This window comes from Cricetulus griseus, chromosome 8 (assembly GCF_003668045.3).
Source record: "Cricetulus griseus strain 17A/GY chromosome 8, alternate assembly CriGri-PICRH-1.0, whole genome shotgun sequence".
NCBI lineage: Eukaryota > Metazoa > Chordata > Mammalia > Rodentia > Cricetidae > Cricetulus > Cricetulus griseus.
The window spans coordinates 17194612-17255559 of NC_048601.1; the positions used below are offsets into that span (position 1 = coordinate 17194612).

Here is a 60948-nt window from a genome sequence, read left to right on the forward strand (position 1 = left end):
GAAAAGAAAGAAAATATGGAGAGTTAAAACTAGGAAAGCAATGTTATTTATAACTTTTATTTGCAACTTGTGGGCCCTTGGAAGCACCCTTCCTTCCTATCACCTTACATCTCTCCTTGTTCTCATTCCTATGTGTTACACCAGGCCCATGCTCACAGTGGTTTACACTGTACACCGTAGGCTGGGATTGCTTGTGAGAGAGTACATAAGTCTCTTTCTTTCTGAGTTTGTGTGACCTCACTCAATATAATACTTTCCAAGGCCACACACTTTCCTGCAAATTTTGTTTTTCATTTACAGCTGAAAAACATTCTGTTTTGTACATGTAGCACACTTTCACTATCTGTTCATCAGTAGATGGACATCTAGGTCAGGACCATTTCCTAACTATTGTAAATAAGGAAACAATAACCATGGATGTACAAGTATCTCTGTGGTAGGATGTGGAATTCTCTTCTTACATACTCAAGAGTAACAGACTGGGTCACATGGCAAGTTTATTTTTACATTTTCTGAGGAACGTCCATACTGGCTGTATCAGTTTACCACCAGTAACTAAGTGTGCCTATGTCTGCACATGCTTCTAAACAAGGTGTCTTTAGACTCACAGAGATCTGGCTGCCTCTGCCTCCCAAGTACTAGCATTAAAATCAAGCCTGAACACTACCCAGCATTGTTTGTCAGATATCTTAATGACAGTTAATCTGACTGACTCTAATAAGAACCAGCATGTGATTGTATACATTTCATGTGTGTGTGATAGAGTATTGGGAGCCCGTGATTATAATTCTCACATTTAAGAGCTATTTTGAACCTGCCATGCTTTGCAGGCTGGAATTTCTCTATAATTAAACCTAGACAAGTGAGGAGTTTACTTTCTCTAGTCAAAATAAAAGGCAGACGTGAAGGAGGATTATGGGAAAGGAATCTACAGGATTCCAGGACACAGGCACATTTATTTGTAAGGAGCTGATGGCCTAGAAATCATTTGCTCAAAGGGTACAGTGTCTTTTGTCCTAGCACTCAGGAGCCACAGCCAGCAAGATTACTACAAGATCCAGAAAAGTCCTGGCCACAGTGTGAGATCTGTTTCATGGGGACATAGAGAGATTCTGTTACAAAACACAAAGAAGAGAAACAAACCACTTCATTAGAGCTCACTGGAAGGCCCTGGATTGGGGACCACCATGCTAGGAGGCTTCTCCTAGAGATCAGTTATGAAAGTGTAGTCCAAGTACATCCCACCATTGAGATTTAGATGCTAGCCAAAGGGACCAGACATGGAAATGTTCTTATTATATATCATAACCACTGCTTACATTTTAGAAAGACTGGTCACTGACAACTATGCCACCTGCCCAAGAGACTGGATTGGATTAGGAAGTAAATGTTTTTATTTTTCTGAAGACATGAGAAACTGGGCATTCAGCCAGACCGCCTGTTTGGAACTAGAGGCCCATCTAGCTGTATTTGAGAGCCTAGAGGAGCTGGTAAGAAATGGTCAGGATTGGTTTGTTGTTTGTTTTATTGAATGTGTATTGCCATGAGATGGAGACCTTAAAGCTGAAGCGTGAGGAAGAGCCCACTCCAGGCAGATGGGGTGTGTGGGGCATATGGGGAGCACATTAATACACACCATTTGCTAATGTTACTGCTTCTGGGTGGAGACATGAGACATTCCAGAGTCATGCTCTCATGTAGTGTTCATAGTAAAACATGAAAGGGGAAACATACAATCTACTATGTTACCTGGTGGTCATGTACTTCTTCCTCTGAGAATTTACATGTTGTATACAAAACCTGGTATCTGTTAAAAAAAAAAAAAACTCCAAGGACAATCTTAATCAGCTGCAGTGGGATGCTGGTCATCAGTGTACTTAGGTTTATGCATGTAAAATGCATCCACTGAGAACTGAGGGTTATCATGGAACCAAAATCAACGACCCTCAGCTGTAGGTTGGACACACTCAATGGTCATCTGAAGCTGAGAGACACATTTTTTTTCTGCTTTTTTACGGCAGAATTTCCTGAGGAGATACAAGGGGGCTTCTGACCATTGGATCGGCCTTCACAGAGAGTCATCAGAACACACTTGGATGTGGACAGACAACACTGAATATAACAACTTGTATGTTTTCAGAATGCTTTCTTTCTACTGTGCTCATCTCTCTCTCTCTCTCTCTCTCTCTCTCTCTCTCTCTCTCTCTCCCTCTCTCTCTCTCTCTCTCTCTCTCTCTCTCTCTCTCTCTCTCTGTGTGTGTGTGTGTGTGTGTGTGTGTATAAGAGATTAATGGCTGTGTCATTTGAAACCACTATACTGTGAAGGAAGCAACCTAAACCTTCCAAGTGGAGTTGGAGCTCAGAGGCAGGTTGTGTACTTATATGCAGAGGCAATTCCCAGCAAACTCCACATCCTTAAAATTTTAAATCCTTTGGATGTTCTCCCACTTATTGGTTATCATTTCCAAAGTGTTTACTTAGTGTGCTTTCACTTGAATCTCTAGCATGATGATGGCATCTGGGGTAGATGTGGTCTGCTCCATCACCAATTGAAAACACTTATCAGATGTAGACAGAGCCTAGGATGGGCAGTGATGGCTCCGAAACCCCTGGAAGCCACTGCAGAACTCCCAGTGTAGGAATTGCCCATTCGCTGTGTGCATAGCTGCACCTGTCACAGAAGCAAAGACTCCTGGGGCATTGGGAACCTCCTCTAAGTCTCATCAAGGAACACTGACACAACTCTTTGTAACATGAAAAATAAAAGACCCAGAGACAGATATTGAGGTTCAAATTTCAAGCTGATGATCAGAGAAGCAAAGCAGAGGCCACTAGATTCTTACTTCTATCTCAGACTGAATGGGCTGACCCTGTCTCCAAGAGCTCTCAGTTTGTAACTCTCCTCAGCGTGGCTGGAGAATGAATGCCTATCTTTAGTGTGACTGGAGAATAAATGTCTATATTTTCAGTGTGACTGGAGAATGAATGCCTTCTGCTGACTACTGCAGACCCTGCTTCTATCTTTTATAACCCTCTAGTTCTGGAATTAAAGGGATGGGCAGCCTTGAACTCAGAAAAATCTGTTTACCTCTTAATCCTGAGTAGTAGGATTAAAGGTGTGTAGTACCACCTCCTAGCTTCTGGCTGCTGAGATTAAAAGTGTGTGCCTGGCTTCTATGGCTTGTGGTTGCCTTTGCATTCTGAATCCTCAGGTAAGATTTAATAAATCATAAATAGTATATCACTATAGCTCTTGGAAATGAGAAGAGCCATTTAGAATGGAGCCATTCACTGGAACCATAAACACAGACCCAGTCATGTGATCCTTAAAGATCTTTCAGAATTTTACTAAGAATTGGGATTTTTCCCACCTTTATACATGTGTAAAATGCTTCAGGATAGGATTAAAAATCACCCTCTGTGAAGTCTCACATGGCAGCAGGCCATTTGAACATGGCAGCAAGGACCAGTCAAAAGCATTGTACACACTTTACAGGGTCAACACTGACAAATTCTAAAGATGTGTTTCTCAAATTGAAATCTGAGCATGTAAAAGGTGGTAGGTGCAAAACTAGTTCAGGTGTTTGAATATAATGTTGGTCTATACAGAAGTTTTTCATTTGTTTCTTGGTTTGCTTCAGGGTTCCCATCCGAGGAAAAGGAGAATGTGGCTACCTGAGTGACATGGGGATCAGCAGTGCAAGGGAGCATGCACCCAGGAAGTGGATTTGTAGCAAGTTCAACAAACATGTTTCACAGGTCCAAAGATTTTAAATCGAGTATAGGGATTGTACCAAAGCATTGGTGACAAACAGATACTCTGTGACCTGTTATCTACAGTTGCTGCTCCAATCTGATCTGCTAAAATTATCATCAAAATCCATCAATAATATGTGTTGACACAGAAGTAGAAAACTCACTTAGAGCATCACAGATGCAGGAACTTGGGAGAACACAGATGATTGTAAATTAAATAGGTGTTTGGGTATGAGCTAGTACTCATATATAAACCTAAAGTACAGTCATATTCATATTAGTAAGATCCACCTTTATGACCCTACCTGAATTTTTTTCCATTGGTCCTTGCTTTAAAGTCATGGAAACTAAAAATGTAGGGTGACAGAAATCATGGGAATGATTCGATAATCGTAAGTGATCTGCTGTCTGCAAATTCTTCGCAAATATTGCCATCACTCTGTTGGCAAAATTCAATGACTAATGTAAAGGGCAATATAGACAGGATTAAAACCAATGCTGAACACTCTGACTCAATACCATTGTCAAAAAATGTTTACACTTTACTTTTTAAAACTTAAATGGACTAAGGATATGTGATAAGCAAATGTCATTTTATTTTCCTAATTTAACTTTTTTGACAGTTTCATATATAAGTATGCCATTTGAATTTTATTCTTTATTAGGCTCTTTTCAGATCAGGAGACAGTTAATTACTGAACCTTTTTCAAAGCAACCATTTAAAAGTGTCTGACTTTAGGAGCAAAACATTTAAAACTTTTTGATCATATGCTACACTGTACTGATGAGTCCCAAAAAGGATGAAATAACAGGTCACAGGTATCTCTTCTGTTAACTCTGTCTTCCTACTTGATTGGCATTTGAATTGAACCTTCTCACTGATGCTGGGCAAACACTGTACTACTGATGTTTATTACCAACGCTTTCTGTAAATTTAGTTTTGTGGAAAGGCTGTTTTATAATCCTAATCTGGAGACAGCTGAAATAGAGCTATGCATTACTACAGAAGATGTACATTTATTCTTTATTAAAGTATTTGTTCATGGCCAGTAATGTGTCTCTGTAGGTAAAGGCACCCGCCACTAAGTCTTATAACCTGAGTTTAACACCAGGTTGGAAACTGAAAACTATCCACACTAACTTGTCCTGTGACCTTCAAACTTGTGCTATGTGTATAAGACTGCTTATTTTGAGTTTGTATTTTTTCTTTCGTTCTTTCAATTGTTTGGTTCTTTGTTTGTTTGTTTTTCAAGACAGGATTCCTCTGTGTAGCCTTGGATGCCCTGAACCTTCTTTATAAACCATTTGGTTTTGAACTCAGATCTGCTTGCCTCTGCCGCCTAAGTGCTGGGTTTATAGGCATGTGACCCTACCAGTCAGCCTAGACTGTGTTTTAATTTCTTAGATAAATACAAGCATATTCCATTCAGGAAAATACTTTTCTCAGTGAAGCTCCTTCTTCATTTAGCCCTTTTTGATTTGCAATCCATTTTATTCCCAGTAAACAAGTAAGATAGTCCTATATGTAATTCACTTTTGTATTCTCAGAAAACAGCATACTCTGTCAAACACAGAAGTGTTCAAGTCATGTATGTAAAGAAGGTATGTCCTCATGACAGTTACTGTGGAATTCCATGTTAGGTTACATATATTATTAGTTGCAGCTAGGCCCCAGCACACATGAGAAGAAACAACAGCTCTGTACCATGCCCTGTGTCTGGGGATGGCAGGATTTAACCAAGCATCTCCAGTGACTCCACCAGATGGTTGGACCCACTATAGTGACTGAGTACAGGCTGGTGAGATGGAAAAGGGAGAGGAACAGAATGGTTCATGAACTGGGAAAATAGGCAGATCTGAAGAGGTGAGGACAGTAAGGAACAGGCTGATATGAATGGCCTGCTAGCCACCCCAGTGCAAGGCGATGCATGGCCCTGGGCTATTGCCAAGGGCTATGTCTTGATCAGAGGTGGTGGTTACTTAGAGAAATATGGGTGAGCTGTTAGTAACCAGCACAGAAATGACTCAAAGACAGATGCAATACATCACCAAAACCCATGGGTGATGCTCACAAAAACTAGAACCATGGGACACTGCAAAGCCTTCAGGAAGTCCAGTTATTTTCTTCTGTTTTGTTTTTTTTTGGGGGGGGGTAGGGGAAGTGGGAAGAGATTCCATGACCAAGTCAAATTTCAGTAGAGAGTTAATTGGGATTTGGTTACAGTTTCAGAGGATGAGTCTATGACCATCTAGGTAAGGAGTGTAGCAACAGGCAGACGGGCATGATATTGGAGCAGAGTCTGAAGAGCTTACAAGATGAGAAAACAATCACAGAGCAAGAGAGTTAACTGGGATTGGGGTAGGCTTAATAAGCCCCCCAACTCCAGTGACACACCACATCCAACAAGGCCACAGCCCTTTCAATAATTTATACATACTCTAACAAGTTGATACCACTTGATCCTTCTGCAAATTTCTATCAACTGAGGATCAAACATTCAAATATATGAGCCTGTGGGGGCCTTTGTCATTTAGACAACCATAGTTCCTTTGATGGTGGCACAGTTGCTCCATCATCCTTCCAAATAATTCTGTTATCTCTGCTTCCTCCAGACAACTGGGCTTGTCTGACTGTGACTCTCGGCAGTCCTTACTACATAAACACTCTTGGGAAGGGAGTTGTCTAGTGAATCTGGTCAGGTTCAGGGCTGTTTTGAGTTGTTTACTTTCTAGCTTTATAGCTTCCCTGCAGGATGTAATGATTCAAGGAAACTTCAACATTGCAAATGTTAATCCAAGGAAACCAATTTTATTGACATTCTGAACAGCCTGATTAATACTCCTATAAAAACTGTCTTCTGAATGACAGACTAAGAAGGTTTATATTACTCTATTTATAAGCTAGTACCTTGATAAATTTTGTAGTCCCAGGGACAGGGTCTAAGAATGAGTCTAAAAATGACAGTGTTACTGACAAGCTTATCCATGAATATATTTTACCACTCCTGGTAAAGCTGTAACGTGTTTGTCTTCCAATATTGCATGCTGGAGATGAAAATGAAAAGAAGAGCTATGGTCTTCACTAGGCTGTAACCTCCTAGTGACACTGCTGCCACCCACAGGTGACAGCTGTTCAAACCATCTTGTCACAGTCACTACAACTCACCAGTAATTGAAGGAAATGAAATGTGAGTTTCCTGTGCTCCTTGCTGGTGGTAAACAGTATGAATGCTTCTGTCCTGCGAGGCAATGCACTGAGATACAGCACCTAGGCACCTTCAGGGACACATTGTTCTCTCTTGCCAGCATTGCTTAGATGGAGCTATTGGATGAATTTCAGGATATATACAAAGTCCTACTATAGAAGTTTTATAGGCTGTTTTTAATGATGCAGACATTTAATCTCAGCACCAGAGGAGCAGAAGCAGAAATATCTCTGTGAGTTAGGGGCTGCCCTGGACTGCATAACAAGTTCCAGGACAGCTAGTGCTACCACAGAGACTCTGTCTCCAAAAGACAAACTACACCAACAAAACAAACCCAGATTTATAATAGTTCAAAATTTCACTAGGGACTGGAGAGATTGCTCAGCAGCCTAAGATCACTTAGCTGCTCTTGCAGAGGACACACATATGGTTCCCAACACCCCATGGTGTTTCCAACAATCCTTAAATCAAATTCCAGGGGATCCAATGCCATCTTCTGACCTCTGCAGGCACTAGATATGCAAATGGTGCACATACACACATGCACTTAAACATTCATACAGGTGAAAAATGAAAAAATAAATCTTAAAAATATGCAAATAGACATAGAAAAATAACAACATAAATCTCTAATACAGTTCTGAAGGTCAGAGGTTCAGAAGAGACCTTACTGTACTAAAAGTTACTTTTTCTGATGCCTTTGCTTCTCTATTGAGGAACCCCATGATGGAGTGAGATCACCTTTTGATTCAGAAAAGTCTCTCCATCTCAAGGTGTTTAATCATATCTGCAAAGTCAGATTTACTATTTAATTTAACTCATGCAAAATTGCGGGATTAGGAAAAGGATAATTTGGGGAACATTGCTCTTCTAATTAAATGTGTGTATGGTGTATAGGAGTGTGAGATCAGAAGCTCTGCACTGATGCCAAATAATGAAACTTTGTTGAGGTACAAACTGCAAACTGCCAGGATGTCTCTGAGAGAATGGTGAGCAGCACTGACAAAAAGAATTGAAGTGTTTATTGGATGGTTTAAATTGGGAAGGAGACTGGCTGAAGAGCATTTAGGGGGAAGGGGTCTGCTACAAAAAAAAAGAAACTATGGTAAACAGAAACAATGTAACGTGACCTCTAATCGTTAATATAACAGGATGCTGTGGCAGTAAGGTAATAGGATATGGTGCTCTTGGGTCAAATTCCCAACATGAAGAATGGACAATTTTATTTCCCTGAAGGGGCTAGTTTCATCTTGGTCAGGGACTTAGGTGAGCCTAAAATCCCAGCCTTTTTATTTTTTTAGGCAGCATTGATGGTCACTTCTAGCTAATTTCTGCTAATCAGTCTGGGAGCAGAAAGGCTTGGATTTACTGGTCCAAGTCTTAGAGTGGCCTCTGCCTAATGGAGGGCCTAAAGGATGCCATGGGCTGGAAGAAGGACATGTTAGGAGTTGGTTAAAGTGTGGTATATGATTTGGTTACCTCACTTTTAATGCATTTTGTGGGGAGCCACAGCCCCAAGATGGCACCTGGCTGGATGCCAGGGAGATTGAACTTAGCTGTAAACAAGCCTTATTTGGAAGCGCTTAGTGGATCTGGTGTGCCTCCTCCAGCTGTGACCTATCCAGGATCGCCAGGTGGCGTGAGCTAATTGGGTAATGAGCTTGCTATCAGGGATTGCCAGGTGGCGTGAGCTAATGAGCTTGCTTTGAAGGGCTTGCCGGGTTGGGGGGGGGGCTAGTAGATATAGAAGCTGAGATAGAAGCTGAGATAGAGGTAGAAGTAGAAGAAGATTGTTCAAGGTTTCTGAATAAACTGCTTAAAGAAGAGTCGTGGTCGTGTCCTTCTTGCTGGTTGAGATAGGTGCAACAGCATTTGAGGATACACTAGCTAAGAGGAAGAGGAGGAAGATCCCAGTAAAGGATGGTGCTGTCATTAGGTGGTTTTTGAGAGGAATGCAGAGGAAGCAGGTAGTGGGATGAATGCTAGGTTAAGTGAGAAGTCTCAGGGAGGCATTGGGGCATCCTTCCAGGATGCTTACTCAAGGATGATCTGAGATTTTGCTGGAACTGGGTGCCATCAGCTGCTATAGCCCAAGTACTTCAGTTAAGCTATCAACAATCAGTCTGGGAAGTCTGGAGAGAGCAAAGAATTTTTATGTTTACTACTTTATGTATCTTATGCAAAGCCACAATCCCTTTAACCTTCAACAACCACACGTATCTAGGGGACATGTGATCAAAAAGGTGACATATTGGTGAGCTTGAAGGGTTGAGTGTCCATCCCCCTCATGGGTAAATTGTAGTGGCACTTCCAGGAAGAACATCCTGCTCACTAAGGTTGATGTGTGATACACCATGGTTGTGTATGTTCTTTTGTGAGACAGAGGTGTTTTGCTAAGTTCTGTGTCTCTTTTAGTAAGGCTGGATACCACCTGTCTTACTGAATTGACTCACAGAAAGAGAAGGTTACTTTAATTGCTTAGAGCACCCAGAGAAAGGACAAAAAGTGGAATAGAGGACTTCACCACCATCTCTACCATTTTTTTTAAAGTAATGAACACATCAAAACAGCAACCATGTGTATAAGTAGAAAATAAAGACACATAGAGGGCCGAGAGTATCGGTCTTTTAGCAAGCATTTTTGTACTGGAAGCAGTGTGAAGACTAGGAAGACCTTAAGTTGAAGAAGCCAGAGCCCATTCCACTCCCTCAGCCTATTCACAGGGGAAGGCCTAGGCCCTGTCCCAAAGGATATGACAGACTCTGAAGACCCCCTATGGAAGGCCTCACCCTCCCTTGGGAGAAGAAAGGGTATGGGATAGTTAGGGTGTTAATGGGGGTCAGGGGAGGAGGAGAGGGAGAGGGAACTGGGATTGACTTGTAAAACAATCTTGTTTCTAATTTAAATTAAAAAATGGGAAAATAAACATTTAAGAAGCCACAGAGAGTGGAATATTACTTATCTCCCAGTGAGGTGGAGTTTGGCTCTGCTGCCTTGGCCCTTTTGAGCTATGAGAGATGAAACCAGTTGATAACACTTTGGAGCATGGCAGCTATCAAAGAGTGAGGATTGCTATGTGAGGTCCAGTCCAGAGGGGCGCAAGAAGTTTGGGAATGAAATTATTTAAGGTAGACCTGATCTCCAGGGTTTAGAGATAGATTAGTGAGATTTGCTATGGGCTGACTGAGAAGCTGTCTGAGAAGGTAACAGAAGGTGAGTATTCACTTAAGGGTATAGACTCTAGAGGAGAAGATAACCCAGCAGGTAGGGGCATCCACACATGGCTCAGATGGGCTGAGGAGAAAAGGAAAGTGGGGTTCCATCTTATCCTGATTAGAGGAAGAAAACAGACACAGATCCAGTGGGTTTTAATGATGGTGTTATTTATTTTTCCCATCTTCCTGGGTGTTTGGGATCAGTAGATGAAAAGAAGGCATAAGAGTCTGGATCGAGCTGTATAGAGCAGAAAGTATCATCTAAACCTAGGATAGAGAAAGGGGAGGTAGATGAGGAGGTGTGACATAGAATCATGGATGGCTTGGGACCAACAGGGTGAACAGGGTGAACTGCAGTGTTAATGTGGCAGAGGTCTGGACCAGCTAGTAGGAGCCATCTGACTTAACTCACAGAAGGATAGTGGTACTGTAGGGAGAGAGCTGGAATGAGGAGTCTGGCAGGTGATAGTGGTTTTTAGTCCTAGTTGTTGTTTAAGTGATGAGACATTGAGAATGGCAAGGCAAGGCTGAGGGATCCTTGATGAATGTGAGTGTGTGGGCGATGGGAAGCTAGAGCAGGTGTAAAGATGCCTTGGGGTTAATTAGTGAATGAGAAAGTGGGGGTGTGGGTTCTGGTTCTAAGGAGGTATCAGAGACAACAAAGTATTATATTAATTATAAACTATTTGGCCACTGGCTCAGGCTTCTTACTGGCTAGCTCTCTCTTGCCTGGACTGTTTGTTACTATATAAACTAAACATACAGGACCCACAAAAAAGTGACTGCTAAACTTACAAAACAAAACATTACTAAAGGGTTCCTGTTAAAATAGAGAAGTGTGCCAGACACACTATGGCCTATGGGCTGAAGATGGATGCCCCAACGTTACAGAGAAACTTTGGGTGACTGTCCAGGTAGCGAGATATCTCTGTCAGTTCTAGAGTTTATATATTATCCTTCTGTGGTCTTTGATAGAATTAAAGACAGATAGTTATTGTTATAGTTTCCTTCGGTTATTATAAAAGATAATTAGAAAAGAAGTTATCCTTTTATTTAGACAGAAAAGAGCAGATGATGGAGAATGTACTGTGTATGTTTTTCTTATTGATTGTTAAATAAAATACTGTTTGGCCAATGAGACAGCAAGTTAGACGCGACTAGGAGTCAAAGAGGATTCTGGGAAATGTAGCTGAGAAGTGGTGATCCAGGCAGGAAGTAACATAACAAGGAGACTCATATTTAAAGAAGGAGAAAAAGGAAGCGTCCCTTTCCCCTTCGCCTTCTCCAGCAGGATGTGAGCCACCAGCAAGGAGGGACACCAATAATGCGTCTGATAAGATAAGCCTTATAAAATATTTAGATCTATGATAATTGAGACTGAGCTAACAGATGAGAATCCTAGTCATTGGCCAAGCAGCTTTGAACCTAATACAAGTTTCTGTGTATTCTTTTGGGCCTAACTCGGGCGGGCATCTGGTGTAAAGCTCACACGTGGAGGTGGGGCTCAGACGGCTTTTGTTGGAAAGATTTACTGTAACTGCTCTCCCTTAATTATTAACCCATTTCCTTTAAACTAAGTATTTGTGCATGGCCTTATCTTACTGGAAAATGTCCAGACCTGCTAATCCTTCATGGGCTACATGGCATCTGTGCATGGCTTCTCTCTGCCTCCTTTCCCCAGCAATCTCCTTGTGTGGTAGCCCTGCCTATGCTGCCTGCCTGAATACTGACCAATCAGTGTTTTATTCATCAACCAATAAGAGAAACATATATACAGAAGGACATTCCCCATCAACTACGCATTTTTCAAAACATGTCACTCCCAAGAATATTCTCTGTTTCAAGCTGAACTTTAAAGTTAGTTAATTGAAATGAATTTAATGTTCTAAGAGAAACTAAGTAGAATTGGGTTAGGCTTAAAATTGTTTATAAATGAATTTAAAGTAAAAATAATCTTTTTAAAAAAAAGTTCTCATTTTTTCTTTTCATTGAAGTATTATGGCCTATTCAAGAAATAAGAATCATAGCACCTGGTGTGGCAGCTGAGGGAGCTGAGACCCAAGTTCTTCACATTTGCTTTTGAGCCTTGCCTCTACTGGCTGAATTATCTCTATACCCCATCCCACATCCTGCTCAAGGCCTTGCTATCTTTCCATGAAGCATGAAATAAACACCATTGTGAAACAACATTTCTGTTGAGCACATTCACATGTCGGTTTCCTGATGAACTGTGGAAACTGGATATTCCTCACAGCATTAAGTGGACTGCAGTTTGTTCCTGCAATCTAGATGCTTAGAGGAAATGAGCAAAATCCAGGCCTTTAAGAGAGATGACCACTTCCTTCTTCACTGAGGCACTATTCATAATAAAGTTGCATGACATTCAGCCAGCCTAGATCCCTGTGTATAGCTAAGTGTGGTGTAGTCACACAGCAGAATATAGTCAGCCTTTAGAAAGAAGGGACGTGTGTCTCAGGAACCTGGAGGATTTTACACTAAATGAATAGGGGACTTACAGAAAAGAAAATACTGCCTGATTCCACACACCTGCAGTAGTCAAATGTAAACATCAAAGAAAGGCGAGATGGTCACCAGGGCATAGGGAGGGATAGTGAATGACTAAAGGTATGTAGAAGCTCAAACAGGTTCAGTAAACTCTAGAGATTGCTGTACTATATTGCTCCTGTCATCCCCAGTTATCTCCTGTGTACTTAAAATTTCAAAAGTAAGGGGCTGGAGAGATAACTCAGTTGTTAAGAAAACCCAGAATAAGTTCCCAGAACCCACAAGGCAGCTCGCAGTCCCCTCTAACTCCAATGCCAGAGGACCTGGCACATGTCTCTGTCCTTCCTGGGTACCAGGCTTGAAAGTGGTGTCCATGCATACAGGCAAACACACATGCACATGAAACGTATATTTAAATCTTTAAAAATAAACATTGAGTTGTACTCCTGCAATAAGGTAAATACAAAGAAAGTGAACTACCATTGTTACATAGTAAGAATCTGTTTAAATAATGCAGCTTTGCAAAGTAGTCAGCAAGATATCAAGTGTTAAAACATGCTGGGCGTGGTGATGTACATCTTTAATCCTAGCACCCAAGAGGCAGGTGGATGTCTGTGAGTTCCACTCCACTCTGGTCTACATAGTGAGTTATAGGATAAAAGGGATACATACATACATACATACATACATACACACACACACACACACACACACACACACACACACACACACAGAGAGAGAGAGAGAGAGAGAGAGAGAGAGAGAGAGAGGAGAGAGGAGAGGTGGAACAATAGCTTTTTTGAAATTTAAAGAAAAAATTCATTGAAGACCTGAAAAACAACTCCTATAAGATTGACTTTTCAATAAAACTTTAACTACACAATGCATTGTGTTATCATGGTACATCGGTGGTGCACACCTTTAACCCCAGCACTCGGGAGGAAGAGACAGGTGGATTTCTGTGAGTTCGAAGCCAGCCTAGTCTACAGAGCAAGTTCGAAGCCAGCCTCCAAAGCCACAGAGAAACCCTGTCCCGACAAAAAAAAAAAAAAAAAAAAAAAAAAAAAAAGAAAGAAAGAAAGAAAGAAAGAAAGAAGAAAGTACATTGGACACAAATGCAAAAACCATGAAACAATTCTTTAACATTTAAGCAAAGATAAAATGCCTAAGGAACAAAAATGCAAAGGATGGGCTCTTTAAGCACCATAAAAAAATAGCACAGATGGATGAGTGTTCAGTTAAATACACTGAAGTGAACCTTTGGCACTAGGAATCAGAGCATTTTGTCATGGAGCGTTAACACATATTATAAAAGTGTGTAGTGTCAAAGGAACAGAACCACCAGTGCTCAAAAGCAGCTTTGACAACTAGGCAATAAAACACTCTGTATCCAGCGATACAGAGAGATATCACTGAATACACTGGTAGAAACTTTGAAATAAAAAGAAAGAAAAAAGGACCGCTGACTCCTTTTATTTTCTCTGTGCAAAATAAAACCAAAAACAAACATCAATTCTGTTACACACTAACAGCCTTCAAAGTGCATCATTTGTACAAGAGAAGGACTAAGAACCAAACTGTCTGCAGAGATCCAAGCACGAGTGAGAGAGAGCAAGCCCCTCACACGGTTTCCGATGGAACTCAGAAGGAGCCACTTCATAATCACTGGCACTGAACAAAGTTGCACAATTCCTCGTCTGGTACTTGAGGAAACCATGTAGATAGTTCAGTAATAAAGCAAGGCTTTTCTCATCTAGAGGTGTATAGGCCAACATCGCTCCAATTCGCACAAATACTCTCAGCCAACGTGATGCTCCATACACTGGGACATGGGTGTATCATTCTGCAAGAATGTCAGCATACTGCGGTCTCTCAAATCTGTAGAGCAGCTGAGTGCCCAGCATTACACTGAAGTACCCCTTTATCCCTGCCACAACCTCATGAACAGCATACTCCTTATGATCTGTATTTGCTCTAGACTTCTTATAATTTACATAATACTCCAAAATGGAATCTACATTCCTCTTGGCGGGAAGATAAAACAGCTGTTTTTGTCTGGTGATCAAGTCCCAGTCATCCACAAGCCACGGTTTCAGCTCTTCCAGGATCTTTAACTTCAATTCTGATCATGAATGTTTCTTCCTTTTCAACGGTTGGATCTACCCCGGCTCTTTTCTTCCTAGCAGGCTGGGGTGTCACACTTGTACTGCCACCATCTCCATTTCAGAGTGTTTTCTGCTTGTTCTTTTTTGTTTTCATTTTAACATTTTTCTGTTGCAGAGACCAGGTGTCTTCTTTCCTGGAGCAGCCCCTCTCATCTTGCCCTCTGCATACTGTTCCTGACTGGCCTTTTGAAGCTCTTGCTGTTTCTGCAAATTGGTGTCCACATATTTGAGTACTCTGCTTTCTGGAACCCATTCATTCCAATTTTTATTTCAACCACTGTAATGGATAAAGTATTTCACTTGTTTGTCCTTTACGGCAACCTTTACACACTTTGCTTCATAGAGAAGAGGCCCATGAAAGCACAGCACTCTCTCGCCCTCCTGAAATTTGGGCTTCGGGTCCTGCTTGGGCGCCATTTGTGATTCGCCACCTCCTCCTCCTTCTCCCATCACCCCCAACTACTGCCCCCTACTCTTATTCCACACAACATAGCGTCCAGAACAATAGCTTTTAAGTAAAGGAAAGCTGACAAGCCCAGAAACTGATAGAAGAACAATAAAAAAAAACTTTGAAATATTTTTTTAAAAAAAAAAACCAAATGACAGTGGAAATACTACAGCTCATTGACATTAGGTACCTTTGTCTGGGCCTATGAGGTTACCTCTGGTAACTTGGAAAGATGTAATAACAGGTAAATGGTAATCACCAGCCCCATTACTGAGCAGTGGGAGAGGCTTCACTTTGTCTTTCCAGAAAATAGACTGCAGGACATCTGAATACCACCAGCTGACCAGATCCTGACAGCTGATATGAGCAATGAAGCAGAAGAAACTGAGCAGCTGCAAGAGCAGGCAGAAAGCACGGATCCTAGTCATGTGTTTGTTTACTTCATCTAAGTCCAACTGATGCCAATTCTGAGATGTATTGGGCATTGGTACCTAATCCTCCCTTTTTATCAGGGGTAAAGGTCAGATGACCTGGCCCTCAGCTGTTTGCTAATAGATTCAACATATTTCTTGATATGAGTCCTAACAGAGAAGATTCTACAGTTTGAAAGAACACCATTCCCACACCCAGATCCTCTCTTTGCTATTACAACACTTCTTGTTTATATTTATTATGTATATACGCTTCTGTCTGCATGTGTGCCTGCAGGCCAGAAGAGGGCACCAGATCTCATTACAGATGGTTGTGAGCCACCATGTAGTTGCTGGGAATTGAACTCTGGACATTGATCCCTGGAAGAGCAGCAAGTACTCTTAACCATGGAGCCATTATATGCTTATGTTACTATCTATTTAGTTGTAATGTATTGCTTGACATATTCTCCTTGATCAGGAGGCTCTGCTTGCAGGAAAGAAAAATGATATAGTGGTGACAATGCAGAAAAGGCAGGCATGACCAGGAAGCCAACCTACCTGTCTCACTGGGATTATAAATAAGACTCATGGTGCACTATGCTCCTGAGTATTCCCCGAATTCAGAACACTGAATTCTGAACCAGTGTGAGCTAGTAGCTGGCCTGCTGAGTGGGGTACACTCTAAAACTCTCCCTTTGTGTGCTTTTTTAACATAAAGCCCACAGAATGGGAAAAGATGTTCACCAACCCCACATCTGACAGAGGGCTGATTTCCAAAATATGCAAAGAACTCAAGAAACTAGTCATCAAAAAAAAAAGATAATCCCATTAAAAAGTGGGTATAGAACTAAATAGAGAATTCTTAATAGAGGAATCTAAAATGGCTGAAAGACACTTAAGAAAGTGTTCGACATCCTTAGCCATCAGGGAAATACATATCAAAACAACTCTGAGATACCATCTTGCTACTGTCAGAGTGGCTATAATAAAAAAATAAAATATAATAAAATAAAATAACAGTTTATGCTAGAGAGGTTGTGGAGAAAGGGCAACACTCCTCCACTGCTAGTAGGAGTGCAAATTTGTACAACCACTTTGGAAATCAGTATGGTGGTTCCTCAGGAAAATGGGAATCAGTCTGCCACAAGATGCAGCAATTCCACTCTTAGGCATATACCCAAAATATGCACATTCATACAACAAGGGCATCTGCTCACCTATGTTCATAGCAGCAGTATTTGTATTAGCCAGAACCTGGAAGAAACCTAAATGCCTCTGAGCTGAAGAATGGATGGAGAAAATGTGGTGCATTTATACAATGGAGTACTACTCAGTGGAAAAAAACCAAAATGATGGAATCTTGAAATTTTCAGGCAAATGGATGGAACTAGAAGAAACCATCCTGAGTGAGGTAACCCAGTCACAAAAAGACAAACATGGTATGTACTCACTCATATATGGATTTTAGACACAGAGCAAAGGATTACCAGCCTACAATCCACACTGCCAGAGAAGCTAGGAAACAAGGAGAACCCTAAGAGAGACATGCATGGTCCCCAGGAGAAGGGGAAACAGACAAGATCTCCTGAGCTAATTGGGAGCATGGAGGGAGGGGAGAGGGAGTTAGGAGAAAGAGAAGGGGAGAAGAGGAGGGGAGAGGAGGACATGAGGGAGCAGGAAGATTGAGTCATGGGAAGACTAGAGGGGAGCAAGAAAAGAGATACCACAATAGAGGGAGCCATTATAGGTTTAAGGAGAAAACTAGCACTAGGGAAATGTCCAGAGATCTACAAGGATGACCCCAACTAACAATCTAAGCCATAGTGGAGAGGCTACCTTAAATGCCCTTCTTCAGTAGTGAGATTGATGACTACCTTTTATGCTATCCTAGAGTCTTCATCCAGTAGCTGATGGAAGCAGAAGCAGACACCACAGCTAAACACTGAGCCAAACTCCTGGAATCCAGTTGCACTAAGGGAGGAGTGATGAGCAAAGGGGTCAAGACCAGGCTGGAGAAACCCACAGAAACAGCTGACCTGAATAAGGGGGAGCTCATGTGCCCCAGACTGATAGCTGGGAAACCAGCATAGGACTGAGCCAGATCCCCTGAACGTTGGTGTCAGGAGGCCTGGGAAATCTATGGGGCCAATGACAGTGGATCAGTATTTATCCCTAGTATATGAATCGACTTTGGGAGCTCATTCCACATAGAGGGATACTCTTTCAGCCTAGACACATGAGGGAGGGCCTAGGCTCTTCTCCAAATGATATGACAGACTTTAAAAATCCCCCATGGAAAGCCTCACCCTCCCTGGGGAGCAGAAAGGAGATGGGATAGCAGGTTAGTGGGGGGAGGGAAGGAGGAGAGGGAGAGGGAACTGGAATTGACATGTAAAACAAGCTTGTTTCTAATTTAAATTTAAAAATCACCATAAAAAGACAAAGTGACATGTGTTCTCACTGTCCAATCTGAGTTAATGTACTAACTAATCACAGTTCATAGGCTTCCACTATATATTAGTTGTTCACTTACAACAAATCACAGGCCATTCCCTTAAAATGTCTCCAGATGGGGTTCATCTTTATTAAGCCACTGGAATTTCGGTCTTGTGAGGGACACTTGGGCAATGATAGCAAGAAAGCATCTGTAACCCTAGGGTGGTCCTATAGGGAGAGGGAAGTCAGAGGCAGGACAGCCATCAGAAGGTCCTGAGTCAGTTAGTGTGGCTAGTGAAGAATCAAAATGACCTTTCACCCAAGGTAGAAGAATGAAGAGGACTGCTCACTGTCATCCTCTGACCTCCACATGTGTGCTCTACCACATGTGTGTAGTATGAGGATATAGGTATGATAGGATGAAAGAATACGTTATTGAATCTACTCTGCAAAGAAAAAAAAAAGAGGATATACACAGAAGGTAAAAAGATAGATTATTGAATCTACTTCTAGTAGTATAGATATGATGAGATACAAAGGTAGATTATTGAATCTACTTTTAAAAAGCAACTGCTAGTTTTAAATATTTTATATTGGGTCAGACTTTTATATATCGTATACAAATACTGTATGTTGATACAAATTTGAGATTAATTTGTTAAGACATATTGTATATACATTTCTAATATCATTCAAGATATTGTATCTATACAGCTTATTTATCAATGCAACACAAATTTCTAGTGCTTGAAAGTTGTGATTGCCAACTGTGTAAGATAACAAGGAAACATAGGTGAGTAATTAGTCACCTATTACAATCGAACTTGTAATCACATTAGGTACATTTTCAAAGTCCAACAGAGGTATATTTTACATAGATATCTCATCTCCAAACACTTCAGAGAGCTCCAGAATACGGCATTCAAAATGTTTTAATAACATGGGTTAATTTGTCTGATAATGACACATATCTGCCCCTGGCAGCACCAATCTACTTCAGAGAAAATGATGGGCATTGAAGAAACTCCACATGGAGTTTACTTTCTTTGTGGCAATAGTAGCCACTGGGCAAGAAAGTGCCCTTACCGCCGGGTGTTGGTGGCGCACGCCTTTAATCCCAGTACTCAGGAGGCAGAGGCAGAGGCAGGCGGATCTCTATGAGTTCGAGGCCAGCCTGGTCTCCAGAGTGAGTGCCAGGATAGGCTCCAAAGCTACACAGAGAAACCCTGTCTCAAAAAACCAAAAAAAAAAAAAAAAAAAAAAAAGAAAGAAAAAAGAAAGAAAGTGCCCTTACCTTGACTGTTGACAATGTGCTGTCCAAATTGGACAAGGAGGACACAAAAGAGAGTGACTGCAAACTTTGCCAAGACAAAGTGGGACAGCCCTTCAGAAAATTCTGCTTCACCGAAAAATCTGCCAGAGATACTGGGCCTAGAGGCCAAAGATGAATACCCCAATGTTGCAGAAAAAATAATCTTGGGTGAATGTTCAGGCAGCCAACTGTTTTTATCATTTCTCACGTTTTCTGGAAGTTGCTTGCTTGCACTTCCTGCTTACTCAGTTAATATTATTTCCTTCTTGAGATTCTGAGGGAGTTGAAGACTAATTAGCATAGTTACAGTTTTTATAATTTACCAGACTCAGAAAAGAAACTCACTAAAGATGTGTAAAGTGCAAATGATTTGAAAGACATTAAAAGATAATTTGATAATGCAAATTGGAATAAAAAGTAAATTAGGCACCAGACTTTGGACTCACCAAGATAGGATAGAAAATAAAGTATTTTCTCTGAATTTGTCAAATGCAAATGGACTAGACATTGCTGACAAACATATTGCATGTATATATTGCATATACTTATTGCATTTATAGTACATAGTTTTTCTTATGTTACCTGTAGCCTTCTTTTTGTATCAGACCAAAAAGGGGAATTGCAGTGATATATTATTTGTGATTTATTGAAGCTTACCAGAGATTCCAGAAAGCAAAGTCAGCCACAAGCCACAGAAGCCAGGCACACACCTTTAATCCCAACAACCAGAAGCTAGGAGGTGGTGGTGCACACCTTTAATCCTAGGATCCAGTATTAAATGGAAACAGATCTCTCTGAGTTCAAGGCTGCCCAGGTATACATGAGTTTGGATCAGTCTAAAGGTGTAACAGATCATACCCCTATAATCCTAGCAGCCAGAAACTAAGAGGTGGTGGCACACAACTTTAAATTTGGACTCAGGATTTAGAGGTAGATAGATCTCTCTGAGTTCAAGGCCACCTTGGGAAACAAGAGATTGAATCTAAAAGAATAACAAATCACAAACAGTTTAATCCCAGTACTAGAGGGTTATAAATGATAAAAGCAGGGTTCTCAGTATTTAGTATGAGGCAATCATTCTCCAGCTATACCAAAGATAGGAGCATTCAGTCTCCTGTCATGCTGAGGAGAGCTTATGGGTCAGCCCTTATAGCCTGAGGTAGAGGTAAGGATCAGTGGCTGGCTGCTTTGCTTTTCTGAACTTCAGCTGTAAACTTGAACCCAAATATCTGTCTGTGGGTCTTTTACTTTTTCAATTTTCATATGTGTGCCTATACTCAAGAGTGAAGAACACACACACACACACACACACACACACACACACACACACACACACACACACACACTGCATTTGATGTATTAAATCGCTAAGTTAGGTTTAGCTCTTGGGAAGAGTTTAAACCACACTGTTTGCTATCAGAAGGTTCACTGAGCTCCACATGACCCTGCAGTGATTTTCACCAAGGGAAGAGGGGAATACCTTTCCTGATTGTCTAGCAAAAACACTTTTATGACTGATGCTAACAGGCCAGGCTGTGCTTGGTAGAAAACATAAGCCTCATAGGCTGTGGTTGGTGCAAAGTCAAGGTTGTGATTCATCTAATTGAAGGGTGACTGGTCAGAAACCAATGGCCATGACCATAATTTTTTTAAGTTATTCAGGAATATCGCTCTGCCTCGTCATGTCTGCTGGATACCCTCCTGTGTTGCATCCGCAGCTATTTTAACATCAGTCCTCAAAAAAGGCTTCCCTGCTGTATGCGTTTCTTGCCTCCTCTAAGCACATCATGCTAAGCTGGTAAGACCAGGGAAGTATCAGCAGGGATAGCTGAGAGCAGTGACGACTGCACAGACCAAAGAATGGCAGAGGCAGGGACAGCTGAGTGTAGTCAGGCCATGCTGTGAACACAGCAAGGCAGCTGATGATTGGCAGCTTGTCAGTTTGTGAGCATCTAGGGCAGAAGAGAGAAGGAGAAAGAGGACAAGGGGTGCAGGGCTGAGGCTGAAGACGGATAAAGAGCTGTAAGGAGCAAGTGAAGAGAAACAGCAGGTCTTTGTTGCCATAAGAGTTCCAGAGAGCTCCCAAGTCTTCACAGACAAGAGTCTCAGACCGGGGCTGAGAGCTGTAACACAGGCTTCTGCTAAGCACTAAGAGAACTGGGAACTGGGAACTGAGAACTGGAAACTGAACCCTGGAGGGCTGAGACCCAAGATCATTGAGGTCTGCACTAGGACTGAACACTAGAGGGTGCCAGTTGCTGCTGATTCTCAACATTGGCTGTGGCTCACTTCTACAAACAGAAATGGAAGCCCTTATTTCCATCCAGGTGGAGGACAGAACCCTCAGGTCTCTGACATCTCCATACACAATGTGCACTACATGTAATTACAAGAATAGCTTTCTTGAGGGCTTTTCATAAACATAGCACTGACATTCTTTTACCAAAAACTACAACAGAACCTGGGGAAAATAAATCTGTAAGTTGACAAAGAATTTACATTAGAATAACATTTTAGGATAAGTAAAATATACTCATAGGGAAAGCTCTTCATACTCCAATAACTCAGAGGCAACTTCAATAAAAGAGCACCCATAGAAACTTGAATTAAGATAATAAAGCACCATGATGGAGAGAAGAAATGTCTGTGGCTAGCAGAGGCATGAAAGACAATAAAGACTAAAGAGAGGAGGACTACATTAGAAATGGTGACTATGAAGTTGATCCTGCCAGCCAAGTTAAAGTGATGAAAAGGATAATTGTTGAAAGACTTAGGTCTTGTGAGTACAAAGTTGATATCCTTGAAGAATAGACAGCAGGGAAAGAAGCCGGACGTTAATACAGCAAACGTACTACAAATGACAAACAAGCGTGAGAAATCCATTGCACCCAGAGAGTCTGGGAAGTTCCTCATTTTCCGTATGTGGAGCAATTGAGTTCAAATCAGTGGAAACATCAGACATAATTCAGACTTTCTGACAACCACCTCAATGGCTTACCATACTGTCCTCTGGTGTTTGGTAAGCACTTTTGGCTGCCACTTGACATAGTGGAAAGGGAACAAAAGGCAGAGGGATGAATGCTCTGTCCCACAAAGCAGGACTCAGAAAAATAATAAAAGTATCATAAGTTGCTTCACCCCTTATGTTAAATACTGATCCATATGTGAGTCATGACTAAATCACTTCACAAGAGAAAAATGGGCCATCACTGTGAAAACTGAGGTGAGTCCTCAAATAAGAGAACAAAAGGTAAGAAGGGAGAGGGAGGAAAGGAAGGAGGGAGAGAAAGAAAGAAGAAAGGAAGTAAGGAAAGGAAGAAAGAGAGAGAGAGAGAGAGAGAGAGAGAGAGAGAGAGAGAGAGAAAGGAAGGAAGAAAGAAAGAAAGAAAGAAAGAAAGAAAGAAAGAAAGAGAAAGAAAGAATAGACTGGCATGATACCTATGAACCTACTTCTTGACATTTGACCCTAAGTATTGAAAGTGGGGTCTCTATTCTGTCCCCTCCAAAATTAATATTGAAATTGGGTACCATGGTGTAGTAATTGGAGGTCAGAAAGTCTCTATGAAGGAACATACTAGTGATGTTTACCTAAATGGACTTGTAGACAAATGCCTTCTAAGTAATTATTTATGCAGAAGAGTCACCTGTTGGCCTTGGTCAGACAAGTATCTTTAGAGAATGGGTGGTGGACAAAGTGGTGACTCAAGGTGGTCCAAGTACTGAGAATAAGTAAGTGTTTAGTGTAGACTCAAAGTCATCATCAATGTCACCATCACCCTGAGACCTTCCTTGTCTCCGTGGGTGAACAGTTATCAGCCCCTGGTCTGAGACCCTTTTCCATGAAGACTAGGTAGCTCTCCCACTCTTCCCACAGCAAAGACCCACTTTTTCTCTTCATTTGTTCCTTATCGCCCTTTATCCTTCTACAACCTCAGATCAGCACCCAGTCCTCTTTCTCCTTCTCCCTTCTACCCTGGCTGCTCACAAACTGATCAGCTGCTATTCTTCAGCTGTCAGTCATCAGCTGCCTTGCTGTGTTCACTGCATGGCTGCCTGTATCAGCTTCCCTGTCTCTGGTGTTCTCTGGCCTGGGCCAACATCACTTTTGCTCTCAGCTGTCCCTGCTGCTTTTTACCCATTGTTATCAGCTCAGCCTGACCTGGTTAGAGAAGACATGAAAAGGGCACTCAGGAGAGGTCTTCGGACAGGCCTGAGGGGCAGCACTGACCGTATCTTCCAGCCGACTTGGTACGGCAGAGCAACCTTACATGGTCAAAGTACTGAGTATGAGTAAGTGCTGAGAGCTCAGCTTCAAACAAGACATCTAATGTCACCTTCTCCTAAGTCAAGAGAATACTGCCAAATACGGGCAGAGGGACTGACTGTAGAGCTGAAGGATATGGAGGACTGTGGTTGGATGCTGTCTTCTGGACATGGTGTGGTCTTTCTCCCCCATCTTTGGCATCATAATTACTCTTCCTTGCAAAGAGATTTTAAATATTTAGTGTCATCAAGAGGAAGAACATTTGACTCCAGAAGTTTACTATCCTGCCTTTTAATCTATGGCCTCTTTCCTCTCTGCCTTCTTGTCAGGGTCTTATCTGCCTTCACTTTTATTATTTGTAATTTCAGTCCTTACAACATATACAGACCCAGTGTGGGTCACAGTCTCAGACAAAACATTAAAAGTGATGACAGTGTCTATGTACAGAGCTGGATTCCTACCTCGTTCCTATTTGAACCAAGGTTTTCAGAGGAGACAGACAGTATCCAGGCTATGTGAAAAATTAGTGATTTTGAAGTCAAGTGAGAGTTAGAGGAGGTGAAATTGGTGCAGGTATTGGCTTTGCCATATTGGCTAATCTTGGTAAAGCTGCAGCCTCAAGAAACAGAATCTATTTTGAGTTAGGAGCTGGCTTGAGTCTCATTTGTCATAAGCAAGTGCTCCAGTATTCTTGGGATGACAAAATTACTAAAAAAAACCCACTGTTTTCAGAGCATCTATTTCTCTTGACTCTTCCTTTTCATGCACTGTATACTTATGATGTGTTTACCATTTGGAACTTGGTAAAAATGAAACTGTTTCCCATGTATTTCTTCCTATTAGGATTTTGAGGTTGTTCATGCTGTTGCCTTGCATGAATGGGTTCTTCTTCAGTGATGCCAGCTATGCACACCACATAAATACAGCATAGTTTCTATTCTGCTAATAATGCGCATGTGAGTTTCTAGTTTGCCTGTTAAAATAATACTCATATGTCTTTTTCGTACATGCCCATTGTGTACATGTAAACAAATAAGATTATTACAGCATGATTTGATTATGCTTAACATTAATAATGATGTCAAAGCCTTACAACATAGTTACAAGTATTTATTCTTCCATCAGGTGTAACATGTCACCTCTGAAAATTTATATATTGGTCTGTTTTAGTCAGAATAATAGATACACAATGTTCTCAAGAGAATTTCTTCTTGCTATCTATAAAAAAATAAGGCAAAGTACACAGGGAATGTCAAATATTGCTGGGTGTAGCAGGACCTTGCCCTCTGTTATGACTGCCCATCCCATTAGGAATATAGCACAGCACATTTTTCTAGCACTCTGAATATATTAACTTCTCAGCATGCACTGTGTGCTCATTCCCCCTTTACCTGATGTATTTAGTTCTTTGTTGCTGTGACCACACTGCTGACAGGAATGTTGTATCATTCCAATTTACTTATAATAAATCATAATGCAGTGAGTCCTCTCATACAGATGTATTTCTGTAGTCTTGGAAATATCCTGTTCTACTAGGCATTCTTATCTGTGGGTGATTATGAAGACGATTTCCTCCTCAGTGTACTGTTTAACTGAAACAATGTCTTTATATAATAGTGATGCTAGTTCAAGTAGGATTTTATCAATTGGTGGTCTTTAGTAAATACAGTACGCAATTATGATAGAGTTTAGTTTAGTGGAAAATTCACTATAGGTAAAGGTAGGACAAAATGTTGCCTCTGCCTCTGATAAATCACAGGCTGCAAAGGATAAAAAATGAGACAAGAAAGTGTCACACAGCTAGATCACATGAGTTTCTATTGAGGAGCCATATAGACTGTGGTTTAGGTTAATGATTAAGGAAAACAGTTGAGTCCCAGTAGCCTAGCTAGCTTAAATTATTTTAATCTTAATGTTGGGAGATGTGTTCACAGGTTTTGGAGTGCATCATAGCTGAAACAAAACTTTGAATATAAGTTGAAGTTAGACTAAGATGTTTTGTTCAATAGCTTTGAGGTTATAAACCCAAGAAGACATATTAAAGTTTAGAAAGGCACTTAGCTGAGTGAGGGACTCGTTAAGGTCAGGGAACAAGAACAAAGCAACCCCATTATTACTAGCTGATATGCCTTTCTTGATAGGATGTGTTGGTGATCAAAGGTGAGGATTAATTCTTGGTGCCCATTTCTGCTCTCACCTTCCTGCTATAAAAACTGTTGACTAGTGTGTATACTCCCTGAGGTTTTCAGTAGAGCTGACTGGTTTTTATTTTTCTTCTATATACAGAGATTTAGATTTGTGATTTTTCTAAGATTCCTTGTATTTTACTATTTGAAATTAAAAAAAAATGATCCTTTCTTTGTAACCATAGAATACAGAATGCCAGCAAAAGAACTGGCTGAGAAAAATAACTTGATTGCTCACACTCTGTTAACCTATGGCAAATTGTTTAGACACAAATGTAGGTGGTTTCTTGGGACATTTTGTATTTCACCTGTAATATATAAATGTTTAATTATGTGAGGGATATGGAAAACATGCTGGGTTTTGCTTGTATTCATTGTAATCTTACACTTAAAAATATAATGAAACCACGTTGTAATTTTTGTGTTGCTTGTAAGGTCTGCTGTCGTATATAAGATGTCAGGGAAAAACTAAAGAGAGTTAGAAGAAAAACATCAACAATGAGAGAAAGAAATCACCAGGAAAATTAAAAAGAGAGAATACAGAAGAAGAATGAAGAAAAGGCCAGAAGGAAGCCATCAAGAGAGTCTATGAGTGTTTATACATCTTCCCCTTACCCACTCAGATAAAAAATTCTTAGCCTACTCTGTGGATCCCTTTGAGCCCTGCTCTGCTGGAGACTGGTCCTCACAGTGGTGGTACCTAGCACCAGGAGCAGGGATATTGAAGGGGTAATCAAGAAGACTGTCTGTGGGAGAGAGGCAGCTCTCCTTGGAGATTGTCCAGAGTGTAGCATTCTCCTGGGGATTGTCCACAAAGGAGATACATTCCTCTAATGATGGCCACAGATAGCATCTCCCTCATGATGCTGTAGCCCCTTGGCTAGTGACTGTCAAGTGAAGAAAGGGGAGTAGCCCAATAGTTTCCTATTTTCCCCTACATTTTCTCCTTGTGTAGTCTCCTTCAGCATGGGTCAAGGAAAGTCTAAATAAAAACAATGCTTTATTGATATTATTAAACCTATGCTTTTAAAAAATGAATTGAGATGAGCATAGGCCAGTTGAATAATTTTCTTAAATTTGTGCAGACAGTCAGTCCCTGGTTTCCATACTGGCTGATTTTAGATGTAGAAAATTTGGATACAGTAGGGAAAAATATTAAGAACTTGTGTACAGAGAAAGGAGGGAAGGACATGACTCTTAGAGCATTTTCAACTTGTAGCAGATTGGCTTAGATTGATCCTCACAGTGGCCACAGATTGCTTTGTAATTCTGTTTCTGGGAGATGATGATGTGTTCAGTACTGATAGGGAGTGTCTTATGAATCACGCAGAAGGCTGGACTGTGCTAATAAAATGCTTATTAGGAACAACATACAGAATACAAGGTTCCTTCTCACTCTCCCCAAGTCCAAGTTTCAAACCCCCTCCTGGATTCAGTTGAGTCTCTTCCTCTCAGCTCACAGATGGGTGCTGTAAAGATTGAAGAGGCTTCCATGAGCATGATAAAGACTGACCTCATTACTCCAGAAAAGCAGAAAGAGGTAAAAATAGGTATGTATTTTAATCTTACTTGACTCAAAATAAATGAGATTCACCTGGGGCCCTCAGAGGAGCTGAAACACTTGCCTGTTAGACTCTGACAGTGGGTCTCTGTAGAAGTGGAGATTCGAGGAGGGCTCTCTTCGCTACTCTCTCAGAGTACATAATATTCAAGTATTTTTAGGCAAGAGAAATGAACAGTAAGTTAATTACAAAAGCCTGAGACATGGTTTTTGTTTGTCTGGTTGGTTAGGTTGGAGTGTTTTATTTTTTAAATTTACTTTTGGTGTTTATGAACTAGATTAGGGACCTGTGGGGACAGCAAGCTGAGGATCATTTAACCAGCATAAAATATGGGCAGGTGCAAGCATGATGTCCAGGGTTGCTTTTTTTTCAATCCTTTTCCCCAGTGCTGAGTAATGTTGCTTTATTTTATCACAAGCTCAGGGATATTTGAGCTGTTGCAAAATACAGTGTTAATTCATAAAGCTGCTGTCAACACAGACAGGTTTTTTTTTATCTAAACACAGGAATTTCCCTTAGATACAGAGCAAGAGGGAAATATGGCCTCTTTGTAACAAAATGCTAAAGTATTTTTCAACTATATTCCCCAGATTTTGGTAATATCAAGCACAGTTAATGCATGTAGGTACTATGTAAACAAAATTTTATTCCAAAATATGGCATATTTTTCTTTTTAAAAATCAGTGTGTGTTTATTTATAGCACATAGGCACATGTACTATGGGGAAGGTGCACAATTCTCAGGTAGAGAAAGGATTAAAACTCATCTGCATATGATACTTAGTGTTTTTTCATGGTAAGACTCACACCTCTTCCTGTGTATTATAACAGACTCAAAATGGATCACAGACCCAAACATGAAGCCTAGAACTTAAATCTATTTGAAGAAAAAAAATAAAAGACATCTTAATGATAGGAGCTTGTCTTAGGTAAAGATTTCCTCATCTAATACCAATACCTAAGGCTTTACTAATACACCAGAAAAGTAAATTGGATTTAGTGCAATGAGAACTCTGCTCTGGTTGCTAAAAAGGAATAAAAAGATAAACAGTGGGCTAGTAGGTTAGCATCCCCTCCACCCCTCCACCCCCCACCCTGGTAGTGAGATATCCACCCTGCCTCTCCTCGACTAAACCTACTGGTCTCTTGGACAAAGAACTGCCCCACCTCAACCACAGACTTTGGTCATGCTGTCCTACTGTGATTGCAGGAGATAAACCTAGAAGACTGCTAAACCTTGACAAGTCAGGGTAAGACAACCTTTTTACCTCTCTGCTTCTGTGTTGGTCAGTCAGATACTCTAGTCATTAGCCAAAGCTGGTCGCCCCTACGCTGCTGTGAAACTTTGGGTGACTGTCCCCGCTGCACCTTTGGAAGTTGCTCACCTGCACTTCCTGTATACCCTAGTATTGTTATCCTCCTTCTCAGGTCTTTGATGAGGTTGAAGATTTAGACTGTCACAATTATTGTTCTCTCTTCCTAGATAGAAATTTTATATGCAAGACTTAATCTTTCCAGCTTAGGACAACTCTATAGCAATCTCTGTTATACCCTTACCCTAGGACTGGATATGTGGTTCCTGCCATTTGCTCTAATTGTGTCACTGGCGATAGGCTTTAAGTGTGTATGTTCTTACTTTTCCTTCTCCTAGAGCACACCTGATATTTGCTATCTTTGCATGTACTTTTGTATCACATATAAATCTTTTCTTTAAACTAAAAGGGGAATTGTAGTGAGATATCCACCCTGTCAGCACCTGTTGCATTGACCACAACCATTTAGGCATGGTCACAGGTGCAGATGTGACAGGGAAAGGCTAGGTCTGGGGTCCCGGACCTGAACTCACTCTGTCTTGGTTCCTGATCCAGTCACGGAGGGCATCCTGGGTGTGGATCCTTGGAGATAGAACTTACAGGTCATTGGTTTCTTATGTAAGTGACTTCTCCCTGGATAAAATTAACCTATATTTAACCAAGTCCCATGTGTCTTAATCTATGCTTCTATACCCCACACTCTCTGTGTGTGTATGTCTGTCTGTCTGTCTCTGTCTCTCTCCAAAGAAATCATACCTACAATGTACTAAGAGTTTTAAAAACCCAATGTTTCAATAGATGGGTAATTGTGTATTTAGACATGCTTGGAATATTGCTATCCTTGTTTGCACTTGACAATTGCTGGCATATGAAAATGAAATTTATTTTGCTTCTTGACATATTTTCCTGCAACATTGTAAACACTTCCATTATTTTTACAGCCCTTTTAATAGACTTCTTAGAAATTTATGTGTAGATATATCCATGTTGTCTGAATAGCAAGACTTTTATCTCTATGAAGCCTGACTGTTTTTTCTTATGCTTGCCCTATTGTACTGACTAGGGTCCCCAGAGCCACACTAGAATATTGAGCAAACACTCTTACCTTTTTCTATGTTATCTTTACCTGCTCTTGCAGGTTCTGAAATTAATGTTCTAACATTTATATTTTCAGGCAAAAAGTATAATGGAAAATGTCTCAGAATCATCTCCATTGAGTCTTCTACTAAGCTATATTGCTGCTATGTCTATGCAGTAATTATGGCCCTCATTGTAGCTGTAGTTTCACTTAAATTTACTTTGTCATTGTCAGGTGAGTGACTTGTTCTACAAATTTCGTAGCATTTTCTACACCTGTATGTTGTCAGCAAATACTTAATTACCACTTTGAGCCAGGCACTGTGTGAAGGGCTGGAGAGAAAAGACATTGTAATTCCTGTTCTCTGGGAACTTATTGTCTAGCAGGAAGATGCAGTTAAGGGTCAGCACAGGCTGTGGTGAGCCCAGGAGGCCGGGCTCAGCATCCCTGGGAAGATGGCATTCAGCAATCTCTAGAAAGAGATGCAGGAGACATATGTCCACCTGTGAGAACTACTCAACACAGAGAAAAAGGAGAGGAAAACCTGAAAAGAGACTCTCGAGATGGCTACAGCAAAGGGAAGTGAGAACAGTGAAGAGTAATAAGGTGAAGGAAGGTAGAGAAACCCCTACCCCCATGACCCATGGTTTCAGTTAATATCCTCAACCCTGATGTGAAAATATTAACTAGAAACTTCCAGAATATGTTATTCCTAAGCTTTTAGTTATAGAGTGCTCTGAATACTGTGATAAAATCTTGTACAACTTGACTGCCATAGCTGGAGTAAATGTTCATGGTGAGTGTGTGTGTGTGTGTGTGTGTGTGTGTGTGTGTGTGTGTGTGTGTGTGTGTGTGTGTGTTTTCTGTGACAGGGTTTCTCTATGTACTCCTGGCTGTCTTGAAACTCACTATATAGACCTTGCTGAGCTTGAGCTTGGGGATTCACCTGCCTCCTCCTCCCAAGTGCTGGGATTAAAAATATGCACCACCATCACCCATTATGAAATCATCTTTAGCCATGCCAAAAAAAATAATACACACATCTAAACAGGACAAGCATTTGCCAACAAGTCTTAGTCAGTGTAAGCTAAACTATTATGTAGCTCTGATAAGAGTCAGATGAAAAGAAGCGACAGTCACCCTCACTGCCCCTTGTGTTTGTCTGGTTCACTAAAGCCTCATAGTACTGGGTATAGGAGCTGGGATAAGTAAAACAAATTTTCTTCAACTAAAAATAATTGGGCAGTCATTTTTGGTATTTAATATTTCTCATCAAATCATTTGTTTCTAGGGCTCAGCAGACCATTTAAACAGCAGCAGTTTCATTCTGACCTGCTGAAGGAAGAAAAGTTTGAAGGTATGAAAGCAAAGTGTCTGTTATTCTTCTAAGCTGTCCTCTAAACCCTTGCTGTACTCAGAGCTTCTTACCCATACATAATCACACACACACACACACACACACACACACACACACACACACACACACACACACACCACTTTATTGCAATGGACTCATAAATGAAAACATCACACAGCTCCATTAGCATAGCCATTCCAACATTTGTCAAGTCCCAAACTCTATGTATCCCAGTGAACTTCCACATAGTTACAATAGCCTTTCTGAAGCCATGGAGCTTTGGTTATGGTTTTAGACCTTTACTGTCAATCACATTTTTATGCACTTATCTGCCACAGAAAAGAAAAACCAAGGCAAAGTTAAAACTAGAAAAACAATGCTATTCATAACACATTTTCAAAACTCTTATTCCCTTTCCTGCACGCTGTCCTTCCTCATTGAATTACACCACTCTTCCTTGTTCTCATTTCTATGTATTATGGGATGCCCACACTCACAGGGGTTTACACTGTGCATCACAGGCTGGGATTGCATGTGAGAGAGTACATGGGTCGCTTTCTTTCGGAGTTTGGGTGACCTCACTCAGTATTATGCTTTCCCAAGCCACACACTTTCCTACAAATTTCATTTTTTATTCACAGCTGAATAACATTCTGTTTTGTATATGTAACACATTTTCACTATCTGTCCATCAGGAGATGGACAGCTAGGTCAGGTCCATTTCCTTACTATTGTAAATAGGGGAGCAATGACCACTGATGTACAAGTATCCTTGGTAGGATGTGGAATTCTCTTCTTACATACCCAAGAGTAAAGAAATGTGTCACATGGCAAGTTTATTTTTAATTTTTTTCTGAGGAACCTCCATGCTGTCTGTATCAGTTTGTACTCACAACCAGCAGCAAACAAGTGTCCCTATTTCTGCGCATGCTTCTAAACAAGGTGGCCTTACACTCACAGAGTTCTACCTGCCTCTGCCTCAAAAGTACTGGGATTAATGTCAAGCCTGATCATTGTCCAGCATTGTTGTCAGATTTTTTAATTAATTTTTAATTAAAAAATCTTACTTTGCATACCAATCCCAGTTCCCTCTCCCTCCCATCCCCCCATTTTCCCACAAACTCCCAATCCCACCTCCATCCACTCCTCAGGTGGGGTGAGGCCTCCTATGGGGAACCATCAAAGTCTGAAACATAATTTGGGACAGGACCTAGGCCCTCCCCTGTGTATTTAGTCTGAGAGAGTATCCCTCCATTGGGAATGGGTTCCCAAAGCCCCTTTGTGCACTAAGGATAAATACTGCTTCTGCTTCCAGAGGCCCCATAGACTAACCAAGCCACCCCCCCAAATTGACTGCCACATTCAGGAGGGCTGGTTTGGTCTTATGACAGTTCCCCAGTTGTCAGTCTGGGATCCATGAGCTCCCACTTGCTCAGGTCAGCTGTTTCTGTGGGTTTCCCCAGCATGGTCTTGATCCCTTTGCTCATCACCCCTCCCTCTCTATAACTGGATTCCAGGAGTTCAGCTCAGTGCTTAGCTGTGAATCTCTGCTTCTGCTTCCATCAGCTACTAGATGAAGGCTCTATGATGGCATTTAAGGTAGTCATCAATCTCATTATAGGGGAAGGGCATTTAAGGTAGCCTCTCCACTATTGTTTAGATTCTTAGTTGGAGTCATCCTTGTGGATTCCTGGAGATTTTCCTAGTGCCAGGTTTCTCATTAAGCCCACAATGGCTCCCTCTATTAAGACATCTCTTTCCTTGCAGTCTTTCTCTGTTCTTCCCCCAGTTCCACCTTCCTGATTCCTCATGTTCTCCTCCCTCCCCTTTCCCACTCCTCTTTCTCCTCCCTCCCTGCCCCTCCCCCTGTGCTCCCAAATTACTCAGGAGGTCTTGTTCCTTTTCCCTTCTCCAGCGGGATCATATATGTCTCTCTTAGGTTCCACCTTGTTTCCTAGCTCTTCTGGGGTTGTGGATAATAGACTAGTTATCCTTTGCTCTATGTCTAATATCCACTTATGAGAAAGTACATACCATGTTTGTCTTTCTATGTGTGGGTTACCTCACTCAGGAAGGTTTCTTCTATTTCCATCCATTGCCTGTGAATTTCAAGATTTCATTTTTTTTTTTTTTGTACCGCTGAGTAGCAGCCATCGTGTAAACGTACCACATTTTCTTTATCCATTCTTCCATTGAGGGGCATTAGATTTCTTCCAGGTTCTGGCTATTACAAATAATGCTGCTATGAACATAGTTGAGTTAACTCACCCAGAAGGAGTAGATCAGGAAAATATCAAATTAAAGGCTGAAATCAATAAGTAGAAAGAAAGAAAACAATACAAAGAATCAATGAAACAAAGAGTTGTTTCTTCAAGAAAATCAACACGATAGAACTTTATCCAAACTAACCAAAAGGCAGAGAAAAAATATGCAAATTGACAAAATCAAACACAAAAACTGGGACATAACAAGTGATATAGAGGAAATCCAGAGAATTATCAGGTGTATAGTTTGAAAACCTTTACTCCACAAAATGGGAAAATTTAAAGGAAATGGACGATTTTCTGAATAAGTATCATGTATTAAAATTAAATCAAGAAAATTTAAGCAATTTAAATAAGACCTATAACCCCTAATGAAATAGAAGTAGCCATTAAAGACTCCCAACCAAAAAAAGCCCAGGACCAGATGGTTTCACTGAAGAATTCTACCAGAAATTCAAAGAAGAGCTAATACCAGTACTCCTCAAAGTGTTCCACACAATAGAAGCAGAAGGGTCATTGACAAACTCTTTTTATGAGACTTCAATTACATTGGTACCCAAGCCACACAAAGACACAACTAAGAAAGAGGACTACAGACCAATTTCCCTCATGAACTTTGATGCAAAAATACTTTATAAAATACTGGCAAATCGAATCCAAGAACATATCAGAAAAATCATCCACCATGATTCAGTAGGCTTCTTCCCAGAGGTGCAGGGATGGTTCAACATAGGAAAATCTGTCAATGTAATCCATCATAGAAACAAACTAAAAAATAACAACCATATGATCATCTCACTAAATGCTGAAAAAGCCTATGATAAAATACAACACCCCTTCATGATAAAGGTTATAGAAAGATCATGGATAAGAAGAACATACCTGAACATAATAAAAGCAATATACAGTAAACAAACAGCCAACATCAAACTACATGGAGAGAGACTCAATGGGATTACTCTAAAATCAGGAACAACACAAGGCTGTTATCAGATTTTTTAATGTCAGTCATGCTGACTGACTCTAATAAGAGCCAGCATGTGATATACACATTTCATGTGTATATGATAGCATTATAGGAAACCCATGACTAAAATTCTTGCATTTAAGAGCTATTTTGACCCTGCCATGTTTTGCAGGCTGGCATTTCTCTATAGTAAAATCTAGACAAGATCTGGGATTTTGTTTTTTACATTTTTGGTTTTTGTTTTGTTTTTGATTTTTTTAAACAGAGTGTGCTGGATGTCTCTACAATTTTGTTCAAATACTGCAGAACCTGGAAAAGCTGTTGTTGCTATTGATGCATAACATACTGCTATTATTGGTCTTTCTATATCAATATAAATATATACACATATATAATCTGAATTTTTGGAAACTTTAGCTGTGCTGTCAACTTTGGAAAAAAGTATCCCAGTTTACCATGTTGACTTGGCATTGTACAGAAATTAACAGTCATATTGGTCTAGAAATGTTGAACTTATTTTTTTTTCCATTTGTACAGGGGTAACGCACTGTATTAAATATGTAAGGTCTTATCTACATGGATTTGATTACAAAACTAATAAGGTATTCTCTAAATAAAAAAATAAAATAAATCTAGACAAGATAGGAGTTTTCTTTCTCTAGTCAAGAGAAAAGGAAAATGTGAAGGATTATGTGAGAGTAGGCTACAGGATTCCAGGAACAAGGAACAGATGGCAGGAGTTGATGGCCTAGAAATTATTTCCTCACAGCATACACATTCAGGAGCCACAGACAGCAGGATTACTACAAGATCTAGACAAGTACAGTCTACATAGTGAGATCCAGGCTAGGAAGGGAGACATAGCAAGATTCTGTTTCAAAATATAAAATAAAAGAAGAAAATCAAGCATTTCCTTTGAGCTCACTGGAAGGCCCTGACCGGGGACCACGATGCTAGGAGGGGTGTCCTAGACATCAGTTATGAAAGTACAGTCCAAGTGCACCACATTGAGATTTAGATGCTAGACAAAGGGACCAGACATGGAAATGTTTCTTATTGTATTTCATGACACTGCATTTTAGGGAGACCAGTCATTAAGAGTCCTAGAACTTGCTATACCACTTGCCCAAGAGACTGGATTGGATTTGGAAGTAAATGCTTTTATTTTTCTGAAGACATGAGAAACTGGACATTCAGCCAGACCTCCTGCATGGAACTAGAGGCCCATCTAGCTATATTTAACAGCCTGAAGGAGCTGGTAAGAAATGGTCCGGACTTCGTTTGTTGTTTGACCTGCTAAACATGTACTGCCTTGAGATAGAGATCTTAAAGCTGAAACATGAGGAAGAAACCCACTCCAGGCAGATTGGGTATGTGGGGCATATGGGTAGCACGTTAGTACACACAATGTGGTAGTGTTCTTGCTCCTGGTTGGAGCCCTGAGACATCCCAGAATCATGCTCTCAAGTAGTGCTCATAGTAAAACACGCAAAGGACAAACATACAATCTATAAGATACCTGTGATTATGTATGTTTTCCTCCAAGAATTTACATGTTGTATACAAAAATGGCATCTGTTAAAAACTCCAAGAACATTTTAATCAGCTGTAGTGGGATGCTGGTCATCAGTGTACTTTGGATTACACATGTAAAATGCATCCACTGAGAACTGAGTGTTTTTATGGCTCCATTTCAATGACCCTCAGCTGCCATCGCTAGAGGAGGCTGTAGGTTGGAGACACTCAACAGTCATCTGAAGCTCAGAAACTCATGAATTTGCTTTCTGTGTTTTATGACAGAATTTCCTGAAGAGGTACAAAGGGCCTTCTGACCACTGGATTGGCCTGCACAGAAAGTCATCAGCGCACCCTTGGATGTGGGCAGACAACACTGAATATAACAATTTGTATGTTTTCAAAACACTATTCCTTCTACTGTGTTCATCTCTCTCCCTCCCTCCCCCTCCTCTCTCTCTCTCTCACACACACACTCTTTGTGTGTGTGTGTGTGTGTGTGTGTGTGTGTGTGTGTGTGTGTGTGTGTGTGTGTGTAAGAGATTATTGGCAGTGTCATTTGAAGCCAACTGTACTAGGAAGGAAGTACCATAAACCTTCCAAGTGGAGTTGTGGCTCAGAGGCAGGGTATGTGCTTATACACAGAGCCAATTCTCAGCAAATTTTATGTCCCTTTAAAATTAAAACCTTTGGATGTTCTCCCATTTATTGGTTATTGTTTTCAAAGCTTTTAGTGTGATTTCACTCAAAAACTTTAGCATGATGATAGCATCTGGGGTAGATGCTCCACAACCAATTGAAAATTCTTCATTGTTGAGAAACACCATTGTCAGATGTAGACAGAGCCTGGGATAGGCAGTGAGGGCTCTGAAACCCCAGGAAGTCACTGCAGAACTCCTGGGGTAAGACTTGTCAGCTCACTGTGTGCACCGCTGCACTTGTCACAGAAGCAGAGACTCCAGGGCATTGGGGACCTCCTCTAATTCTCATCACCAATGAGCACTGAGACAGCTCTTTGTAACATGAAAAATAAAAGACCCAGAGACAGATATTGATGGTCAGGGAAGCAAAGCAGCCAGCCCCTAGCTTGTTACTTCTACCTCAGTCTAAATGTGTTGACCCTGTCTCCACGAGCTCTCACCAAGCCTCAGACTGAAACCTCTCCTCAGTGTGTCTGCAGAATGAATGTTTCTATCTTCAGTGTGGCTGGAGAACGAATGCCTACTGCTAATTAATAAGACCCTGCTTCTATCATTTATACCCCTATAATGCTGGGATTAAAGGGATATGATCTGTTACTCTTTTAGACTGATTCAATCTCAAGTATCCCTGGGCAGCCTTGAACTCAAAGAGAACCATATATCTCTTAATACTGAGTCCTAGGATTAAAGCTGTGTACCACCACCTCCTAGCTTCTGGATGCTGGGGTTAAAGGTGTGTGCTTGGCTTCTATGGCTTGTGGCTGACTTTGCATTCTTAATCCTAAGGCAAGGATCTAATAAATCATAAATAATATATCACTACAGCAATTGGAAGTGAGAATAGCCATTTTGAGTGGAGTCATTCACTGGAACCACAAAACACAGACCCAGGCTGTGATCAATAAAGACCTTACAGAATTTTACTAAGAAATGGGTTTTCTCCCACCTTTATACATGTGTATACTGCTTCAAGTTAGAATTAAAAATCATGCTCAGTGAAGCTATACATGGCAGAAGGCCATATGGACATGGCAGCAAGCACCAGTCAAATTCCTCGGACACACTTTACAGGGTCAACATTGACAAATAACAAAAATATGTTGCTCAAATTGAGACCTGAGTACGTAAAAGTTGATAGGTGCAAAACTAGTTCATGTGTTTGAATGCAATGTTGGCCTGTGCAGAATTTTTTCATTTGTTTTTTGTTTGTTTGTGTGTTTGTTTGTTTTGATTCAGGGTACCCACCAGAGGAGAAGGACAATGTGGCTACCTGAGTGACATGGGGATCAGCAGTGCAAGGGACTACACACACAGGAAGTGGATTTGTAGCAAGTCCAACAGATGTATTTAACTGGTTCCAAAGATTTTAAAAGGAGGATAGGGAATGCGCCAAAGCCTTCACGAGAAACAGATGCTCTGTGACCTGTTATCTGCAGTTGCTGTTCCACTCCTGATCTGCTAAAATTATCATCAAAATCCATCAATAATATGTGTTTACACGGAAGATGAAAATTCACTTAGAGGATCACAGATAGATGGAATCAGAAGAACACAGATGATTGTAAATTAAATAGTTGTTTGAGTATGAGCTAGTACTCATATCTTAAGTACAGTCACATCCATATTAGTGAGCTCCACTTTTATGACCCTATTTGAATTCTTTTACTGGTTCTTGCTTTAAAGGCATGGAAAGTAAAACTGTAGGTGACTGAAACCATGGGAATGATTCAATAATCACAAGAAAGCTCATAATTAGTCTGCAGCCTCCAAATATTTTGTAAACATTGCCATCACTCTTTTACAAAATTCAGTGACCAACATGAAGAGAGATCTAGACAGGATAAAACCAATGCTGAACACTCTGAGATTCAATACCATTGTCAGAAAGGTTACACTTTATTCTCGGTGTTCTTTATAAAATTAAAATAGACTAAGGGTAGGTTATCAGCAAATGTCATTTTAATTTTCTAATTGGATCGTTTGAAAGTTTCATATATGAGTATGTCATTTGAATTTTATTCTTTACTGGGTTCTTTTCAGATCAGGAGACAGTTAATTCCTGAATCTCATGCATGTCTGAGTTTCAGGAGCAAAACATTGAAAAATTTTTGGTTATATGCTACACTGTACTGATGAGTCCCAAAGAGGATGAAATAACAGGCCACAAGCATCTCTTCTGTTAACTCTGTCTTCTTACTTGATTGACATTTGAATTGATCCTTCTCACTGGTGCTGGGCAAACACTGCCCTACTGATATTTACCACCAACGCTTTCTGTAAATTTAATTTTGTGACAAGGCTGCTATGTGTACCTAATTTCAAGATGGCTATGCATCACCACAGAAGAATGGTTTATTCTTTAATAAAGAACAAACTTATTCTTTATTATAGTATTTGTTTGGGTCCAAAAACATGGCTCTGAAGGTAAAGTCACTGGCCACTAAGACTGATACCCTGAGTTTAATACCTGGACTCACAAGCAGAAAACTGTTCACAGCAAGTTGTTCTGTGACCTTCAAACTTGTGCTATGTGTATAAAAATCCACAAATAAATAATGAAATGAAATAAAAATACTTGAAGTTCATTTTTATAGAAGATTACTTATTTTAGTTTGTATTTTTTCTTGATTCCTTTCAATTGCTTGGTTCTTTGTTTTTTTCAAGACAGGATTTCTCTGTGTAGCCTTGGCTGTCCTGAACCTTCTTTATAGACCACTTGGTCTTGAAATCAGACCTGCTTGCCTCTGTCTCCCAAGTGGTGTGTTTATAGGCATGTGCCACCACCAGTCGGCATAAACTGTGTTATTTCTTAGATAAACACAGGCAGATCTCATTCAGGAAAATACTTTTCTCAGTGAAGCTCCTTCTTCATTTAGCCCTTTTTGCTTTGCAGTCCATTTTATTTTCTACAAATATTTACAATAACAAATTATTTTATATCATTAATCTGTGTGTGGTTGTTGTGAGGCAGACTTTCCTGGCATAGTACAGGACACACACGTACTCATCTAAGAGAGGGAGCCCACTGTAGACCAAAGTACAGATATCACCAAAATCTAAATTGTTGCACCAATGACTTTTATTGGGGTTACTTAGAGAAATATGGGTGAGGTGTTACTAACGAGAGCAGAAATGACTCAAAGAGAGATGCATCACATCACCAAAACCCAACCCAGCATGGGTGATGATCACAAAACCTAGAAACCTGGGACACTGAAAAGCCTACAGGCAGTTCAGTTAATTTTTTTTTCTGTGAAGAGTCTCCATGACCAACTCAAATTTTACTAGAGTTTACTGGGATCTTGTTTACAGTTTCAGTGGGTGAGTCCATGACCATCTTGATGAGGAGTGTAGCTGGGGCAGTGGCTTAATAGCTTACAAGATGAGAAAACAACCACAGAGCAAGAAAGTTAACTGGGAGTGGTGTGGGTTTATTTAATCCCCCAATTCTGGTGGCACACCACCTCCAACAAGGCCACAGTTCCTCCAGTAAATTATACATCCTCTAACAAATTATTCTGCAACATTTCCATCAACTGGGGATGAAATATTCAAACATATGACCCCATGGGAGCTGTTCTCATTCAGACAACCATCGTGTCCTTTGGTAGTGGCGCAGTTGCTATATCAGCATTGTGGATGATTTTTGCTTGTCTCTGCTTCCTTCAGACAACTGTTCTTGTCTGATTATGACACTCAGCAGTCCTTACTGTAAACACTCTTGGGAAGGGAGTTGTCTGGTGAATGTGGTCAGGTTCAGGGATTTCCAGGTGTATTTTGAGTTGTTTACTTCATAGCTTCCTTGCAGGAGGTAATGATTTAAGGAACCTGCAACATTGCAATATTCATTCGAGAAAATATTACTTAATCTCCCTGACCAATATTCATGTAAAAACTGGCTTATAAGTGACATAATAACAAAGTTTAGATTACTCTATTGTTAAACCACTACCTTGATAAATTGTGTAGTGCCAGTCACAGGGTTTCTTCATATGTAAAATGGGTCTAAGAATGGCAGTGTTACTGACAGAATTATCCATGTATATATTTTACCAGTCTCAGGAAAGCTGTAATGTGTTTGTCTTCCAATATTGCAAGCTGGAGATGAAAATCAAAAGAAGAGCTATGGTCTTCACTAGGCTGAAACCTCCTAGTGACATTGCTGCCACTAACAAGTGACAGCTTTTCAAACCATCTTGTCACACTCACTACAACTCACCAGTAGTTTTAGGAAATGAGATGTGAGTTTATTGTGTCCCTGGCTGGTGGTAAACAGTATGTATGCTTCTGTCCTGCAAGGCAACAGCAGTGAGACACAGCACCAAGGCACAGTGTTCTCTCTTGCCAATATTGTTTAGATGGGATTATTGAATAAATTCCAGGAAATATACAAAACCATACTGTAGAAGTTTTTTGTTTGTTTGTTTGTTTGTTTTGGGTTTTTTTTTCCGTGACAGGGTTTCTCTGTGGATTTGGAGGCTGTCCTGGAACTAGCTCTTGTAGACCAGGCTGGTCTCGAACTAACAGAGATCCGCCTGCCTCTGCCTCCCAAGTGCTGGGATTAAAAGTGTATGCCACCAACGCCTGGCTTAATATTGAAGTTTTATGGACATATATAGTGGTGCATGCCTTTAATCTCAGCTCCAGAGGGGCAGAAACGGGAATATCTCTGTGAGTTAGAGGCTGTCCTGGACTGCATAAGAAGTTCCACGGCAGCTAGTGCTACACACAGAGACGCTGCCTCCAAAAGAGAAATCACAACAACAAAAAACCCAGTTTTATTTTAGTCTGTCAGTTAAACCAAAATCTCACTGAGGGACTAGAGACATAATTCAGCAGCTAAGAACACAGCTGCTCTTGCAGAGGACCCACACGTGGTTCCCAACACCCCAAGGTGTTCCCAACAATCCTTAAATAAAATTCTAGGGGATCCAATGGCATCTTCAGACCTCTGCAGGCACCGGAAATGCAAATGGTGCACATACATGCATGTATGCATGTAAATATTCACATACATGAAAAATGAAGAAATAAATCTTAAAAATATACAAACAGACATAGAAAAATAACAACATAATTCTCTGTTACAGTTCTGAAGGCCAGAGTTTCAGAAGAGACCTTACTGCACAAAAATTTACTTTTGTCTCAATTGTAGTTTAGACCACCTACTTGATTCAGAAAAATCTCTCCATCTCAAGGTCTTTAATCCTACCAGAAAAGTCAGATTGACTAATTAATTTACCCCGTATGTAAGATTGTGGAATTGGGACAAAGATAATTTTGGGAACATTGCTCTTATAACTGCATGTGTGTATTTTTTACAGGAGTGTGAGATCACTGGAGCTGTGCCACAGACCACGCAAGCCTGGTATGGGGGTCCCAGGGCTGAAGGTCCTTAAAGACTAGATGGGTAAGGATTTGGTGGTGCCAAACAGAAACAGACACAGAGGCAGTTTGAGTATGAGTGCATTTTGAAGCTCTAAAGCAAGTCCTTTTATCCAGAATAAAAAATATTTTCTCTGGGCATGTGTAAGTGAAGCAGACCCATATAGAACAAATAGCATTAGTGTTCCTAGGCACAATAATACACAAATTATCCAAAATTAACCAAAGCAATAAATCAGAAAATCATTCAAGGCTAACCATAGCACAATTCATCCAAGGCTACCTGCCAATTTTTACATCAGGTTAATAAATTTTTATGGTCAGTTATTGTTTAACTTTTATTACCTAGATTGTGTCTTTGAAATATTGAGCAATTTTGAATCATTCTTATTAAAAACATTTTTTTTACCAAACACTTAAGCCCTTTCTTGATAACACATGTACAGCCATATGAAATTTTATTATTGGAAAGTTTCTGTTGAGGTACAAACTGCCAGGATGTCTCTGAAAGAAGGGTGAGCAACACTGCCAAAGGGAGTTGAAGTGTTTATTGGATGGTTTAAGTTGGGAGGAGACTGGCTGGAGAGCATTTACGTGTAACGGATCTGCTACAATGAAAGAAACTGTGGTAAACAAAAAACAATGTAAGGTAACCTCTGGTGTTACTATAACTTTGAGGGTCCCCCATGGAGGGCCTCACTATCCCTGGGAAGGGAGTGGAAAGAGGGTTGGTGAGGAGCATGGGAGGATTCGCGGGCGAGGTAATGGGGAGATGGATATGTAAATAAGAGTGCTTCTAAAATAAAAAATAATATTCAAAAAAGAAAAAAGGATTGAGAACATTGATAATGGAATGGTGATTTGACAAACAGAATGCAAAATATGGAACATAAAACTGACCAGCTAATAGAAAAATTTGTTCCATGTCTGAGACTAATGACAGGCTAGAAGATAGAACATCGTTTTTGGAAGGCAATTTACATGCCATTCAGATAATCTCTAAGGATGAGAATATTAAATCTTTAGAATCATATGCAAATGAAGAGAACAACAAACTGACTGATTTCATTAACTCCCTAGAAATGTATACTGTCCAGGAAATTCAAACACTCGGAGAAAAACAATGGTGAATAGATTACAGGCCAAAGAAAACTTTCAAACTGGTACACCAGAAGTAGAGGCACAAATAATAGAGAATGAAAGTGATTTAACATTACCAGAACCTTTCAGAATCAGAGATGACTAACCAAAGGTAGTTACATCATCCCCTACAGTTTCCTCCATTACTGTTACTGAGAAACCAGTAACTAAAAAATACCCAAAGGGATTTGTTGAATGTCATTGGGAGCCACTACACATGAAAAGATTTAAAAGGTGTAAAGGAAGCAGTAGTCTCTTGTGGCATGCATTCACCATATGTGTGGCAGTTAGTAGAGTCATGGGCAACAAGAAATAGGGTGACCCCTAGTGATGTTCTTAGAAACTGCATCTCAAATCGGATGGCTTGCTTTAAGGAGGGAAGAGGCCAAAGCACTTGAACATCAAGGCCAAAAGAGAGGTTATAAGGCTCCCCAAGATAAAATTCTTGGTGATGGTCTTCATGCTGATGCAGACACTCAAGTTGCATAGGTTGAACAATCTTGCCACTATGCCACAGCAGCTTTCACTACTTGGGATAAGATTCAAGACCCAAGAACCAGGGGAAAGAATAGACTCCTATAATAAGGTGTGACAAGACCCGAAGGAAAGTTATAATGCATTTTTGCAAAGATTGACTAAAGTGGTTCAAATAGGAGTAGCTTATCTAGACGCTGGATGAATACTCATTGAATCTACAGCTTATGACAATGCTAATTCACGATTGAAACGGGTGCTTTGACCCTTAAAGATCAGCCCTGAGATACCATCTTACACCTGTCAGAATGTTAAAATCAAAACCACTAATGACAGTATATGCTGGAGGGGTTTGGAAAAGGGGGAATACTCTTTCACTGCTGGTGGGATTACAAATTGTACAGTCATTTTGAAAAATCAGCATGGCAGTTTCTAAGAAAATTGGGAATCAATCTGCCTCAAGACACAAAGATATTTGCTTGGACATTTAATCAAAGGATGCTAAATCATACCATAAGGACATTTGCTCAACAATGTTCATAGCAGCATTATATATAATAGAACCTGTAAACAAACTAAATGCTCCCCAACTGAAGAATTGATAAGCAAAATGTGGCACATTCATACAATGGAGTCCTACTCAGCAGTAAAAATGGTGACCTTGTGAAATTTTCAGGTAAATGAATAGAACTAGAAAAAAAATCGTGATGAGGTATCCCAGACTCAGAAAGACAAACACGGTATGTATTCACTCAGAAGTGGATATTATATGTAAAGCAAAGGATAAGCAGACTGAAGTCCAACTCCAGAGAAGCTAGGTAAAAAGAAAGACTCTAAGAGGGACACATGGATCACGCTGAGAGGAGAAATTAGATGATATCTAAAGGGCAAACTGGGGAGGAAGAGAAGGGATGAGAACAGGAGGGAATGAGATGGACTAGCTGGGGAGGGATGCAGTGGAAGAGCAATCAAAGAGATGTCTCAAGAGAGAGAGAGCCACCGTGGGCTTAGTGAGAAACCTGGTACAAGGGTAACACCCAAGAATCCACAAGGGTGACCCCAGCTAAGACTCCTAGCAATAGTAGAGAGGATGCCAGAAATGGCCTACTCCTGCAATCAGATTGATGAATACATCCACTATCATCATAGAGCCCTCATCCAGTAATAAATGGATGCAGATGAGGAGATCTGCAACCAATAACCAGATCAAGCTCCAGGGATTCAGGCTAAGAGAGGGAGGAGGGAACATATAAGGAAGGGAGGTCAAGATCATAATGGGGAAATCTACAGAGACTACTGACCCAAGCTTGTGGAAACTCATGGACCCTAGACCTAGAACTGTGGAGACTGCAGAGGACCAAACTAGGCCCTCCACATGTGGGAAACAGTTCTGAAGCTTGGACTATCACAGGGACTCCTGGAAGTATGACCAGGTTCTAGCTTGTTGGAGCCCATTCCCTGCTGTTGAATGCGGTGTTCAGTCCAATGCATGGGAAGGAGACAGGCTCTGGCCCAGCCTATTGTACCAGACTATGTTGACTCCTCTTGGGAGCCCTTAACTGTGAGGAGGAGTGGAATGGTTGTGGGCAAGGGGAGAGATGAGGGGGGGTGGAAAGAGGAAGCAGGGTGTGGGAGACTCATAAGGAGTAGTCCATGAATCACCAGACTGTGCTTGTGAAATGCTCACTTAGAGCAATACACAGAATACACTGTTCTTTCTCTTCCACAGTTCCAACTTTCAAACCTCCTCCAGAATTCAATTCAATCTCTTCCTCTCAGCTCAGAAATGAGAGCTGCAAAGAGTGAAGAGGCTTCCATGGGCATGCTAAAGACAGACCTCATTACTCCAAACAGCCTGCAAGAGGTAAAAACAGGTATGTATTTAATCCAATTTAAGTAAAATAAAAGATAGAGATGGGATTCACCTGTAACCCTCAGAGGAGCTGAAATACCTGCCTGTTAGCCTGTCACAGTGGGTCTCTATAGAAGTAGAGATTCGAAGAAAACTCTCTTATATTAGCTACTCTGTCAGAGTACATAATACTCAAGTATTTGTAGGCAAGATAAATAAACAAAAACTTAATTATAAAAGCCTGAGACATTGTTTTTGTTGGTTGTTCAGTTGGGTTGGTGTGGATTTGTTTAATTTATTTTTACTGTGTTTGGCCTGTGGGGACAGCAGGCTGAGGATCATTTAACCAGCATAAGATATTGGCAGGTGCAAGCAGCATGTACAGATTTCCTTTTTCAGTCATTTTCCCCAGTTCTGAGTAATGTTGCTTGACTTTGTAACAAGCTTGGGGATATTTGAGCTGTTGCGAAAGACACGGTTAATTCATAAATCTGCTATAAGCATAGGCAGGTTTTTTTTATATAAATGTGGGCATTTCCCTTAGATACAGGGCATGAGAGAAACACAGTCTCATTATAACACAATGATAAAATATTATTCAACTCTTTTTCCTAGATTTTGGTAATACTAACCATAGTTAATGCATGTATTTATTATATAAGCATCATTTTATTCCATAATATGACATATTTTTCTTTTTAAAAATCAATGTGTGTTTATTGTGCATGTGTACTGTAGACTGGGGAAGACAGACATTCTTAAGTAGAAAGAGGACGAAAACTCTTCTGTATATGATGCTTAGTCAATTGGTTTTCATGATAAGACTCACACTTCATCCTGTGTATTATAACAGACTCAAAACGGATCACAGACCCAGGCATGAAGCCTAGAACTTAAATCTATTTGAAGAAAAAAAAGAAAAAAAAATCTTTATGAATAAGAATTTGTCTTAGGCAAAGATTTCTTGCCTACATTACCAATAAAAATAAATTGAATTTAGTGCAATGAGAATTCTTCTCTGGCCCTAAAAACTAATAAAAAGATAAGAAATGGGCTAGTTCGGCCCCCTGCCCCATGATCTGTGTATGTACCTTTATAACTGTCTGTCTCTCTGTCTGTCTGTCTGTCTGTCTGTCTGTCTGTCTGTCTGTCTTTCTGTCTGTTTGTTTCTGTGTGGGTGATAACTCTGTCTTTATCTGTCTACATGTCACTCTCTCAAAAGAAATTGTACCTACAATGTGCTAAGAGTTTTAGAAACCCAGTGTTTCATTAGATATGTAATTGTGTATTTAGACATGCTGGGAATATTGCAATTCTTTGCATTTGACAAATGCTGGTATATAAAAATGATATTTATTATGCCCATTGACATATTATCCTGCAACATTATAAACTTGTTCATTATTTTTAGTGCCCCTTTAATAGACATCTAGGAAATTTATGTGTAGATATATCCATATTGTCTGAATATCAAGATTTTTATCTCTATGAGGCCTACATGTTCTGTTTTATTCTTGCCATATTGTCCCAGCTAGAAACTCCAGAATCACACTAGAATATTGAGCAGACACCCTAACCTTTTTCTGGCTCTTTCTGGCTCTTGTAGGGTCTTGAAATTGATGTTCTGGTATTTATATTTTCAGGTACAAAGCTCCAAGGAAAATGTCTGAGAATCATCTCTGTTGAGTCTCCTGTTAAGCTTTACTGCTGCTATGGAGTGATGGCTGTTCTCTTTGCAGCTGTACTTTCACTTTCTGTTGCTTTGAAATTGTCAGGTGAGTGACTTGTTCTACAAATTGTGCAGCATTGTCTACACATGTTGTCAGCAAACACTTCATTACCACTGTGAGTCAGGCACTGTGTGAAGGGCTGGAGAGAAAACACTGGAAATTCCTGTTCTCTGGGAACTTAGGGTGTAGCAGGAAGATTCCTTGAAACGACAGCACAGGCTGTGGTGAGCACAGGAGGCCAGGCTCAGCATCCCTGGGAAGATGACATCCAGCAAGCTCTAGACAGAGATGCAGGAGACGTATGCCCATTGGGAGAACTTTTCAACACAGAGAATAAGGAGAGGAAAACTCGAAAGGAGACTCTCAAGGAGATTTCTACAGCTGAGGGAAGAGAGAACAGTGAAGAGCAACAAGGTGGAGGAAGGTAGAGAACCCTCCACCCCCCTGACCCATGGTTTCAGTCAACATCTTCACCATGATCTGAAAATATGAATTAGAAAGTTTCAGAATATGTTATTCCTTAGCTTTTAGTTGTAGATTGCTTTGAATACTGTGATAAAGTCTTATACAACTTCATATCTATATGAGACAGGGTTTCTCTATGTTCCTGGCTGTCTTGAAACTGCTTTGAACTTGCGCATACACCTGCCTCTTCTTTCCAAGAGCTGGGATTAAAGGTGTGAACCACCACCACCCAACATTGTTATATGAAATCAACTTTAGTCACACCAAATAATAATACACATATATCAAAACAGGACAAGCATTTTCAAACTAGTCTTGGTCATTGTACCCTAAATATTATGTAGCCCTGAAAAGACTCAGATAAAAAGAAGCAACAGTCACTCTCACCGCCCATTGAATTTGTCTCTTTTACTAAACCCTCATGGCATATCAACTAGGACAACTACAGCAAATTCTCATCCACTAAATAAAACTTGGCAGTCATTATTTGTATTTAATATTTCTAGTCAAGTCATTTGTTTCTATGACTTAGTAGAGCACTGAAACAGCAGAAGTTTCCTTCTGACCTGCTGAAGGAAGAAAAAGGTAAAGGGATGAAAGAAAATGTCTCTTATTCTTCTAAGCTGTGCTCTGAACCCTTGCTGCATTTATAGCTTTTTACACACATATTCTTGCACACACAAACACATAAACACACACACACACACACACACACACACACACACACACGTTACTTTATTTTAATGGACTCATTAATGAACACATCTCGCATCTTCATTAGCATAGCCACTCCAACTTTTGTCAAATCCCAAGCCCTATGTATCTCATGGAACTTCCACACAGCTAGAAAAGCATTTCAAAAGCCATGGATCTTTAGTTATGGTTTTAGACCTTCACTGTCAACCACATTTTTATGCACTTATCTGCCACAGAAAAGAAAACTATGGCAGAGTTAAAACTAGAAAAACATTGTTATTCATAATTTTTCATAACTTTTGGGTCCTTTGCACGCTGTCCTTCCCATCACCTTACATCTCTCTTCCTTGGCCTCCTGTCTATGTGTTACACCATGCACAGTCCCAGCTGTGCACACTCTACATCACAGTCTCAGATTGCGTGTGAGAGAGTACATGGGTCTCTTTCTTTCTGAGTTTGGGTGACATCACTCAATATCATACTTTCCCAGGCCACACACTTCACTACAAGTTTCATTATTCATTTGATGCTGAATAACATTCAGTTTTGTACATGTAACACATTTTCACTATCTGTCCATCAGTTGATTGACATATAGATCAGGTCCATTTCCTAACTATTGTAAACTATTGCTCAATGGAGAGCAATAACCATTGGTGCAAAGTGTCTCTGTGCTAGGATGTGGAATTCTCTTCTTACATACCCAAGAGTAACAGACTGGGTCACATGGCAAGTTTATTTTTACATTTTCTGAGGAACCTCCATACTGGCTGTATCAGTTTGTACTCACACCAGCAGTAAGTGCTTGTATTTCTGCACATGCTTCTAAACAAGGTGGCCTTAGACTCACAGAGATCTGGTGCCTCTGCCTCCCAAGTACTGGGATTTAAGCCATGCCGGACCATTGCCCAGTATGTCAGTTTTTTGTTTGTTTGTTTGTTTGTTTTGTTTTGTTTTGTTTCTCCAGACAGGCTTTCTCTGTGTAGCTTTCAAGCCTATCCTGGCACTCACTCTGGAGACCAGGCTGGCCTTGAACTCACAGAGATCCGCCTGCTTCTGCCTCCCAATTGCTGGGATTAAAGGCGTGTGCCACCAATGCCCAACTGCTCTCAGATTTCTTAATGCAGTCATTCTGACGGACTCTAATAAGAGCCAGCATGTGATTATATGCATTTAATATGTGTGTGATAGAATGATAAAAATTCTGGCATTTAAGAGCTATTTCAAAGGTGCCATATTCTGCACGCTTGCTTTTCTCTATAGTAAAATCTAGACAAGTGAGGCATTTTTCTAGTCAAGAGAAAGATCAAATGTGAAGGAGGATTATGGGAAAGGAAGCTACAGAATTTCAGGAACCAGGAACAGTCCAAAGGAGCTAATAGCCTAGAAATTATTTCCTCATGAGGAAATATTAGTACCAGTACTCAGGAGCCACAGCCAGTACAAGTAGAGTCCACAGACTGAATTTCTGGCCTGGCCAGTGGAAACAGCGAGATTCTGTTTCAAAACACAAAATACAAAGGAGAAAATAAAAGCACATCCTTAGAGCTCACTGGAAAGCCCTGGATTGGGAACCAGCATGATAGGAGGCGTCTCCTTGAGATCAGTTATGAAAGTACAGTCCAAAGACACCCCTACCATTGAGATTTAGATGCTAGACGGAAATGTTCTTATTATATTTCTTGGCACTGTTTGCATCTTAGGGAGACCAGTCACAGAGAAGTGTGGACCTTGCTATGACACCTGCCCAAAAGACTGGATTGGATTTGGAAGTAAATGTTTTCATTTTTATGAAGACATGATAAACTGGACATCCAGCCAGACCTCCTGCATGGAACTAGAGGCCCATCTAGCTATATTTGAGAGCATAGAGGAGCTGGTAAGTAATGGTCAGGATTGGTTTGTTGTTTGTTCTGTTGAATGTGTTTTGCCTTCAGATGGAGACCTTAAAGCTGAAGCGTGAGAAGAGCCCACTCCAAGCAGATGGGGTGTGTAGGGCACATTAGTACACTCCATTTGCTAATGTTACTGCTTCTGGCTGGAGTCTTGAGACATTCTAGAGTCATGCTTTCATGTAGTGCTCATAGAAAAACATGCAGGGGCAAATATAAAATCTACTAAGATAACTAGTGGTCATGTTCCCTCTGAGAATTTACATGTTGGATACAAAAATGGCATCTGTTAAAAACTCCAAGGACATTCTTAATCAGCTGCAATGGGATGTCTGGTCATCAGTGTACTTAGGTTTATACACATAAGATACATCCACTGAGAACTGAGGGTTATCGTGGCTCCATAATCAATGACTCTCAGCTGCTATCCCTAGAGGAGGCTGTACGTTAGAGACACCCAATGGTCATCTATAGCTCAGAGACACATGTATTAGCTTTCTGTGTTTTATGGCAGAATTTCCTGAAGAGACACAAGGGGCCTTCTGACCACTGGATCGGGCTGCACAGGACGTCACCAGAACAGCACTGGATGTGGACAGACAACACTCAATATAACAACATGTATGTTTTCAGCACACCTTTCCTTCTACTCTGCTCATCTCTCTCTTTCTCTCTCTCTCTCTAACTCTCTCTCTCTCTCTCTCTCTCTCTCTCTCTCTCTCTCTCTCTCTCTCTCTCTCTCTGTGTGTGTGTGTGTGTGTGTGTATATATAAGAGATGAATGGCTATGATATTTGAAGCCAACTATACTGGGAAGGAAATAACATAAACCTTCCAAGGGGATTTGTAGATCAGAGGCAGGGTGTGTACTTATATGCAGAGCCAATAACCAGGAAACTGCATGTCCTTACAAATTTAAATACTTTGGATGTTCCCCCATTTATTGGTTATCATTTCCAAAGCTTTCACTTAGTGTGATTTCACCTGAAATCTTTAACATGATGATGGCATCTGGGGTGGATGTAGTCTTCTCCATCACCAACTGAAAACATTTCCTTGATGAGAAACACACTTGTCAGATGTCAGCAGAAACTAGGATGGGCAGTGAGGGCTCTGAAACCCCAGGAAGTCACTGCAGAACACCTGGGATAAGACTTGTCAGTTTACTGTGTGCACAGCTGCGCCTGTCACAGAAGCAGAGACTCCAGGAGCATTGGGGACTTCCTCTAAAGTCTCATCATCAATGAGCTCTGAGACAGCTCTTCGTAACATGAAAAATAAAAGACCCAGAGTCAGATATTGGGATTCAAACCTCAAGCTGATGGTCAGGGAAGCAAAGCAGACAGCCCCTAGCTTCTTACTTTTACCTCAGGCTACATGGGCTGACCCTATCTCCACAAGCTCTCACCAAGCCTCAGAACCGCTCCTAAAAATGGCTGGAGAATAAATGTTTCTGTCTTCAGTGTGGCTGAATACTAAGACCCTGCTTCTATTGTTTATACCCCTCTAGTGCTTCAATTAAAGGGGTGTGATCTGATTCAATCTCATGTATCAGCGTTGAACTCAAAGAGATCTGTCTCCCTCTTTATAATGGGTGGTAGGATTAAAGGTGTGTATCACCACCTCATAGCATCTGGCTGCTGGGATTAAAGGTGTGTGCCTGGCTTCTATGGCTTGTGACTGACTTTGCTTTCTGGAATGCCATGCAAGCTTTAATAAGTCATAAATATTATATCACTACAGCTCTTGGAAATGAGAATAGCCATTTTGAATGGAGCCATTTACTGGAACCACAAAACACAGACCCAGTCGTGTGATGATTAAAGACCTTTCAGAATTTTACTGTGTGTTTTGCCCCACCTTTATTTATGAGTAAAATGCTCCAAGACAGAATTAAAAATCACCCTCAGTGAAGCCACACATGACAACAGGCCATTTGAACATGGCAGCAAGCACCAGTCAAATGCCTTGTACACACTTTACAGGGTCAACACTGACAAATGACAAAGATATGTGTAGGGGAATATATCAGTACATGGGATATGGGTATTGTTGGATAACTTTTTCTTTTCTTTTCTTTTTTCTTCTTTTTTTTTCTTTTTGTTTTTCAAGACAGGGTTTCTCTGTATTGCTTCAGAGGCTGTCCTGGAAGTTACTCTGTAGTCCAGGCTGGCCTTGAACTCACAGAGATCTGCTTGCCTCTGTCTCCCAAGTGCTAGGGTTAAAGGCCTGTGACACAAACTTTATTGAGGGGAAATCACTTACATGAGAAATGATAGCCCAGGCTAGTGCTCCCAGTGCCCAGTCTCAGCAGCTCTCTGAGACCCGACTGGAACTCTGAGAGGAGGAGTGGCCCCTCTCCTCAGTCCTTTATCCCACAAGCCCTGAATGCACCTGTGGCCATGCCCAAATGCGCATGGTCAGTGCCACAGGTACCTAGAGATCTCTCTCTCTACAGATTTGTTGCTCAAATTGAGAGCTGAGTATGTAAAAGATGGCAGGTGCAAAACTAGTTCAGGTGTTTGCATCAATGTTGGCCTGTGAAGATTTTTTTCATTTGTTTGTTTGTTTTCCTTCAGGGTTCCCATCCGAGGACAAGGAGAATGTGGCTACCTGAATGACATCGGAATCAGCAGTGCAAGGGACTACACACACAGGAGGTGGATTTGTAGCAAGTACAAAAGACATATTTAACAGTTCCCAAGATTTTAAAAGGAGGACATGCAATGTGCTAAAGCCTTCATGAGAAACAGATGTTCTGTGACCTGCCATCTGCAGTTGCTGTTCCACTCCTGAGGTGCTAAAATTATCATTAAAATCCATCAATAATATGTGTTTTACACTGAAGATAAAAACTCAGAGTGTACAGAGAGATCTCTTGGTACCTATGGCACTGACCACGCCGCTCCCTTGGGTGTAGCCACAGGTGTGTAAAGAACATGAGGGATAAAAGACTGAGGAGAGGGGTACTTCTCCTCTCTCAGGGTTCTGGTGGGGTCTCAGAGAGCTGCTGAGACTGGGTGCTCAGAGTGCTAACCTGGGCTATGGGTTTCTCATGTAATTGATTTCCCCTCAATAAAGTTAACTAACAATACCCACATCCTGTGTATGGATATCTTCTGACTACATCTGGTGTCAGAAGTGAGAAATTCCCAGCCCTTCCCAGCAAGGCGAGCACTCACTACCACAGCTATGCTCACTGTCTTTTGCCCCACGCCCCCAGAGTCCCTGAGTCTCTGAGGTACCTGGGTCTTCCAGCTAAGCAGCATGGTTCTCCTGAGCTTGCCCCACCCTCCACCCCCCACCCCTGCTCCACATCCCTGTGTGCTGCAGGTTGTTATAATTAAGAATTTCTCTATTATATCAAGAAGCCAATTGATGTAAGACAAAACAAAATCTAGGGACTGTCATTTGTCTATACTCGGGTTCTTTCTCTGAAATCCTAATTTCCCTTATATTTATTATCTTCCTTTCCTGGTATGCATGCCTATAAAAGTTGAAATTTCTATGTTGACATAAATGTTTGATCCCCCACATTGAACAAAGAATTACTTATTGGCAATCTTTGAACTATCCCAAAAGGAAATGGGACCCCACTTCATCAATTCCACTTGATTCAACTTGATGTCTTTGAACTGACAATTGCCACCCTAAAACCGGTTCGGGACTATATTGCTCTACACAACTCTGGACTAGCTAGCTGAAATGGTGTGCCTTCTTATTACACTTGGCCAGAGCTTCAGATAAGAACTTCAGTCAAGCATCCCCCACCAAACAAAGACTAGGTACAAATGTTATAGCTAATCTGATCAAGACTTTCCTTACTCTAAGTCTTTCTTCCTACAGGATCCCATGAGATTATCATTGTTCCATTTCAGCAGGAAGTAATTCTAAGAATACCATGCCCCCTTTTCCCTACTGTTGACACTAGGGATAATTTACACCTGTTTAGGGTTGGTTTTCAGTTGTTTAGGGTTGGGTTTGGAAGGAGGTGTTCAGAATTGGGTATCTCTTTTGGATGAGTTCAGGGTTTGGATGGGAAAGATGTGGTTAGAATGGGATATAGATGGATAAATATATCTTCTTGTGATTTGCCTTAGTAATTGTTAGCTATAGACAACTTACATTGTTATAGATTCTCATTTGATGTGACTTATGTATAATCAAGTTGTATTCTTATTTTGGATAATTTGTGTATCTCATTTTGTCATACTGTGCAAGGTATTGTTTCTATTCAGGATGTTTGGTGCATAAATATCCTTATCATTTTCTATGTAGATATGCTTTTATGTATCTGTAAGATACTTTGTCTTTTGACACAATTTAGTGTATTTCTATCATGTTGCATATACAGTTCTACCTTTGATTAAGGCACTTCTACTACCTCTGTTTTAGAAAATCACATATATATGTGTATATAGTTATATTGCTATAATCTTTTTTATCATTTTTTATTTGAATTAGAAACAAGATTGATTTACATGACAATCCCAGTTCCCTTCTCCCTCCCGTCCTGCCCTACCACCCCCCAACTAAAACCCTACCTATCACCCTTTCTTCTATTCTTCCCCTGACTCAACCTTTCTGCTCCCTCATGACCTCTGCATCCTTCCTCTTCTTCCTTTCTCATTCTCATAGCTCCCTCCCCCTCTTCTAATTTTAAATCATGGTGGTCTGATAAGATACAGGGGCTATTCCAATTTTTTTTGTAACTGTTGAGGTTTGCTAGGTTACCGAGTATGTGGAGGAGGATTTTAGAGAAGGTTCCATGTGGCACTGAGAAGAAAGTATATTCTTTGTGTTCAGATGGAATATTCTATAGATGTCTGTTAATCCCAATTGAGTCATAACTTCTGTTAGTTCCTTTGTCTATTTGTTAAGTTTCTGTCTGGTGTTCCTGTCTAGTAGTGAGAGTGAGGAGTTGAAGTCTCCCACAATAAATATGTGGGGTCTTATGAGTGATCTGAGTTTTAGTAATGTTTCTTTTATGAACATGGGTACCTTTGTATTTGGGGCATAGATGTTCAGAATTGAGACTTCTTCCTGATGTATTTTCCTTGTGAGGAATATGAAATGACCTCTTTCATTTCTTTTGATTGGTTTTAGTTTGAAGTCTAATTTCTTAGATATGAGGATAGCTACACCAACTTGATTCTTGGCTCCATTTGATTGGAAAATCTTATCCCAGCCCTTTACTCTGAGGTGACATGTGTCTTGAAGGTGAGGTGTGTTTCTTGTATGCAGCAGAAGGTTGTATTCTGTCTTTGTATCCATTCTGTTAGCCTGTGTCTTTTTATAGGCATGTTAAGACCATTACTATTGAGGGAAATTAAGGACCATGGAGCATTAATTCTTGTTCTTTTTTTTTATTTGTATGTGGTGGTGGTATTGTATGTGGATTTACCCTGCTGTTTCTTTTGGCTGTAGGTAAAGTGGGATTATCTATTGCCTATGTTTTTGTGAGTGTAGTTAACTTCCTTACATTGGAGTTTCCCTTCCAGTACTTTCTGTAGGGCTGGATTAGTGAATATGTATTGTATCTTGTTTTCTCCATCTATAGTGGATGAAAACCCTACTGGTTTATTATTCTGGCCTGGCATCTGTGGTTTCTTAGTGTTTGTAGAATATCTATCCAGGAACTTCTGGCTTTCAGAGTATCCATGGAGAAGTCGGGTGTAATTCTGATAGATCTGCCTTTATATGTTACTTGGCCTTTTTCCTTTGCTGCTCTTAATATTCTTTCTTTATTCTCTGTGTTTGGTATTTTAATTATTATGTGACGAGAGAACATTTTTGTTGTCCACTCTATTCAGTGCTCTGTAGACTTCTTGTACTTTCATTGCTATGTCTTTCTTAGGTTGGGAATGTTTTCTTAAATGATTTTGTTGAATATGTTTTCTGAATCTTTAAGGTGGGTTTCTTCACCTTCTTCTACACCTATTATTCTTATATTTGGTCTTTTCACAGTGTCCCATATTTCCTGGATATTTTCTGTTAGGGATTTGTTGGACTTAAGATTTCCTTTGGTCAAAGAATCTATTTCTCCTAGTATATCCTCAATGCCTGAGATTCTCTCTTCCATCTCTTATATTCTGTTGGTTACTCTTGCATCTGTAGTTCCTGATCGTTTACCCATCTTTTCTAATTCCAGCATTCCCTCAGACTGTGATTTTTCTATTGTCTCTATTTCAGCTTTCAAACCTTGCACTGTTTGAATTGTTTCTTGCAATTTTTGGTTTGTCTTTTCTTCAATTTCTTTAAAGATTTTCTCATTTCCTCTCTTAGGTTCTCCATCATCTTCATGAAGTTGTTTCTAAGGTTGCTCTCTTCTGCTTCATCTGTGTTGGGATATTCAGGTCTCCTGGTGTAGAGTCCCTAGACTCTGGCGCCATCATATTGGTTTTTCTGTTGTTGAATGTGTTCTTATATTGTAGTCTTCCCATCCCTTCTTCCAGTGGGTGCAGGTGGTCTCTCTTCCTCTCCTCTCCCCTGGGGTGGGCAGGAGTAGCCCAGCAATCTCAGCAGACTTTTGGTTGCTTGGTCCACCTGGGGGAGTCAACCTGCCTGTAGATCCCAGGCCTGGAGTTCTCCAAAAGGGCAGATGGAAGTCAGATCCAACACAGGGGCCGAAGCTCACCTCTTCCCTCAGTGGGGGCTGGAGTAGCCCAGCGATCTCAGCACACTGGAGGTTGCTTTGTCCACCAGGGGTATCCCCACATTCTCATATCTACAGGATTAGTCAGACATAGATTTTGATCTTCAAACACTTCATAGACCTGCTAAATATGGCATTTAAATGTTTTAACATTAGTACTCTGTTGACATGAGACACATTTGCTCCTGACAGCACTAAGCTATTCCCAAGAACATGTTGGGCACTTACATCACTCCTTCTGGTGTTCGTTCTTTGCTTGGGTAATGGTCTCTTGGGCAAAGAACTGCCCCCACTTCTACCACCGACTTTGAGCCAAACATAGAATTGTCATCTTCCTTCTCAAGTCTTTGAGGAGGATTTTCTCGTCAAAGATTAGACTCACAATTATTGTTCTCTCTCCCTAGGTAGAAATTTTAGGTACAAGACTTAAACTGTCCATCTTAAGATAGCCTCATGGCAATGACTAGATGGGCAGTTCTTGCCATTTGCTCTAGTTGCATACTGGCAACAGGTATCAGGTGTGTTTGTTCTTATTTTCTTCTCCCAGAGCATACTTGAATTTTGCCATCTTTGTATATAGTTTTGTATCAAGTCTGAATCTTTTCTTTAGATTAAAAGGGGAATTGTAGGGAGAGATCTCCAGGCACCTGTGGCGCTGACCAAGCCCATTTGGGCATGGCCAGAGGTGTGTACAGTGCACGTGGGTAAAGGACTAAGGAGAGAGGTACTCCTCCTCTCTCAGGGTTTTGGTTAGGTCTCAGAGAGCTGCTGAGAATGGGTGCTTGGAGCACTAACCTGGGCTATCGGTTACTCATGTGATTTCCCTTCAATATAGTTAACCAACAACACCCATACCCTGTGTAAGTGTATCTAGCTCAGTGGCTTCTCCTGTGTGCCACAATCCACATCCCTGAGCACCACACACTGCACTCATCTCTCCAGCCCCCTCAATGTGCCACATATCCTGGCTTCCATTCTGAGGTTGACACATCTTTAAAGTATCTAGAGCAAAATGTTGAACCCTGTCCCAAGCATTTAAGGCTGCTGCATGGCACAGGGACAACGTGTGATCATCAAATGCAGCTTGACCGTCCACATCAGCATAAGGACCCTCACCAAGGATTTTATCTTGAGAAATCCTATAACCTATAAACCCATCTTGCTGTTCAAGGGATTTACCTCCTTTTCTCAACCAATTGTTCCATTCCAATTGAGAACCACATTCCAATGCTACTTTAATGAAAAATTCTCAGTGATGTGGAGTAATTTTGTTGTGAGTGGACCATGTATTCAACATCTGTCTCATAAAAGGTGAATGCATACCATTGGAAACTACTGTTTCCTTAAATCTCCTTAAATCTGAAATTTCTAGAGGACACCATTTTTCTTCTGTATAGCCTTGGGGATGCCTGTCATCTGTCACTCCTGAGCTACTAAAATTATCATCAAAATACATCATTTATATGTGTTGACACTGAAGTAGAAAACTCGCTTAGAGGATCACAGATACAGGAAATTGGAGGAACACATATGATTGTAATTAAATAGGTGTTTGGGTTTGAGTTATTACTTATAACTTAAACCAAAGTACAGTCATATCCATATTAGTAAGATCCACTTTTATGATCATATCTGATTTTTTTCCTTTGGTTCTTGCTTGAAAGCCTTGGAAAGTAAAAATGCAGAATGACTGAAACCATGGAAATGATTCAGTAATTACAAGAAAGATCATAATTGGTCTTTGGCCTCCAGATACTTTGTAAACATTGCCATCATTCTTTTACAAAATTCAATGACCAACAAGAAGGGAGATCTAGACAGGATTAAAACCAATGCTGTGCACTCTGTGATTCAATACCATTGTCAGAAAGGTTACACTTTACTTTTCAATGTTTTTAAAAAATTAAAATAGACTAAGGGTATGTTATAAGCAAATGCCATTTAATTTTCCTAACTTAACTTTTCTGAGAGTTTCATATATGAGTATGCCATTTGAATTTCATTCTTTATTAGACTCTTCTTGGATCAGGAGACAGTTTATTACTGAACCTCCATCAAAGCTACTGTTTAAACATCTCTGAATTTTAGGAGCAAAACATTGAAAACTTTTTGATCATATGCTATACTGTACTGGTGAGTCCCAATAAGGACAAAATAATAGACCACCAGCATCTCTTCTGTTAACTCTATCTTCTTACTTGATTGGCATTTGCATTGAACCTTCTCACTAACCTGGGAAAACATCACACTACTGATGTTTTTGTAAATTAGTTTTGTGGCAAGGCTGATGTGTAATCCTAATCTCAAAATGGCTGGAATTAGAGCTATGCATCACCACATAAGACACACATTTATTCTTTATTAAAGTAATAATAATGCTGATGCTGTGGGCTCTGTCTCCCAAGTGCTGGGTTTATAGGTGTGTGCTACCACCACTCAGTGCCAGTAATGCGTCTCTGAGGGTAAACACTCCTGCCACTAAGACTGATAACCTGAGTTTAACACCTAAACCCACATGTTGGAAGCAGAAAACTGTCCACAGCAAGTTGTCCTGTGACCTTCAAACTTGTGCTATGTGTATTAAAAACCACACATAAATAAAGAAATGAATATTTAAGATCACTTTTCATAGTAGACTCCTTATTTTGAGTTTGTATTTTTTCTTTCTTTCTTCCTTTCGACTGTTTGGCTCTTTGTTTGTTTGTTTTTCAAGAGAGGAATTCTGTGTAGCCTTGGCTGTCCTATACCTTCTTTATAGACCATTTGGTCTTGAACTCAGATCTGCTTGCCTCTGTCTCCCAAGTGCTGGGTTTATAGGTGTGTGCTACCACCACTCAGCTTAGACTGTGTTTTTATTTATTAGACAAACACAAGAATATCTCACTCAGGAAAATACTTTTCTCAGTGAAGCTCCTTCTTCATTTATCCCTTTTTGCTTTGCAGTATATTTTATTTCTAGTAAACAAATAAGAAAGACCTATGTGTAATTCACTTCTGTATTCTCAGAGAACAGCACAGTGTGTTGAACACAGGAGTGTTCAAATCATGTATGTAAAGGAGTTCTCATGACAGTGACTGTGGGATTCCCTGTTAGATTATATATATTATTAATTGCAGCTAGGCCCCTGCACACATGAGAAAAAACAACTGCTCTGCACCATGCCTTGTGCCTGGGCCTGGAAGGGCTCAAACATGCACCTCCAGTCACTCCAGGAGGTAGTTGGACCCACTATAGTAACTGAGTACAGGGTGATGAAATGGAAAGAGAAGAACAGAATGGTTCACCGACTGGAGGAAGCAGCATCTCTGAAGCAGTGAGGACAGAAAGGAACAGGCTGATGTGAACGGTCTGCTAGCCTCCCTAGTACAAGATGATACATGGCCTTGGGCTATTGCCAGTGTCAGGTCTTGATCTAAGGCTCTGAAGCAGCCCAGGATGTCTGTGTTGATATCTGTGCCTCCTGAGACTGTTGAAGGTCATTCTGATACCAGGGAACTGGGCTGGCACCTCTCTTGGGCCATTTCAGTGTCCTAAGGCACTGATGCTGTGGGGGCCGTGACAGCCTAAGTGACTTGTGCTGTCACCTGGTACCATGGTGACATCAGTGCTCAGGTTTCTACCTAGAACCGTGTCCATTTCCTTGGTCCTACCACAACCATTGTCTGTATTAATATCTATGGCCATGTTGCCACCAAAGGCCACAGCTGTAACCTGTGGCAATGTAGATGTCTGAGGGCCATGCCACAACCAGAATCATGCAGATTTGAGTGGCCTGCACTGTCACAGGTCTGCTTCCTAGGGCCAAATCTAGATTCTTGACCCTGCAGAGGACAGAGTTTGGGGAGATGTCCATTGTTCCTGTTACCAGTGAGAGCTCTGCAGATGCCCAGGGTCTGGTCAGCCATTGAAACGATGTTGATGTCTGAGAGCCTGACTGCCTCCAGAGCCATTCTGATTTGCATAGCCTGTGCTGCCACTGGTGCCATGGTGACATAGA

The 60948-nt window shown here is 40.7% G+C and overlaps 3 protein-coding genes and 1 pseudogene across 4 annotated transcripts in view; 3 read left to right on the forward strand and 1 right to left on the reverse strand.

The window, feature by feature from the left end:
* The window catches only part of LOC100769442 (C-type lectin domain family 2 member H-like), a 6758-nt gene extending 2984 nt beyond the window's left edge, over positions 1 to 3774 (forward strand). Inside the window, exons 3-7 of the mRNA XM_027429966.1 lie at positions 2 to 22; positions 729 to 739; positions 1347 to 1490; positions 2022 to 2128; positions 3642 to 3774. Coding sequence (XP_027285767.1) covers positions 2 to 22; positions 729 to 739; positions 1347 to 1490; positions 2022 to 2128; positions 3642 to 3774 — 416 coding nt within the window. The remainder of the gene's footprint in view (position 1; positions 23 to 728; positions 740 to 1346; positions 1491 to 2021; positions 2129 to 3641) is intronic.
* A 10473-nt stretch (positions 3775 to 14247) lies between these two features.
* LOC100769157 lies at positions 14248 to 15264 on the reverse strand (annotated as a pseudogene).
* A 12104-nt stretch (positions 15265 to 27368) lies between these two features.
* Positions 27369 to 38013, forward strand: LOC100768879 (C-type lectin domain family 2 member H-like). The gene is made up of 6 exons (XM_027429965.1): positions 27369 to 27456; positions 29955 to 30087; positions 31200 to 31207; positions 35529 to 35704; positions 36247 to 36353; positions 37899 to 38013. Exons 1-6 carry the CDS (start codon positions 27369 to 27371, stop codon positions 38011 to 38013), a joined length of 627 nt encoding a protein of 208 aa, XP_027285766.1.
* Positions 38014 to 45403: 7390 nt separating this feature from the next.
* Positions 45404 to 53052, forward strand: LOC100768583 (C-type lectin domain family 2 member H-like). Of its 2 annotated transcripts, XM_035448701.1 has the most exons (6): positions 45404 to 45535; positions 47157 to 47283; positions 50063 to 50070; positions 50108 to 50283; positions 50811 to 50917; positions 52875 to 53052. In XM_035448701.1, exons 1-6 carry the CDS (start codon positions 45448 to 45450, stop codon positions 52987 to 52989), a joined length of 621 nt encoding a protein of 206 aa, XP_035304592.1. In that variant the 5' UTR covers positions 45404 to 45447; the 3' UTR covers positions 52990 to 53052. The 2 variants fall into 2 exon arrangements, with proteins under 2 accessions (XP_035304592.1, XP_035304591.1); XM_035448700.1 differs by lacking the exon at positions 50063 to 50070 and having other exon boundaries at positions 50112 to 50283.
* Positions 53053 to 60948: the final 7896 nt, after the last annotated feature.

Excerpts from the sequence above, each read along its gene's own strand:
- LOC100768583 (XM_035448701.1), top strand. The coding sequence starts at position 45,448 with ATGAGAGCTGCAAAGAGTGAAGAGGCTTCCATGGGCATGCTAAAGACA. Across the intron at positions 45,536-47,156 it reads CCTGCAAGAGGTAAAAACAG|GTACAAAGCTCCAAGGAAAA; the intron begins GTATGTATTTAA and ends TTATATTTTCAG. Across the intron at positions 50,284-50,810 it reads TTGAGAGCATAGAGGAGCTG|AATTTCCTGAAGAGACACAA; the intron begins GTAAGTAATGGT and ends GTTTTATGGCAG.
- LOC100768879 (XM_027429965.1), top strand. The coding sequence starts at position 27,369 with ATGGGTGCTGTAAAGATTGAAGAGGCTTCCATGAGCATGATAAAGACT. Across the intron at positions 35,705-36,246 it reads TTAACAGCCTGAAGGAGCTG|AATTTCCTGAAGAGGTACAA; the intron begins GTAAGAAATGGT and ends GTTTTATGACAG. Across the intron at positions 36,354-37,898 it reads AACACTGAATATAACAATTT|GGTACCCACCAGAGGAGAAG; the intron begins GTATGTTTTCAA and ends GTTTTGATTCAG.